At 54.4% G+C, this 69,774-nt stretch overlaps 2 protein-coding genes and 1 long non-coding RNA gene across 9 annotated transcripts; 2 read left to right on the top strand and 1 right to left on the bottom strand.

The window, feature by feature from the left end:
• Window positions 1-5,824: 5,824 nt before the first annotated feature.
• On the bottom strand, window positions 5,825-20,260 carry FAM78A (family with sequence similarity 78 member A). The gene is made up of 2 exons (XM_006045885.4): window positions 19,439-20,260; window positions 5,825-8,923 (listed from the first exon to the last, which is right to left on the bottom strand). The coding sequence occupies exons 1-2, from the start codon at window positions 19,759-19,761 to the stop codon at window positions 8,395-8,397; spliced, it is 852 nt and encodes a 283-aa protein (XP_006045947.1). The 5' UTR covers window positions 19,762-20,260; the 3' UTR covers window positions 5,825-8,394.
• On the top strand, window positions 17,012-19,065 carry LOC123328669. The gene is made up of 3 exons (XR_006543663.2): window positions 17,012-17,137; window positions 17,395-17,469; window positions 18,931-19,065. It is a non-coding gene; the product is annotated as an uncharacterized LOC123328669 (long non-coding RNA).
• Window positions 20,261-32,522: 12,262 nt separating the features above from the next.
• On the top strand, window positions 32,523-59,956 carry PLPP7 (phospholipid phosphatase 7 (inactive)). Of its 7 annotated transcripts, none has more exons than XM_044926456.2 (4): window positions 32,523-33,524; window positions 46,804-47,164; window positions 53,738-53,847; window positions 58,528-58,584. In XM_044926456.2, the coding sequence occupies exons 1-4, from the start codon at window positions 33,074-33,076 to the stop codon at window positions 58,575-58,577; spliced, it is 972 nt and encodes a 323-aa protein (XP_044782391.2). In that variant the 5' UTR covers window positions 32,523-33,073; the 3' UTR covers window positions 58,578-58,584. The 7 variants fall into 7 exon arrangements, with proteins under 7 accessions (XP_044782391.2, XP_006045948.3, XP_044782392.2 ...); XM_006045886.4 differs by lacking the exon at window positions 58,528-58,584 and adding an exon at window positions 56,043-56,675; XM_044926457.2 differs by lacking the exons at window positions 53,738-53,847; window positions 58,528-58,584 and adding an exon at window positions 59,800-59,956.
• Window positions 59,957-69,774: the final 9,818 nt, after the last annotated feature.

A 69,774-nucleotide genomic window follows, 5' to 3' on the forward strand; every position in this document is an offset into this window, starting at 1 on the left:
AGGAAGCTGCCTGAAATTCAGGAGACCCAGGTTCTATCCCTGGGTCAGGAAGATCCCCTGGAGAAGGAAATGGCAAGCCACTCCAGGATTCTTCATGCCTGGAGAATTCCATGGACAGAAGAGCCTGGAGGGCTGTAATCCATGGGGGCCACAGAGTCGGACACGACCTGGCAACTAAACACCACAGCCTGGTAGGAGATGAGCTCAGGGTCTCCCTACTCTGCCATCTTGGACCAGAATTTTGTTAAGCAACCATGTTTATCCGCATTCTCCGTACCCACGCCCATATATTCTGCTCAAGGTCATGTGGCCCCAGTGAGCTCACTTTGAGTCTCTCTGCCTCAGTGGCCAGGATGGAACAGGAGCTGCTGCCATCTGCAGAGACCCGAGAGCTCCTCCCGACATGCAGGGGGTCCGGCACACGGCCTCCACCACTGTCCTTCCCGGAATCATCTCTTGGTTCCCAAGTGATGGCACCTTCCGGAAAGCTGCTGCTGCCGCTGCACAATTAACCCCAAGCATAGCCAAGTACCCCCTGTCCTCTCTGCTCCTAAAATAACGAGCGTTCCTTCCCCAGGCTCAGCTCTGGCCACCATCTCTCCAAAGGGGTTCTCATCAACCCACCCTGGGGGGCTCTCCCAGCTCCGACTCTCCAGGCAGTGCTGCTTCCCCACCCCACTCTCACGAGGCTCAGACTCTTCGGTTCATCCTCCAAGTCTCCCTGAAAAAGCCTGCTCCTCTGGGAAGACTTGCTCACCCCCTGCTCATTCTCTGAAGACTTTTACTTTTCTTCTCCTCGGGACTCTGGGCTCCAGGCTGCTGCCTCTCAGGTACAGAACAAATGACCTCATACACAGGAGATGACCAAAAGTGCATTTGTCGGGACGGCCCTGGGGCTCCAGTGGCTAAGACTCCGTGTTCCCAATGTAGGGGTCCCGGGTTTGATTCCTGGTCTGGGAACTAGATCCCGCAGGCCACAACCAAGAGTTCTCATGCTGCAACTAAATAAGATTTTGCAGGCTGAAACGAAGATCAAATATCCTGCATGCTGCAATTAAGACCCGGTATAGCCAAATAAGTGGGCTTCCCCGGAGGCTCAGTGGTAAACAATCTGCCTGCCAACGCAGGAGACACAGGAGACATGGTTTGATCCCTGGATTGGAAAGATCCCCTGGAGGAGGAAATGGCAACCCACTCCAGTATTCCCACACTCCCGCAAAGGAGCCTGGGGGGCTACAGCCCAGGGAGTCGCAAAGAATCGGACTTGACTAAGCGACTGGGCACACACACAGCCAAATAGATAAGTAAATGAACGTTTCCTAAGTGTGTTTCTCAAAAAGGGAGCGCTGGCGTGTGCCATAGGACGGGGAACCTGAAAACATGTTTCGTGAGGAAGCTAGGCAGAAAAGGCCACCTTTCTCATGATTCCATCCACACAAAATGTCCAGAATAGGGCCATCTATAGAGACAGAAAACGGATGAGAGGTTGCCAGGGCTGGGTTGCTGGGGAGGGGGTGGGCAGGCAATAGTTAATGGGTGCAGGTTTCCTTTTGAGATGAAAATATCCCCGAATTCACTGGTCATGGGTTCACATGTAAAGATACTCACTCTGTAAAGATACCAAAAATCATAGAATTGGACACTTTAAATGGGTGACTCTTATAGTATGTGAACTCTATCTCAATAAAGCTATGGGAAAAAAAGTTTAAGACACCCGTCTGGAAGACCAGCTAGCCCTCAGTGTATATTTGTGGCGGACGTGTGTGTGCTGAGTTGCTCAGTCATGTCCAACTCTTTCGTGAGCCCATGGAATGTAGACCGCCAGGCGCCTCTGTCCATGGGATTTCCCAGGCAAGAACACTGGAGTGGGTTGCCAATTCCTCCTCCAGGGGACCTTCCCAATCCAGGGATCAAGCCCGCATCTCCTGCGTTGCAGGTGGGTTTTTAACTACTGAGTCATCAGGAAAGCCTCTATTTGTTGAGGATGCTGAGTCCTAAATAACCAACTCCCGTCATCAGGATGTTGTCGAGACTTTTAGCCACATTGAAAGAAGGAATCTGGTCTCTCATGTAAACTGAGGTCCAGGGTAATCCTCAGGGAGCCCCCTCTGCACATTTAACATTGAGCACCACCCTCAGGGGAGGGCAGGAGGGCAGGGGTGCATGTCCCAGCTTGCAGATTAGGAGACGGGCATGGGCGAGCAGCCCGACCTCTCTCAGCGAGACAAGTGGCAGCCAGGAATAGCGCAAGGCGTCTAACTGCGTCCCGCCTGCTGTAAACAGCCAGCCGCGCCACCCTTCATCTGTCTGATTTTAAAAAGGACCATAAAATACGAACCAGGGCAGTGGCCCTGAAACCTGAGTTGGGCTCAAGCTGATGGAGAATTTCGACGTTTCCCAGTCTGCAGGGACATGTGGGGAAGGCGCGGCGGCTTGGGGCTGGGCCGGCTTCTGCCAGGACGGGTGTCAACCGTGCGGCTCTGCCTCTCTGGTCACAGGCACAGAGGCCAAGCTCATCGCGAAGATGCACTTTTTTTTTTTCACATTGGATAATTTCTGTCTTCCAGCGCCAGAGGGGCTGCTGATGACGCCTACTAAGCCTCATACTTGGGGACCTTGTGTGCCAGTTAATGAAGGAACAGTTAAGGGCAGTTGGTAGAATTGGGGTGTGGTGGAAAATGGGGGGCGAGGTGGGGTAGCCAAAAAAGCCAAGTCAAAAGACAGCTGTTTGACTGCAACGGGTGAGCCCCTGTGCCGCAACTACTGAAGCCCGCGCGCCCTGGAGCCTGTGCCCCGTAAGCAGGGAGGCCGCCGCCGGGAGAAGCCACGCACCGCAACTAGAAAGCGGCCCCCACCCTCTGCAGCCACAAGGACCCAGTGCAACCAAAAATAAATAAGTAAATAAATATATTATCTAAAAAAAAAAAAGGCAGCTGTTTGAAAGCAGCCCAGCTCCGGGCCTTCCCAGCTGAGGGACTTTCAGCAAGGCCCTCAGCCCTTTTGGAGAGTCAGTTTCCTCGTCCACAGAAGAACACCATTTGATGATGTATAGGGACAGGAAGGGGCTCCCTGGGTGGTTCCGCAGTAAAGAATCTGCCTGCCAATTCAGGAGACATGGATTCCATCCCCGGGTAGGGAAGGTCCCCTGGAGAAGTCATGGCAAGCCACTGAAGTACTCTTGCCTGGAGAATCCCATGGACATGGGAGTCTGGTGGTCTCACAGAGTCGAACACGACTTAGCGACCAAACAACGACAGGGATGGGAAGGGGTGGTGGCAGACCAAGTGTTCGCCCTTTAGATGCCCATCTTGGTGGGATTTCGTTCTATTGATGATTCAGATGGATCCTCGGTGGACAGTGTGTGCATACTATGGTCCATATCTATGATGTTTGCCTTAATTGAGGGCCCGGATCCCAACCAGAAGAGAAACAGTCTCCTTGGGGCCATTCAGGCAAGATAGATAAGGACCAAGAGACCACTCAAGCCCAAGGAGAGAGCGAGTACGTGAGCCATTAGAAATGTCCAGGGGCCTGAGAGTATCACCAGCCTCTGGCTTTCTGCAGTTGACAAAAAGCTGTCTTCCTCTTGGACCCAAATGGGGTTTCCTCTAGGCCTCAGCTGAGCCACAAGGGAAACCCTGGTGGCTCAGACGGTAAAGTGTCTGCCTGCAACGCGGGAGACCTGGGTTCAATCCCTGGGTCGGGAAGATCCCCTGGAGAAGGCAAAGGCAACCCACTGCAGTACTCTTGCCTGGAAAATCCCATGGATGGAGGAGCCTGGTAGGCTACAGGGGTCGCAAAGAGTCGGACACAACTGAGCAACTTCTCTTTCTTTTTTCCAGGCCTCAGGGCCCAAACTAGAGGGACTCTGTCCGGAGCAGAGGCTGGGCGGTACCCAGAAGTGGCGTTAGAGGGGGGAGGCAGGCTGGGTGTGGGGGTCTGGCACACCTGCTCCTCCCTGGTGTCTTGGGGCAGGTGGGCCTGGCCCGGTCCAGACAGCCGACTCCTCACGCCCTGGCTCCTGGGGGGTGGGACGCTGCAACAGCTGGTGGGAGCCTGGTGTGTGTCTCACCCGAGTCTGGGGCTTCTAAATTTAACCTGCTATCAGCCTGAGAGGCCGGAGGCTTCCACCGAGTGACGAAATGCCACTTGGAATCCAGTATGCTCATAAGTGCTCCCCCTGCACAATCCCCTCCCAAATGTCACCCTCAAATGCAGGCAGCCATCTGAGCATCCTCGCATGTCAGCGTGAAGATTCGAATGTCCGAGCAACTGCAGACCCTGATGGGGTCCAGCCCGGCTTCCTCCTGCCGTGAGCCAGGGCCGCGCCCCATTGTCTGTTGATATGTGCACACACATACATTCAAACACGTCCAAGCACACACACGCACACCACGGTCTCATGGGCAGAGCTCAGGAGCTGACTCTGAGGTTGAAAGCCAAACCACAACAGCGAACTGCACCACCCATAAGCCATCTGGGTGGAGGGCGGCCAGGCCCATTATGCAATTTCCTGCTCTGGTGTTTCAGACCCCGGAGACAGGATGCAGAGTGCCGTTGGGATGCTGCAATGCGGCAAGCCCAGGGAGACACCAAACCAGCGACCGCAGTGAACGGGGCCCTAGGATCTCTGCAGCCCGCTGACCGGGCGGGCCCTCACAGGCAGGGACCCAGCGGGCTCACCGTGGGCCAGGCTCACCGTGGGCCCGGGCCCAGAGAACTGACCACACAGGGGCTTCCTGTCGGTGGAGGAAGGCATTTCCTGCCTGGGGAACCCAGGATGGACTGAGCCACAAGCAAGGGGGCCTTCTTATTGTTTTCTTTGTTTCTGTTTTGTTTTTAATTTTTGGCTGCCCAGCACGGCCAGCAGGACCTTAGTTCCCTGACCAGAGATCGAACCCGCGGCCCATGCAGTGGAAGGGTGGAGTCCCAACCACTGGACTGCCAGGGAGTCCCTTGGCGGGGCCTTGTTATTGATAGGCACCATTATTGGGCACCAAATGTGTGCCCCACAGTGACGCACCGTTGAGAGCACACAGTGGAGGTTTGGGGTGGGGTTCAAACTCTGGCTCTGCTGCTCCCCAGATGCGTGGTCTTGGGCAGCTTCTTCACTTGCATTCTCCTTCAGCTTCCCCATCTGTGAAATGAGGACCAAGATAATACCAGGGGTGTAGAGAGGGTTCAGTAAGTTAACACCCAGAACCCCAGTGGAATGGGTGCTCGACAATGACCTTGAGTCCATGGCCCACCTGTAGAGCCCACACCCACTCCAAGACCTCTGGGCTGCCCCAGCTCCCATACTTCCATAAGAAAGTTCCGACAGAAGATGGTATTTAGGATCAGTGCTCTGGCCCCACACAGCGCCTTTCAGCAGCTGCAAGCGAGGGCAGGGTGCAGGGCCCTGTCCTCGGTTGACCTTGACTTAGCAGCTATGTCTCCACGTGAAGATGGGTTTGCAAATCTGTGGGTAAGGACCCAGTCCACACACCAACCCTCCTGTCACACACTTTCTACTATTTGCCAGAAAACCAAGCTGCCCCCAAGTCCTAGCTCCATCTCCAATCTCCTGCCCCAACCCGGGGGCGCTGTGGGTGAGGAACCAAGGTCCCCGGGCTGTGGACTGCAGACCATGCATCGGCAAAGTGACCTGCCTCCTCCTGGGTTCTCGTCCCAGGCCCTTAGCACCAGAATCCCCAGGCTCCAGCCATGTACCCACCCCCAAACACATTCACCCCCGAGGCTGGAAATACATAGCCATCAACACCATCCCGCCCCCTTGCCAATGAACCCACCGCTTCAGAAACATCCAGATCCTAGCCAGGCCTACTTTAAAATTCCATTTTATTTCTCTTTGTATTTGTTGCTGTTGTTTTAAAAAGGTTCACGGTACATTTTTTTTTTTTTTTCAAGAGTCTTGTGCCTCCTGGTAAGTGCACTGGTTTGCTTTCACAGTCCTCTCCACGACGGCGGACGGTCCTTATTGCTGAAGGAGTGTGTCCACGCCGGGGAGTGGGGACACTGGAGGGATGAGGGCGGGGAGCCCAGGTGAGAAGCCTGGGTCTGTGCTCCTGATCCAAGAGGCTGAGGGACCGGACCCAGGCTAAGTTGAGCATCCTTAGCCGGACCTCCAGCCTCCCCAGGGTCTTCCCAGCCCTCTCTTTAGAAAGGCCAGGAGGGGTAGAGAGAAAGGTGTGAGGGGTAGAGGATGGGGGTGGGGAGTGAGCCAGGCAGCAAGCTGACTGGGAGCCCAGGCATGTGGTAGGCATGGAGGTAGGGTGGAGGCAGCCAGAGCAGTGATGGCCTCCGAGAGGGCCCTGCTGCCTCTCAGGGGGAGTGGGCTTGGGACACTCTGCCCCCCGAAAAGCTCAGGGCCACCCCTCCCCCAGTCAGAACTCCTCAGTGATGGCCCAGCCCAGAAGCAGTGCTGTGGTTCCTGACCCCTCTCCCAGAGCCCTCTCTCCTTTTTAGTGCAAGAAAGACCTGAGTGCAGAGAAGGGCCTAGCCACCTAGAGGCCAGGTCCCATCCATGGCAGCCGGACTTGGCCACCCCGGCGCCTCCACAGCTTGTCCCCAGGGCAGGGGGCCTCGTATCCCCCTTGCTGGAGGCTGTGGCCTCTCTGGGCGCAGGCCTCCCTCCAAACACACCAAGGGAAGCTGGCTGTCTCCCCCCACCACCCCCTAACCCCGGGGCCTGACAGGGGTCCCCGAGCACCAGGTGGCCCGCCAGCCACACCAAGTTCTCCCCCGTCCAGTGGTTCCAGGAGAGCTGCTCGCCTCCCACTGGGAGCGGGCTCGGGAGATGGCTGGACAGTAAAGCACCCCTTGAATGAATGCAGTATCCCACGGATAAAGGAGCAGAATGAGGACTCAGTGACCCTCGCCCTCCCACAGTCACTGGGGCTCCTCCAAGTGGCTCATCTGTAGCAGAAATGCCTTATTTCCCTCATCTGACAGTTTTCTGTGCTTGATTACGATCCGTTAGAATGAGGGACCCAGGTGACGTCGCTGTGGGTCTGGCAAGCTTGGAGGAAGGGGGCTTCGGCTGGGTGTCCCCTCAGCTCCTGCAAGCAGCAGACGTTGTTTAAAAAAAAAAAGCTTGGCGTCACTCAGGACCAGGTCCTGGGGCTCCAGAGGGCCCAGGCCCACTTCCATCCCCCAGCTACGGGGGCCCTCGTTCCCTTCTGTGAGAACAGGCAGCGGAGGCGGGGTGGGGGTGGGGGTCTGCCTTCTTCCTTCCCAGACCCAGGAATGCCCATCTGTGGGTGCCCCCACCTCCAGCACTGCAGTGCCCAGAGCCTGTCTGCAGCCCTCCCCCAGAGTACCTGGGAGGGGCGTCCCCTGAGAAGATGCTGCAGGGAGGTGCAGGCCCTCTTACCTCTGAACTACAGCTGGGTAGGGTGGCTGGCCCCCTCCTGGCGTTGGGGACCAGTGTGGATGGAAAGAGAAAAGCTGAGATGTGCCAACAGACCCATCCAAGGACCAAGATGCTGGAAATTCCTCGGGTTCTTACCTGCAACTCACAGGACCTGCCCTCTCTCCTCCTAGCCCCACCCAAGGCAAGTTCTGGCTCCAGAGAAGAGAGGTGGGATGCCTCCGGCTCAGAGCTCAGAGCCCTCTCTGCAGGCAGCAGGTAGGGGATGGGGTTCTACCTGGGGCAGAGAGCAGGGACTTCAGGGGCAGAATCGGTCTGTGGTTTCAGCTCAGCTAAAATGAAAGAATGAGCAGCTGGTTTTAGATCTACCTGGGCACCCCCGACCATGTGGGCAATACCCAGGAGGAGGGGCTCAGGGGCATCTCTCTCTTTCCCCATCCCCTCCTCCCTCGCCTCTGGCAGAAGATACAAAGTCCAATAGAAAAGAGATCCTGCTTTCTTTGTTCGGGTTTTTTTTTTTTTTCCTTTAAAATCAGCTTAAGGCAAAAGTTTGGCAAAGCAAGTCTACATAAGGCCGCGTGACGGAGGACGGGGCGGGGGCAGGGGGGTGGGTCTTTCCCCTGGAGGGGCCCGCCGCGCCCACCAGGCTCATCACCAGCTCCTCCTCAGACCCTGAACCTCGTAAAGAGGCATTAAAAAAAAAAAAAAAAGAACAGAAAAAGCAGTTGTTTCAGGGTGTCTGTTGCAAATGAATGAACTTGCGAGGAGAGGGAAGAAGACCCAGGGCGACGTTGGGGGGTCGGTCCTGCCTGGGCCTCCCCCTCCCCCAGGAAAGCAGGTGCCAGAAGGGCGGGGGCGGGGCGGGGTGGGGAGGGGCCATCCCAGGGGCATTCGCACAGTGAGATCCGCCCCGCCGGAGAAGGTAGAAAGGTTGTATTTCGCTGAATGACCACAGAGTCCGTGTTGGGGGTCGCTTGAGCGGTGTCCTCATCCGGGTGTCGCCCCCCGGGCACCCCCGGCCGCTACCGGTGCTTGGGCGGGATCACCACCAGCGGCGGCCCAAACTTGGGGCGCCACATGAGGACCTGAGCGTCGTTGGCGTTGGGCTTGACCAGGGCGCTGGGCGGGATGGGCTCGTTCTTGCTCAGGATTTTGGGCTGGTCCTGGGCAATGGGCTCCCGGAGCCGGGCACGCTGGCCCAGGGGCCGGGTGGGGTTCACCTCGATGCTCAGCTGCATGCGCCAGCGCAGGGTCTGCAGGATGATCATGTCGTTGGTCGAGGTGTTGGTGGCCACCAGCCACGTGATGAAGCTCTGGTCCCGGTAGATATTGGTCAGTTTGGCCACGTTGCTCTCGCTGACGGGCACGGCCCACGTGACGCTGGGGTAGAAGTTATCGTTCATGCTGATGATGAACTTGGAGTTTCTCTTGGTGGGGCCCACGATGGTGCAGGTCTCTGTGGTGTTGCCGTACCACGGGTAGTTCACCCCGTCCGAGTCGCTGATGGCCTCGATCTTGCCTTCCTGGAGGTCCGGGAGCTCCCAGCTGGACCTGAGGATGGGAAGACAGTTTACATTGCCAGCCAGCCAGCCAGCCAGCCACAGGCTGGTCTGCATCCCTTTGTCCTGGGGGCTCACCTCTTGGAGTGGGCCGACAGGAAACAGACACCCCAGCATCAGGTCGAGGAATCAGGGCTCCCCTAGACCTGGCACCCCCCGCCTCAAAAGCCACATCCTGTTCTCTTGCATCATCTCAGATTGGTCTCCACCCTCCCTACCCCGGAAACCACTCTAGACAGGGGCTGGACTTTGGGAAGCCCTGGCTGTTCCTGGCCTCAAGGGGATGTGTCCCAGGGAGGGGCCTGGGGGCAGCGCACAGTAATGGGGAGCCCTGACATGCACTGTGCCCCCCACCCCAGGTCCTGGTGGCTGGTGGATCAGCCACATGCAGCCCTGTGATTTCAGTGAGGGCAGAGGCCGCTGATCGTGAGAGGCTGGGGGTTGAGGGGCCTCTCCTGAACACACAGCACATCAGGGCACCCTGCCTGGGAGTGCAGGGGGCAGGGAGTTTCTTTCTCTTGCTTTAGGGGCTGACAGGAAGCTTCAGGGCCCAGTGGCCTGAGGTCGGCACTTCTAAGAGTGATTCCAGTCCCTCCATTGACCAGCACGTGACCTAGGTCAAATGCCTGTGCTCCCTGAGCTTTGGTGTTAGCACCCAGGCTAGAGGCACAGGAACCAGTGCCCAGAGCCCTCGCTCAGACTCTGTCCCCTCCCCTCCAAGTCTCCTCCACCACGTGTGGGTCTGGGCTCCCGGGCCCCCTGCCCAGCATGGCCAGCATCATAGGTAGTACCCCCTTCTTTCTGCTCATGTCAGCCTAGAAGAAGAAGCACAATATGGCCTGAATTGCTCCCACCCAGTCAGCCCATCTTTGGAGCAGCAGAACCAAGAAAACCTAAACAGCCCGTCTCAAACCACCACACTCAGTCCCTGCCTCTGGGCCAGCTATACAATCAATGCCTCCTGGCCTTGCTGCAGCTGCCAGGGAACCTGCACTTGCAGCTTCAGGCCCAGCTAAGTACCAGCAGTACTTGGTCAGCCCGTCTTGCTTTCAGGGGGCTCAGTCTTCCTGGGGTGGAAGAAGGCGGCTGGGCTGTCTGTGGAGTTCAGACTCAGGAAACTTACTGGACTTGCTCAAAGTCTCAGCCACCCTCTCACTGGTGTGACACCTTGAGCAAAGTCCCTATACCCCCTGGGCCCCAGACTCATCACCTTGTCCCACCTGGGGTCACAGAAGGATTCAGGCAGGAACATGCCAGCCCAGGGCAGGGCACAGGACAAAGGCCAGTGACTGGCGTCTGCTGGCACTCCTGTCGCCATGGCTATTGCTATAATAATAGCTGTCAGACAGAAGAGGACGCTGGCCTGTCCCAAGTCACTCTGAGGACACGTGTGGCTGGACAGCAGCATTCGGGGAACCCACCCCTTAGAGACTCACCAACAATCACCTCCACCCCACTAGACAGATAAAGTAAGGAAAGCTGCGGGTGGGGGTCTTTTTCCTCAGGTGATTCCGCTGGGCAGTGAGACCTGGGCACCTGCCACACCAAAGCTCAGGACGCTTTGCCCCCAGAATTCTGCATACCTGTGTACACTAGCAGTTCTCTCCAGAATATATATTACAAAATGCATTTTTATTCACAGCAGCACTGTTCACAATAGCCCAAATGTGGAAGCAACCCAAGTGTCCATCACTGGACGATGGATAAAGTGGTCTGTCCATTACAATGGAATATTATTCACCCTTAAAAAGCAAATTCCGACACACTACAACATGGATGAACCTTGAAGACATTATGCGAAGTGAAATAAGTCAGACACAAGAGGACAAGCACTGTGTGATTCCACATATATGAGGTCCCTCGAGGACTCAGATTCAGAGACAGAAAGCAGGATGTGGTTGCCGGGGGCTACGGGAGGGGCACGGGCAGCCAGGGTCCCACGGGTGCAGTCTCAGTTGGGGAAGATGAAAAATTTCTGGAAATAGATGCACAACAGAGTGGATGTTTTTAATACCCCTGAACTTAAAAATGGTTAAGATGATAAATTTTATGTATATCTTTGTTGTTTTGTTTAGTCACTCAGTCGTGTATGATTCTTTGTGATCCCATGGACTGCAGCCCGCCAGGCTCCTCTGTCCTTGGGAATTTCCAGGCAAGAATACTGGAGTGGGTTGCCATTTCCTCCTGCAGGTGATCTTCCCACAGGGATCAAAGCTGCGTCTCCTGCATTGGCAGGCAGATTCTTTACCACTGACCCACCAGGGAAGCCCATGTATAACTTAATCATAATTAAAAATGCATTCCTGAGATGTATCATTTAATGTTGCTGCTGCTGCTAAGTCACTTCAGTCGTGTCCGACTCTGTGTGACCCCATAGACGGCAGCCCACCAGGCTCCCCTGTGCCTGGGATTCTCCAGGCAAGAACACTGGAGTGGGTTGCCATTTCCTTCTCCAATGCATGAAAGTGAAAAGTGAAAGTGAAGTCGCTCAGTCGACTCTTTGCGACCCTATGGACTGCAGCCTTCCAGGCTCCTCCATCCATGGGATTTTCCAGGCAAGAGTAGTGGAGTGGGGTGCCATTGCCTTCTCCGATCATTTAACGTTAGCAATTAGTAAATGTGGTCACTACTGGAGGGATAATTAGGAATGTGATTTTTGCTAATTTTTCTGTTTATTTCATTAAAAAGGTCACAAATTAGCGTAACACCTGTCTCATAGGCCATCTCCAGTCCAGGGCCCTGAGCTCATCAGACTCCAAGGAAGGAGGTCACAGTTGTGAACCTGGAGATTCAGCTGTCCCAGGGGGATGGCCGCCATGGACCAGAGAAGAGGGTCAGGGTCCCTGTCCTGAATTTCTCAGAAGCCCATGTCCCACCTGCATCCAGCCTCCTGGAAGGCACCCACTCTACCTTCTCATGGTGTTTCACTCTTAAAAATTGTTTTTTGTTTTTTTTTTAAGGCAGAAAGCCATCTCGCCAAAGGCCCCCTTTCACTTCCTATGAGCTGGCTTGTTTGGGGGAGTGGGGCTTGGTACCCGCATGGCCCCCCTCTCTCTGTGTCTCAGCCTCTGACCCCAAAGCTTCAGGTTCCCTTTCCCCTACCAGCCCTCCCAGATGCCCACGCGCTGGCTCAGTCACAGACGGGTGACGTCCCCGTGAGCGAGCAGACAGCCCTGTCTCACGTGGAGTATTACTCAGAACCAGGGCCAAGGGCGTCTGTTTTCACATCATCACAGGCCAGTTGAGCTAGCTGTGGTCTCGGTCCAGTCTCTGAGTCGAGGCGGTACGAGGGGGCGTGGGTAAGGGCACAGTAGCTGAGGGATGTGGGCCAGCCCGGAGCCAGTATCCCCCTGGCTACCAGCTCTGGTCAAGTCACAGATGTCAGCTCCACACGGGTCCACCATGGTAATCACACCCACCTTCCAGGTTTCTGTGATGATTAAACCTGTCGACACATACCACCTGGTACGCGATAAACAGCAAAACGTGGAAACTCCCGGAGAACATCTAAGGGAGGCGTGCCTCTCACACTAATGGATTTGCCAGCCCCGATGTGACCTTGAGGCCTTCTGACCTCATTTATGTTTCCAAATTATCTGGGCTCTGAAAGGAATAGTTCCATACAGTTCCTGCCTTGAAGACTTCCTGTTTGCTCTGCAGGGACCTCGGGCTTCGAGGCAGACCCTCGGTCTTCCGCTCCCGGCACACCCTGAGCCTTTTGGTTTGCAAGGTGAGGACAGTACAGCTACAGATGTCACCGAAAGGTCTGGGCAAGGCTCTCAAGTCCACACGGATGCCCAGCCACCACCAGATCTAGGTGGAGGAGGGGGATTTGTGAACACAAGCAACCGCCCATCTCCGCCCAGCGCCTCCTGTCCAGACCCCAGGGCAGGTCCTCTCAGGCCTCCCACAGGGGAGCAGGGGACATGGTCTCCCCCATGTCCTCTGCCCCTTTGCTCGCCGGCCTACACAGGTCTTCAGGGCGACAGTGGCCACAGGATGTGTGGCACCAGCACGAAGTGAAAGTTGTTCAAAAGTTAAGAACTGCCACGTGGTAACCGTGGAGCCAGGCACCAGGCCGGGGGCCCTTCAGAGCACAGGACCCCGCCGTGCCCACGCCCAGGAAACTGGCCCGCTTCCCGTCACTCTCCCGCCCTCATCCTGGAGGTGTGGGAAAGCAGAGGACGGCAGGCAAGTCCAAGCTTCAAGCCAGACTGCAGATGCTTTCTGGGGCCCGCTGGCAGCACATCTGAGCCAGACTCCTGAGTTCCCCTCAAACCCTGCTCCTTCTGCAGCGCCATCCAAAAGCCACTCAACAAACGTCTGCAGGAACCCCCATGGGCTCTGGCCACCCCACCGTGGCGACCCGGTCATCGGCGATGTTGGGGGCCCTGCACCCTCTGGACGCCCGAATCCATCCCTGACTCCCCCCTCCTCACCTCCAGACTGCCCCCCGCACCCCCCACCCTGCCTCGTCCCTGGCCACAACCCTTCACCTCTCCCAGGTCTCCTCCTGCCCTCTGCCAAGCTCTCCTCCCTGAAAAACAAGTGATCTTTAAAAACACAAAACGGATGGCACGCTTCCTTCCTCCAACCCCTTTAAATCTGCCGTGACCCCCCTTTCCCATGGCCCTGAAGGTCAGATGCAGGCGAAGCTGAGGGCCCCCAGGTGCATGCCTGCACGCGTGCTCACACAGTCTGCAGCGTGCAGACGCTCCAAGCAGTATGACCGACGGGGAGTGAGTCTGAAGGGGTTACAAAAGGCCTTCCCTGCAGGCCAGAGAAGGGGTTCAGGCTGTGCCAAAGGGTTCCCACAGAGGCTGGGGAGGGTCACCCTATGGCCCCAGGCCCAGCCACCAGCCCGAAGTTGGCTCTGCTCAAAGGCCTGTGGGTAGAGAGGGAAGGAAACCAGAGGTGCCCAGAGAGCAGAGGTGTGACCCTCCTGTGGGCACTGTTTCCTCCCACCTCACCGCTCCTTCTTTGCCCAGGCCGCAGTCCCAGGGCCTGCCACGTGGCAGAAAGGGCCCAACAGCACCTGTTTCAGTTTTCAGTTTTAAAAGCTGTGTTTTGTCTTGTTTTTAAAAAGCAAGCCATAGAGAAGTACCCAAAGTGAGAAACGTGAATCCTGCCTTCCGGGCCGCCCCCTTCCTCACCAAGGTTACTCACCACATCCCACTCTGGTGAACATCCTTCTGAAGCTTTCTCCCTGCACATACCCAGGATATGTTCAGTTTTTAGTGAGAGAATCTTGATTCGAGCCCCTCTTCATCCTATGTAGCAGCCTCGCCATACTCTGCCCTGGAGACAGGACACTGGGGGTGTTCGTGGCTCTTTGCCACGACGGCCGGGGCTGGAGTTTCTGCCCGCACACACGTCCTTTCTGCCCCGCTCCTTCCATTCATGTATTCATTGACTCATTTGTTCAGTAGACATTTTTATGTGCTTACTACCTGCCAGGCACCAGGCCAGGGGCTCAGTTTCTGTTAAGAGACGCCAGAACTACTGGGTTGGCCAAAAAGTTCATTCAGACATTTCCGCAACACGAAGAACCCGAACAACAGTGCCAGAGTTGAAGGTCCCGTGTACTTATAATTCTGAAAGCTCATCTTCCAAAAGCTGTCCACATTGTACCCCCCACAACAGGCATTACTGATCCTTTCCATTTTTAACCCAGATCCTATCAGCGGACAAAAAAAAAAAGCATCTCCCCATTTCATTTGCCACTCCCCTGATCATGGCGGCGGCCGGTGCCTCCCCGCACGGCCCGGGGTACGCCAGCTTCTGTTTTCTGCCCTCAGAAGGCGAGGGTGGGCATGATCGCCAGGCAGGGGCCGGCCCAGGGGCAGTTCTTTTGGGGCCGGGCAGTACCCCCGCCCCCAACTTCCTCCCACCCCAAAGCCTGGAAACGAGGACTTCCCTCTCTGGCCTCCACCAGGGCCCCGCAGATGGGGGAGGCCGCCTTCCGGGTGCAGAGAGGAAGTACCGTCCCCAATTGTTCTGCCCGGCCCCCCGGGGCAGGCCCGGGCCACAGGAAGAGGCCACGTGGTCACCAGGCCATGCCTCCTGACCCGGCCCCAGACCTGCTGGAGCAGAGCAAGCCTCCTTGGGCAAGTGGCCTCGGGTCTCAGTGGCCCCAGCCTCAGCATCAGTGAGGACCTCTTGGAGTCCTTGGGAGACCAGAGAGAGACCAGGTAGCCAGGCAGAGACCCCTCCACCCCTGCCAGGCCCTTTCCCACTGGCCTCGTCATCCTGCTCAAGTCATCGCAGGTCTGGCTGCAAAAACCCTGAGAGGTCTCATCGCCAGAGATTTCCATGCTCTAGGCGGGTATGGGAAGCCCAACCCAAAAGAAGAGCAACGAATCTAACACAGCAATCTGTGCTGATTCCTTGCTGGGCGCTGTGTAATTGATAATGAATGAATGCTAGTTATGGTAGGGATAGCAACTATGCAACCAGTGTTTTGTATATGCAGACACTGTGCTGAGTCCTCATCAGGCACTATCTCATTTAGTCCCTCAACAACCCCATTTCACAGATGGGAACAGTGAGGCTCATAAAGGTTGGGAACCTGGCCTGAGCTTGCTGTACCTGTGAATGGTGGAGCTGGGGGGCCACGCCCTGCTGGACAAGGGCACAGGTAGGTGGCATTGTCAATCCAGAGAGACCCCCATGTCTTGAGCTGTTCTCCTCCCCTCACCCCAAGCCTGCCCTTTGGCAAAACCTGGAGCCAGAGCCGGCCTTGACTTTGACTTTGGCCATGAGCCAGATTCCCTGGGGGCTCCAGCAGGAGGGCAAATTAGGGATAACGTGAAGCGTCCCACACACAAGGGAGAAATTGGGACTTGTCACTTGGAAGATTGTGCCAGCTGACAGGTGGCGGCTGAGGATTGCGGAGGACGGGGCTGTGGAGGCAGGCGTCTCCAACAGTTTTTTTTTTTTTTTGGGGGGGGTAGCTTTTAAAGCAATGTGGGCTGAACCCCAAACGATATAGAATCCTCTCAAGCTGGCACAAGAAACTCACCATTTTCTAGCTCTCATCTTTAAGCCGGGGCATTACTGGGGTTTGGCGTGTGGCATTGTTCCACTGCAAACATTTCCAACCCACAATGTCATTCAAAAGGGTTCTCCTCCTGGATTAGAGATTAATTTCAAGCAGGGATAATGTTTGGGGGTATTACGGGTTTTGGTTAAGTATTTGGAATTAATATTTTTAATATAAGAACAGAAACCCTAACCTAACCTTTGCCACCTGGCCGTCCGCTCCCCAGGCCTTTAAAGCTCAGGGGGGCTTCATTTTAAGGCTTCAAATTGCCTGGGTCTAGCCCAGCAGTTCTCAACCAGGGGTGACTTTTCACCCCTTCTGGGGACATCGGGCAGTGTCTGGAGACATTTTTGGCTGTTAGGATTGGGGGAGGGAGGCTCCTGGCATTGAGTGGGTAGAGACCAGGGACACTGCTCAATATCCTGCAACGCGCAGGATAGCCCCAGTCCCAGCAAAGTTAAGGGGCAGCTCCTGGCAGCCTGAGGCCACCAGCCACCCCACCTCTCACCACCCCTGACTTTCCTTCACATCACAGGGCTTAAAAAAGTGAAGAAGCCTTGTTATCACAGGAGGTTTGGGATAGGGAAGAGTCTTTTCATCCCATCAAAATGCTTCCATCTGGGACTTCCCTGGCAGTCCAGTGGTTAAGACTCTGAGCTTCCAATACAAGGGACGTGGGTTCAATCCCTGGTTGGGGAACGAAGATCCCATATGCTGTGTAGCAAAAAAAAAAAAAAAATGCTTCCATTGGTATTCAAGCAGGCACAGCTGTCCAGGCTTTTTCTGGAGGCCAGAGCCTCCCCACCGGTCAGAGGAACCATGCTACTTGCTAATTCAGTTTCTTAATACAGTTTTGTTGATTAATAATCAAGCAGTTTCCAACTGTGCATTTCAGCCACAGGGCAGTCACCTACAGCTGTCCTCTCCTCGAATCCTCCCAGCAGCCTACGGGCACTTCTAACTCCCCATCCACAGATGGCAAAGCCTAACCTCCAAGAGGCAACTTGCTGAGGCCCCAGAGCCAGCACTGGGGTCATCCTGACCCCAGAGACTGAACTCATTAATGGCCAGTCCCTCCTGCCCCTCCAGGGAGCCTCCAACTCTGCTCTTTCTCTGGGGCTGGTCCCATCTCCACCGGGACCTCAGTGGACCCTGGATAAGGAGGTCCGTAGGACACAGGGGTCCCTACGCTGAGGCGTGTTCCAAGAAGGGGAGAGAACAAAAGGAAACACATACAGAGCAAGGAAAACGGCCTTCAACCACTTGAAAACTCAAATCACACGTGCCTCACACTGTTAACTGTTAAATTCTTAAGTCAGGGAATAGGCTCTGTGTGAAAGAGGAAGCCCTGGGCTGGGGAGGAAACTCAGCACGAGGAGTAGTTTACATCTGCCTGAATTCAGCCATGATTCTTTTTACAGGTCCCGTCGCCCACTCCCCATCTGACAGGACGATCATCACAGTAACGACAGCGTTACAGACAGCAGTCACCTGCAGTAAGTATCTACTGTGGGCTTGGCGCAGGGCCGAGAGCTTGACAATGTCATCTCCCGTAACTCAATAAGCCCATGCTGCAAGGCCTATGACTGGCCCCGATTTGCAGACGAGGAAACCGAGGGTCAGAGTGGCTAAGGTCACACCCTGGAAAGTGACAGAGCCTGGACTGGAGCCCAGGTCCGCTTGACTGCAGTCTAGGTGTGCGCTCGGTTCCTCTAACCAGGAACCAAGGACTGGCACAGACAGAGAAAGGTCAGCTCAGGTCTCCCGATGCAGGCCTGCCTTCAGCCGTAGTGCCCGAACGGACCTGGAGCCACCAGAGGTAGCCCAAGGCCTTGAAGACTCACGGGTGGGGAAACCGAGGCTCCGGGCCAGGCCTGCTCCCTCCCCACCACACAGCAAAACTCAGTCCCTTCAACCCTCCCCAACTTTCCTCTTCCTGGCGCTCACAGGAGGAGGACGGAACTTTCCAAGTTCAGAAGGACCCTCTGACTTCCCTATTCTTTCTCGGGAAGAAAACAAGCTTAGCCTAAAAGCCTAGAAAAACCTTTGTGTCTTGCCAGTTGTCCCAGATGCCCTGCAAAGCCTGAGAATATTTTGAGCTTAAGACTTCTTAGGGAAGGTCCACACCAAGTAACTAAGAAGCATATTTCCCTTCTTGGGATGGAAAGTCAGTACCATCTCCTGCCACCCCCGCCAACCCCGCCTGGTTTAATAACCACTTGGAGAGTCAGACCTGGAGCATAGATGTCAGGTAGACAGAGGGGAGCTGGTGAGTGTCCAGATATGGCCCACGTGCCTCTTGGGGTGGCCTTGGTTACACCTAGTTTTCAGTTTTTCCATGATTCTCCTGTTGCCCTTGTAACATCAGAGTCACAGGTGGAGAAGCCACAAGATTTGGTGTCCCCTCCCCATCCTCTCTAATTTCAGGTGGCCCCGGGGGTTCTTAAATCAGTTTCAAGCCCGAGGGCAAGTCTGCTACAGGACGGGGGAGGTGTGTTGCAGGGGTGGATCCCAAGAGAGAGGCTGTGGGCGAGCATCCATGGCCACACCCAGGGGTCTAGTTGGGGGGCTGCCTGGTGCCTTCAGAAGCCTCCTCGTGCTCAGAAACAGCTATTGTCATCGCCCTGTCTTAGGCACCCCTTCAAGTTAAGTCACTTCCCTCTCTGTCTACCACTGCTCTTTGCACACTCAGGGTGACCATCTCTAAGATCAGGGCACCTGCCAGGATCCTAAGAGGCCTCACCAAGCACTACATTATCCCGGGGACATTCTAGAGACCAGGCTGGAGAGAAGAGGCCTGTGGGCTCTCTCAGCTGTTAGGGGCCCCCTGGAGCCCTCTGCACACTGATGATGGAGGTCCACAGAAAGTGGCCTTCTGCCCCAGAGAGAGAGAACACTGCACTGCAATGCAAACCGCGTTTCTAAAACCCTCTCCAACAAAACTCTATCCTGAACAGGGCAGAGCATCCCACCAGGTCTTGATGTGCCTCCGAAAATGCGAGGGGACAAGATCAGGCTCAACACAGAGCCCTGCACGCTAACTCTGGAGGCTGTGGAGGCCTGTCTCTCCTTCCATGAGTGCCCACTATGACCACGTGGGCTGGCGGAGGCCTGAGCTGGGCCAAGCCCCGGCCCCTCCAGTGACCCGGGATAGCACGTCTGCTTTGCCAAAGAGGCACCCGGTGGAGTGTCCCTCTGCTTCCTGGGCATCTTGCGGGGAGGGAGATGGGAACCCTGGGGGGACCAGGGACAGTGGAAGGGAAGGTCCTAGAGCCGTGACCCCAATCTGAATCAACAGGCAAGCCCTCTAGGTTGCCTGGCCGAGGAGGACTCAGAGAGCACTTCCCTGTCTGCCTCATGCTTCCCTCTGGCCCTGGAGAGACCCCTCTGTAGCCCCACCGCCTGCCCCCCTTCTCCCCCCTTCAGCGGCCCCCTCCCTGAAGCTTGCTTTTGAGCAGTACTCACATGCCCTGCTCCCCATACTGGTTGTAGAACTCCATGTGGCTGCACGCCTGGATCCAGCCGACTATCCAGGTCTCCTTCTTAGGGATGGGCGGCATGACCACCTGGGCCGAGGCACGGAAGTGGGGTGTCCGGTAGCGGAGCACCACGCTGGAGGACTCATCGATGCTGGTGGGGATGGGGTCGATAGAGGCCTTCACATCGATCACCGTGATGCCTTCCCGGAAGACTCTGGCTTTGCCTCCGATGCTTTGAATGCAGCCCATGGCACACAGGACCACTCTGATCTCCAGGGAAGACCAGCAGTCCCAGGGGAAGCTGGGCATTGACAGGATGGAGGCTGCCGGACCCAGTGCAGACAGTAGTACAGCTCTTCAATCTCAAATCCCAAGACCGATATCCATAGGATAGAAGATTCACTGAGTCCAGGGGGTTCGCATATCACTACCGTGGGGCCACTTTATAAATAAGGATTTTGCTGCATTTCAAGGGCCCTGGGTTCTCTCTTCTGCGAGCAGTGAACAAAAATCACCGATATTCTTTGGGTTAAAAAAAGGAAAGTTTGGAGGTTAATGGATAAGCATGTTGTTCAGACATCCAGCCCTTCCCGTGCCTCACACGCGGGGAACGCAGCTCCAAGACGCTCCCTGAAGTCTTCGGGCGAGGAAGACAAACGCCGGCAGACACATAAATAAGGAAGGCTGCGTCCCCTGCGCGGTGCCGCCACCCTGGCTGCCAGAGACCGACTTCCTGCCCTTCTGCCTTCCGCACGCGCTCGGGCACACGCACCCGGCCGCTCGTCCGGCCCGGTCGAATCAATGGGAGAGCAGTTTCTGTTCAGTCGGCCGAGGTCCGGGGGCCCTCGGGGGCTTCCAGGAGGGCGAGCGCCCGGCGCGGGCCGCCCGCGGGGTCCCCGTCGGCGCCCACTCGCGGGCGCGGGCCGACGCCCCCACGCGGGCGCGCCGCGTCCCCTCGCCGCTGTCGCTGTCGCCGCCCGCCGCCGCCGCCGTGCGGGGGGCCCCGGGGCTGCGCTCGGGCCGCTGCCTGGTTCGCCGCGGCCGCCGAGGACCTGGAGGGGGAGGTGGAAGGGACAGGGCGTCAAGGCCGGCCTCAAAGTTGAACCGAACTTTGCTGCGGGGGACGCGCTGGGCGGCGACGCGTGTGCGCGGGGGGCGCGGGCTGCGGAGCTGACCGCGTACCTCTGGGCGGTCTCCCCGGAGGCGGCGGCCACCCCCCAACACCCGCCCGCCCCGTCAGTGGCGGCCGCACGACCGCGCGCACCAGCGAATAATCGCCGCCCGTGACATCTCCGCTGACACCTCGCGGCCCGGAGGCGGGGTCGGGGAGGGGGAGGCCACCGCCTGGCACTGCAGTGGGCCTCGTGGACTTTGGGTCCTGGCACTGCCCCCACCTCCTCGCCGCCGGCGCCCCTTCCTGGTCAGACTCCCTCCGGGCCCTCCCCACCACGGGGGGCGCAGGGCCACCCTGCAGGCGGGTCGGGTCGGACGCACGCCCCTTCACGAGCCGGGGCTCCCCAGGCTCCCGAAGGGCGCAGTGCCCCTGGCCCACCGATTTTATGCCCCTCTAGCCAGCCCCAAGTGGCCCCCCATCCCCGCGCGTCCGGCGCGCTCGCCGCCGCCGGGGAACTTTGGCGCGCACGCCCCCACCCGGGCGGCGCCTCCGACTCACCTGCCCCTCGGGCCGCTCCGCGTGCCCGGGCTGCCGCCCTCCGGACGCCCCCGACCCCACCACGGGTACGTCCTGGGGGCGCCCCCACCCCCTTTCTCGGGGAAGTGTCCTTTAGCTCTACAGGGGTTTGGGGGCCGGCGTGGACGCCCCCCCAGCCCCCAAGTCCTCCCAGCTCGGGGCTGCCCGGCGGGTGGGGGTCGGGGGTCGGGGGTGGCCGGGGGCGGAGGGGTGAGGCTCGGGACTCTCTCGCCCCCACCCCGCTCGCCTGCTTTATTTTATGATCATCGTGAGCGTGCTGTCGCCGCTCAGCCCCGCCGCCGCGCCGCAGCCGCCTGGCGCGCCCCGCGCTGCCTCGCTCTGCTGCAGCATCGGAAAGGCAACCAGGTCAAACTTTGCAGAAACTCAGCCCCTGCGCCGGCCTGGCCCCTCGTCCGCCCGCAGCCGCCGGCCGGGAGCGCAGCGCACGCAGGGACTGCCGCCCGCTCGCCGGCCCCGCTGGGGTGCAGGTCCGCAGGGGGCGGCGGGCGGGCGGGCGAGCGGGTGCCGCCTCCTCCTCGCCGCCCGCCCCGCTCTCCACCCTCGCTCCCCGCACACAGCCCTCCTCCCCACTGGTGATCCTCTCCCCCCACCCCTCGCCCCCCTCTTGCTCCCTCGCTGTCTCTGCAGCTGCTGGGGGAGCCGAGCCTCTCCTTGCAGAAACGACATTTCCTTTTTGACTAGCTCCGGGAATTCTGGGTAGTGTAGTTCGGCTTCTGTCTCCGGTCCAGGTGGGCTGCTCCTCGTGCCCTTTGAACTCAGTGGGCTTTCCCCGGATCAGGGCAGGCGGAGGGGTGGGAGGTGGGCGTCGCCCTGGCCTGGCTGGTTGAGACAGCGCAGGACTCTGGGGGAGGGCTCCAGGGCTGGGAGGTTGGGGGTGAGGGGAGAAGGGATAAAGGTCCCTGTGTTGTTCTCTGTGCTGGGCCTCTAGGCACCCCGACAGGTGGTCAGGGCCTGTTGGGCCCCAACTGTGATCAACACTGGACAAGCCTAGTCATTTCATTTACCATCAGCCAGCGCCCCCATGGGAGGCTTATCGTGTGTATTTCACAGAGCCTAGGGAATCCAAAGCTGGGAGATTTCCAAGACTTGCCCACCAGTCCCACCCAGGTGGGTGTCCCGGCTGAGACCAGGAGGTCTACGTGCAGAAGAGGTCCTAGAGGGGTTTGACCCTGGACAGAGGGGATCACTGTTAACCTTTCTAAGCATCTTCGAACCAGGACCCACCTACCCCCACCCCCCACCTTGGAACTGCCACCAGGAAAAGGGGGAATGGCCAGGAGGTTTGTGACATCAGAAAATCTGGTAGCCACACTAGAGCCATGCCCTTCTGCCATGATTTTGCCCACCACAAGGCACAGGGCAGGTGGTTCCAGCCAGAGCATCCTGACAACAGTGAGGGCAGGATTTGGAGGAGCAGAGGGTTCCCACCACTCTGAGGTCCTCTTTGAGGGGTGATCAGCCAGCCAAATGATCCATCTCATACCAGCAACCGGCTTGGGCCACAGGCAGGAAATGGCCAGTCGAGGTGGCCACTGCGTCGTGCCCAGCTGCACCTCTGCCCTTGTCCTGATGACTGCCATGGGCCCTGAGCCTAATGAGGGGTCATCCCTTTCCAGATCAGCTAGTAAGTGGTTTATTCCTGGTCCTGCTGACTGAGACCAAGGTGTGGTGGCCCTTGGGATCTGCCTACTGCCAGGAGGGAGGAACCCCACAGGGCTCTGAGGGACCCCGTGTAAATTTCCACTTCCGGGAAGAAGCTTTCCCAGCCTCAACCCACAGTGTCCTCTCCCTGCTGTGAACTCGTGGCCTCCTCAGAACATCCTGCCCTTCTGGATGCACTTCAGCCTTCACCCACTTCAGCTGGTGGGTGAATTACTATGCTGTTCCCTTTATATAGAGATATTAACTTTGGGGGTGTCCATCTCATCTGCCCACACCATCAGCTCCAGTGCTTGGAATACGGGAGTGGATACCCAGTCCCTTTCTCCAGGGGATCTTCCCAACCCAGGGAAGGAACCTGGGTCTCCTGCATTGCAGGCGGATTCTTTACCAGCTGAGCCACATGGGAAGCCTGCACTTCTTGCTCATCCTACGTGAAAGAACAGACATCAGAACCCTAAAGTGTCTACTAAGCAGCCAGGCCCCCGGAGATGATTCCCAAGAGTCGAGTGTCCTCGATGCCTCTTAGAAGTGGCGTTACACCCTGTAGTTCTGGGCTTGGTTGGCCTGGGTTCATGATGATGATGATAAGGTGTCCACCATGTGTCCATATGTGTGCATGCTAAGTCACTTCAGTCACGTCCAACACTTTGCGACTCTCTGGACTGTAGCCCGCCAGGCTCCTCTGTCCATGGGATTCTTCTGGCAAGAATACTGGAGTGGGTTGCCGTTTGCTTCTCCAGGGGTTCATCCCAATCCAGGGATTAAACTCACATCTCTTATGTCTCCTGCATTGGCAGGTGGGTTCTTTCCCACTAGCATCACCTGAGAAGCCCACCACACCACTGAGCAGATATTATCTCTTCCGACCTCCTTGGCCCCAGGAGGTGGGCTGGACAGAGAGACCCATGGGTCAGGTGACCGTGGTTTTCCAGAGTCTGCATGCCCACCTAGATCTGGCCAAGTTCAAAGCCCACTTATCTCCTCTAGGCATGCCCCCCTTGCCTGGGGGCCAGCCCCCTCTGAGCCCAGGGGGAAGTGACGCTAGAAAACCCTGTGTCTGGTAAGTCCTACCAGAAGACTGCTTGAGTGCCCATGGGGTGAGCAAAAAATAGAAAACCCCTGACCCTCAATCCCAGAGATGCCTCCTCTTCCATGTCACCTCCTAGGCTGTATTTTGTCTCGGGCTAGTTCGAGGGCCAGTTCTGCAGAGGGAGAGCACAGGCGGTGTCTGGGGGCCTTTTTCCCAGGCTCTGAGCTAAGGACGGACACCCCTGGGGCCCGCCTTGAGCGATGGAGGATCTGAAAGGGCCAGCCCATACCTGCCTCCCCTGCCCCGGCTCCCCACAGGCCCTCTGAGGTCTGGCGGCTTCCCTAGCTCTCGGGCCCTCCAGCCCTCCTGCCTCTCCGCGCAGCCCTGCTTCCTGCTCAGCGTTTTCTGGAGTCTGTGGGTGTTGGGCACAGACCCACGGCTGTCTCAGCATATGTGAGGGCCCATGAGGCCTCCACACAAGACTGAAAAGCTGGCGTCAGCAGAAAAGAGGGAGGGGTCATCTGCTTGTGATGTGCCCAGCACCACGGGGATGCTCACATGCCCCCCTCAGACCTCAGTCTCCCCAGACTCCTCTGTGTTGATGTCACCGGTGAAGGGGAAAGAGCAGAGGTCAGGAGGCACAACCCCAACTCCTCCTCGGGGATGGTGAACTCCCCAACGTGGCAACTTGGGAGCTCTTAGTGCCATTGGTGGGAGGACAAGGTCCCTCAGTTCGCAGCACGCTGGCCCAGAGAGGTCATGAAAACCCAAAATCACACAGCAAATCAGAGAGAGAAACAGCCTGACCCCACCTAGCTGGGTTTATATATATAAACACACACACACACACACACACACACACACATTCATTGGCTGTGCCAGGTCACAGCTGCAGCACTCAGGATCCTTAGTTGCAGCATGTGGGAGCCAGTTCCCTGACCAGGGATCAAACCCAGGCCCCCTGCATGCGGAGCTCAGAATCCTAGCCTCTGAACCACCAGGGAACTCCCTGAGATGGGTTTTAACACACAGTGTCAATGAGTCCAAAGCCCTCCCAGGTCTGCAGGAAAGCTGAATGCAGGGTCTCCTCACTGAACATCACTGGAGCCAGGGCCTCTGCATGCATCAGCTTCATGGCTCTCCATGACAACCCTGTGAGCCAGTCCCATCACCAGCCCATTCCACATATGAGGATACTGAGGCCTGATGAAGAAGGAGGAGTGGATGGAACCCCCCAATGGCTCTGAGACCTGGAGGCTGGGGGATTCGATGTAGCAGGCATTCTCACCAGCATTCCCTGCAGTTGTCGGTGTTCAGCTGCTAAGTCATCCGACTCTTTGTGATCCCATGGACTGCAACATGTCAGCCTTCCCTGTCCTCCACTACCTCCCAGAGTTTGCTCAAACTCATGTCCATTGAGTCAGTGATGCCATCCAACCATCTTATCCTCTGTCGTCCCCTTCTCCTCCTGCCTTCAATCTTCAGACCAGCATCAGGGTCTTTTCCAATGAGTCAGCTCTTCATATCAGGTGGCCAAAGTATTGGAGCTTCAGCTTCAGCATCAGTCCTTTCAATGAATATTCAGGGTTGATTTCCTTTAGGATTGACTTGTTTGATCTCATTGCAGTCCAAGGGACTCTCAAGAGTCTTCTTCAGCACCACAGTTTGAAAGCATCAGTACTTCAGAGCTCAGCCTTCTTGATGGTCCAACTCTCACATCCATGCATGACTACTGGAAAAATCATAGCTTTGACTATACTGACCTTTGTTGGCAAAGTGATGTGTCTACTTTTGAATACACTGTCTAGGTTTGTCATAGATTTCCTTCCAAGGAGCAAGCGTCTTTTAATTTCATGGCTGCAGTCACCATCCACAAGGCCACAGCTGGTCCTCCAAGAGCTCTCAGCCTCAAGGGTGCAGTCATCATGAGAACAGAAAGGCATTTCACAGGTGGGAAAGCCCTTGTTTTGCAGATGGAAATGTTAAGTGCTGGAATTCTGTTGCCCTGGGAGACAGGGTTCTATCCTTAACTGTTCGGGACCAGACAGGAGGCCAATGGTGAGGCTTGAAATGTCCACCTGGGAGACAGGCAGGCAGGGTTGGTGGGCCAGGCAGGTGGCTGGAGGGGGACATGTCAAGAGGTGAGGAGGCTACAGGGCCCACCTGGCATGACTGAGACACCTCACCTCTGCAGGGAGTGGGCTCAGACTGGCCAAGCCGGCACAGCTGGGATCTCAGAGCAGGCTCTGAGCTAGCCTCCCCTATAGAGGAAGACACGGGCCCGGCAAGGTCACGCAGGGAGGGCTCTAGGACTAGAAGCCAGGCCTCCTGGCCCCCAGGTCCGTGATAGCCTCACTCTCTCTGCAGGGGCAAATGTGCGTCATGGGGCCTTGCATAAAGCCAGGTGCCTAGGGTGGCTGCAAATATTTCCAGCCAAAGGCTCAGGCACACATTTCTTCTAGGTCTGATCAGCTGGCCTCCCCACCATCTCAGTCCGGTGTATTCCCTCCCCTGTATTGACTGGACACCTGGGCTGGGTGCTCAGAAGGCACTGGGGAACACAGCCAGGGCCCAGACAGACAACAGACCTGCTCCCCTCAGCACTCACATTCCCGTGGGCCCCAGAGATGCCAAGAATGATGAATAGAGGTATTAATTAACATGAATAATAAATAGGTACAAATTCATACTTGAAACAGTTATGAGTAAGTATTGATTGCTATAAATTAGGACGTGTATGAGTAAGTTGCTTTGACGTGTGTGTCCAGTAGTGAGCTTGGGGAGGGGAGGGTGAAGGATGCATGTTCCAGGGGTGTGAGGGGTGTGATGGTGTGTCAGGCAGAGTGTGTGGGTGACTGTGTGTGTAAATAAGTGTGTGTGACAGTGTGAGTTTGTATATGTGACAGTTGTGTATAACTGTGGGGTGCGTTTTTGTGTCTGGGAGGGGGTATGTACGTCGTGTGTCCATGTGGGTGCATGTATGAGGTGTGTAGTCATGTGAGTGACCACAAGTGGTGTGGGTGTAGATGAGATTGTGTGTATATTGTGTATGGAGGTGTGTGCCTTCTGTGACGATGTATGTGAGTGTGTGAGTGCAGAGGGCAGTTTGCTGGTTGTGCGAGTGTATGTCTGTGTGAGTGTGCACGATGGTGCGTGTTCATGCGTGTCCGTGGGGGTGGATGTGAGCCCCTGTGTCTGTGGGTGAGAGTGTGTGTCTGTGCGGATGTGTGTGTGACAGTGAGTGTAGGGGGGAGCACGTTTGGGGTGTGAGTGGGTGGGCTGTAGGGGCGTGTGTGAGTGTGCATGTCTGTGCACCTGTGCGTGCTGGATGTTATTTTGGGGCTGGAGAGGATCCTTAATGAGCCTGTGGGATGAGCAGGGAGGGCGGGGGAGGGCTTGCTTCTCCCAGCCTGGAGCGCAAGGGCCAGTCCGCGTCCCCGGCTTCGCCATCGGAGCCGCAGTTCGGAGCAACAAACGCCTTCTCAGGTCTCTCGAACGTACCCCGTCCCGGCAGGAGGGAGCAGCGGCGCCCGGGTCCTGGCAGCGGCCCGGGCAGCGAGCACGGGTGCCTGCCACCCGGTCACCTGGCACCGCCCCCCGGCGCCCCTGCCCCGCCCGGGCATCCTCGCGGCGGCGGGGTTGGGCATCACCGTCCCGCGCGCCGCATGTGCGGGAGGACGCGGACGCCGCGCTTCCGAGGCTTGCTCGGCCCGGCCCCCCGCGCGCGCCCCGCCGCCGCGAGCGACGGGGACGGAGGCGTGGTCAGCAGGCTGGGTGCGGCCTCGGATCGGGTGCGGCACTGGGAGTTCTCCAAGGTGCTAAAATAAACCCAGCGAAGGATCAGGTTTCCCGACTGAAATAACCCAGGAGCGGCCTTGGAAATGCGAACTGAGAAAGCGATCCGGGGCGGGAGCTGGCGGGGTTGGGGGAGGCGGTGATGAAAGATGCTTTTCGCAAGGCTGCCTCTCCCTCCTCTCCCCGCCAGCTCTGCCTCTCCCCAGAGTGGAGCTTCTCACCCCTCCCCTCCTCTTTTTGGGGCCATCACCCCCAAATAGCCCGCCTCCGCTTGGCCATCTATCTTTAACAGCAAGATTTGTAGATCAGAGCCCAGCCAGCCAGTCATTCCATATACGTTTATTGAGCTCCTACTAGGTGCCAGATGGGCTTCCCAGGTGGCTCAGTGCTAAAGAATCTGCCTGCCAATTCAGGAGACGTGGGTTTGATCCCTGGGTCGGGAAGATCCTTGGAGAGGGAAATGGCAACCCACTGCAGTATTCTTGCCTGGAAAATGCCATGGACAGAGGAGCCTGGCAAGCTACAATCCATGGGGTCACAAAGAGCTGGACATGACTGAGCGACTAAGCAATAACACCACCTAGATTCCAGGCTCCCTGGACAACTTGTGCCCCCAAAGGAACAGACAGACAACAGGTCCTGCCTCCTGGGCTCTCACTCTGCTAGGAGGACACAAGTGCTAAACCCATGCAGAGCAAGTAAGTGTATGATGTGTTAGAAAGGAAACTGACCAAGGAGAGAATTAAAGGGCAGGAGAGGGTAAGGGGTATTGGGGTGATGTTTGAACCCCAAGGCATCCCACTGGCTCACGCAATGATTCAGAGAGAACCCGTTCACCTCTGAGCTCTGGTGTTCTCGTTTGTGCCTCGGGGACTAAAAGCCTATGAAGCTGCGGCAACAGTTGAGACACGGGTTTAGCTCTGAGTCTGCCAAGGAGCAATGTTAAGTACAAGTTAATGATAAATACGCTCAGTAGTAGCAGTTGATCTATCTTAAACATTTAAAGACAATGAATAACAAGCGTCTATGATGTATAAACAGCTCTAGACCCCAGGATGTTGCCAGAAAATCTCTCCTGCCTTCAAGTGACAGGCAGTGTAGCCAGGCAGTTGGGGCAAGGACTTTAGGCTGAGTCCTGAGACACTTCATTGCACACCACACACTCCTCTCTCAGTAACGGACAGTGCTAGAAGAGAGAAGTTATATGGACAAAGGGCCAGGTGAGGCGATGGTTCAGAGAGGCCAGGGGTCTGCAGGCATGCGGCCACCTTTGTCCTACTCATTGGTCTTGCGTGGGGAGGGGAGCCTGACACATAGCAGACCCCAAAAAGTGTTCCAGGGGCTTCTCTGGTGGTCCAGTGGTTAAGACACCATGCTTCCAGTGCAGGGGGCACAGGTTCAATCCCTAGTCAGGGAACTAAGATCCCTCCTGCCACAAAGTCAGAAAAAAAAAAAAAAATTAAATGTTCCAAGAGGGAGAGAGTGAATGAGTGAGTGACAAATGAGGCCAAGTGGGTAGGGAACAGAAAAACTGCAGGAAACGGAAAAATTCATGGCTGGGAAGACAGCCTTCTGGCTCAGAGTTATAGGGATCAGCCAGCCCACATCTTAACTCTGGTCTTGCTTGATCAGCTCTGTGGCCTTATAGGTGATGTCACCACTCTAGCCTTTTCTTCCTCGGCTCTAGAAGAGTGTGGTTAGACTTGCCATGTTGGCTAGAAGTGTCTCTGACCCTGTCCTGGTTTTCTGGGTCTGGGCACTGCAGTAGGTGGCTTAGGCTGACCCATCAGATCTCACGGGGTTGCCTCCAAACACACCGTTTTATCTGGTACTCGCTGCTATAGCCACTTGTTTATATTCTGCCTCAGTGCACAGGGGTGTGTGTGTAAGGATGGCTATGCCGCCTAATACTTAATAGTTTTGAACAGTCACAAAATAGAAACAATCTACATGTCTAAAACCAGAGAATTGCTTCTACAAAGTTTGGCCCAGCCACATGAAAAAATACCAAACAGTCGTTGAAGACTGATGGGTTGTCATGGAGACATTGCCAGGTCCATATTTTTACATGAAATGGGAGAGGTTAAAAGGATATATAAATACAGTCATACTTTAAATGCATATTTGTTTATCTCTGTATTTGCTATACATAGATACAGTTTAATAGATATTCTTTCTGATTGTTAAAGTAATACTTGGTTGTCATAAAACATTTAAATAATTGGAAATGAGAAGTGCGAATTCCTTTGTAACCTGACAGTTCTCATGTTAACAGTCGTGGCACCCAGGCAATAGAATTACATTTTTTTTTTTTTTTTGCAGCAACATGCATTGTGTAGGATCTTAGTGCCCTGACTAGGGATGGAACCTGTACCCCCTGCAGTGGAAGCACAGAGTCTAAACCACAGGACCACCAAGGAAGTCCAGGGTTACACCTGTATTATATCATCTGTATTCATTGAATTTATTGCTGTAAGACTGTAACATTTGATGATAAGAAAAAATAAGGCTATTGGTAAAAATATACTGTTTTGGAAACTGGCTAGTTATTTCACAGGTGTATATACTATCTCCCCAACTATACAGAACTATAAGCAGGAAGAGATCAATGAAAGCATCAATTCAATGGATGAATGAATTCTAAGATGCTCAGAAATGGGACAGTGTAGCCTGTGGTAGGAGCTCATAAAGGGATGGGGCCTGCTTCTCAGTTGCCTGAGAAGGTGAACTGGGTCACCCCAGCTTACAGATGGAGGGGCAGGTCTCGGTCTGAGTGAGCCCCCTGAGGCAGAAAGAGAGGCCAGGAGTACTGGCAGGACGTGCCTGTGGTCAGTAAAGTAGAGGAAGCTGAGCTGGGGTTTGAACCCAGGGTTGACCCAATCCAAAGCCCACTTTCCACCACTCCTGGGCCAAAGTCCAGCTGGACTCCATGGCCCTCCCCGGCATGGAGCCCATTGTAGCCCTGGGAACCTGCCGGCAGCTCTAGCCAGGCCAAGATGCTGACACAGGCCTCTGGATATTAATAGCCCCTCTCTGGGCTGGGCTCCTCCTCCCCTCCTGAGGTCAGCCTGGATCATGGGCCCCACCCAGGAAGAGTGGGGGGAATGCCCTGCCGGAAAGCTGAGTGGGCACATCCCAGTCCCTGTGGTCTGCAACATCTGAGTCTGGAGGCCCCAGGGACTTCTTGGGATTTGGGCCTCACCTCTTCTGGATTTCACCCCACTGAGCCTCAGCTTCCTCATCTGTAAAGTGGGCATGATATCATGACTTCGCTGGAAGGTTGGTTACATGGTATCAATAAGCTAGAACACAGAGAGACCACAGTACACTGCTCACTCTCCATGCGTTCTGCACCCAACTTCATGTGCTTCTGTCCGAGTTCAGGACAGGGCCGCACAGGTCATCATGGCCACACCCAAGAAGGTGGGATGTGACACAGTCTGGGACATCCTCCTCTGTGGCTGCATGGTCTGAGTGGAACATTCTGGAAGAGAAGTGCCAGGAATCCACAAGGAACCCCAGACTAAGGATTCCTGGTGTCTGGCTTCTCACCAGCGAGGTATGGCCAGACTTCGGGGGGCTGGTGGGTGCTTCTGAAAGAGTCACTCAGAGGGAGAGAGGTCTTTGCCTCATTTGTTAAACAGACCAGTTCCTAACCCAGAAGCTTGAAGGCTCGCTACGTAGCAGGGACCCTGCTCAGCATTTTACATCAGTGAGACATCATCTCTTTGACTTCACAATAGCCCTTGGAAGGTGGACACTAGTATTCCTGTGTTACGAGAGGAAAAACAAAAAAGACTAGGCCCAGAGACACCAAGTGACTTGCTAGGTCCTACAGCTAGTTGGTGGCAGAGCCCCAGGTCATCCCCCATCTGTCTGACTCTGGAGCCCCCAGGCTGGTTCCAGGCGACCAGAGAGCACGCACCCCACCCAGGCAGCTTCCTGTCCTTGGGAGTCTGTGGACCTGCTCCCTGGGAGGCTGCAGGGTGGGTCTGGGGCTTCCCAGGGACAGGAGGGGGCTCCATGCTTGGGAGGAAACCCGTCTTCATCCCAGGCCTTGGCTGCTATAATAAATCATGACACCAGGGCATTCATTTCTAACTCTGCTGGTTGCCCTAAACCAGAGGCTTCCGTTTGAGCCCAGGCCCGGTCAGCTCTTAAAGGGCTGTCAGATTGGGTTTCCACAGCAGGGGAGGCCCAACTCAAACCCCGAATCCTTGAACTCAAATCCCTCTTGGCCTGCTCCTCTCTGGGTTGGCAGCCTCTCTTGCCCCCTCGGTCCACGTACCACCACATGGACTCCCAGACCTCACAGGAAGCAGAAGGCTCTCCCCTATCCAGGGCCTCTCACCTGCTCTTCCTTCTGGGGGAAAGCCGCCCACGACCCGCAGGCCAGGCCTGGAGCCGTGTTGTATGATGCTGAAACACATCCGCGTGATGCTTGCAATCATTCACACATGTCATTCATTTAATCCCTGCTGAACTATAACTTTTTCCAGGGGGACAGGGATGCACGTGGTGTGTTCCCTTCGCTGCAGCGCCAGGCACCTCGTGTGGCACCAGGAGCTCGGGAACTATTTACAGGTTGCCCGAAGCTGCTACAGTGATCCCATCCTCCACAAAGCTCCAGGCAGCGGAAGCCACCTCCAAGGGGCAGATCCATTACCAACCAATTCATTACCCCTCCCTCGAATAGAAATCAAGTCTTACAGATTGAACAGTCGTGCACTGAAGCCAAATTCAAGACTGAAAAATGTCAAAGCCCAGCCTGCCAGCTTAATGAAATGCTGGCACGGAGGGGAGGGGCTGGGCTCAGCCCCGCCCCCAGCAGACCCAGAATGATGCTGTCAGTGACGTCATTCACCCCATCGGGTGTCTGGAGAAGCCTCTGGCCTGGGCTCCGCTGTCTGGTCCATGGGACCAGATCCAAGCCGTCCAGGCCAGCGGGGCAGGTGGGCCTGGCTCCCCGGGCTCTGGGCTGCTCAGAGGGAATCTGGTCAAAGCAGGGGTGAGTCAGGGGCCCACCTCTGGGCCTCTGGCTGGGGGCTCAGCCAAGGCCAGACCTGTAGGAGGACTACATTTCCCAGAGTCCCCCAGGTCCCCCCCAGAGCGAGCCATTGGGAGATTTAAATAGCCCAGGCCCGAGGCAACCAGGCCCCAGCTGTGGACGCGTCTGCCTCCCGGTGGCTCCATTGGCGCTGGCCGACACTGGGGGGCTCGATTGGCTGCCCAGCTGGCACTGACATTCCCCAGGAGCCTGGTGGCAGCCGGAGGTAAACAGCCATGTGCAGGCCTGCTCTCTATATTTAACAGCTGCTGAGGAGCCGGCAGGGAGGCAGAGAGCAGGGGCGGCTCCGGCGTCTTTGGGGGAGAAGGGCCTCGCGGCCAGGCTGGTACCGGCCCTTGCCAGGAGATCGTCAACAATGCCCGCCTCCCAGAGCCGGGCCCGGGCCCGGGACCGCAGCAATGTCCTCAACCGAGCCGAGTTCCTGTCCCTGAACCAGCCCCCCAAGGGGGCCCCGGAGCCCCGCAGCTCGGGCAGGAAGGCCTCGGGCCCCTCGATGCAGCCCCCAGCCCCTGGGGACGGGGCCCGCGAGCGGCGCCAGTCCCAGCAGTTGCCCGAGGAGGACTGCATGCAGCTGAACCCCTCCTTCAAGGGCATCGCCTTCAACTCCCTGCTGGCCATTGACATCTGCATGTCCAAGCGCCTGGGGGTGTGCGCCGGCCGGGCCGCGTCCTGGGCCAGCGCCCGCTCCATGGTCAAGCTCATCGGCATCACGGGCCACGGCGTCCCCTGGATCGGGGGCACCATCCTCTGCCTGGTGAAGAGCAGCACGCTGGCCGGCCAGGAGGTGCTCATGAACCTGCTTCTGGGTGAGTGCCCCTGCCCGTCGTCCACCACCCACCCTGCCAGGCCTTGTGGGGGGAGCTGGACCCGCTCCGCCCCTGCCAGGGCCAGCGGTGCCCCTCAGAACCTGACTGGAACAATCTAATGAGGTTAGCAGGAAGGGTGCCCCAGAAACAGGCAAGCCTCTGGCTTGGGGAAAGAGGGAGCTGAGGATGTCCAGACCATAGCCCCCTGCAAAGTGGGAGCCTTGAGAATGCAGAACCCCAGCGGGAACTTCTAAGGAAGAGCCCTGCCCTGGGCAAAGCACATCGCTGCCCAGAAGCAACTTGGAGGGGGTGCCGGAGGCCTTGAGGGACGTGTCCGGGAGTCTGGCGGGTGCTCTGGAGTGGGGTGACTAACCCTGTCACTCCCATCCCATGGATAGGTCCTTGAGTTCCTAGGCTGCTTGCAGGCAGCAGTTGGGAGCTGCCCACCCTCCCCCATCACCCTGCTTGGCTCAGGGACCCTGAAAGTTCCCCGGGATCCCTGATGGGTGCAGGGGTCCAGTTGGGGCTCCCACCCGCTCAGGGCCTCCTGGAGTGCTTACCTGCCCCTTCCCTTGGTGAGTCGCTGGAGGAGAGGACCTGGGGAGCTTTGGTTTGTTTGCAAAGTCTTTGCCACCAGAGTCTTTCGGTCGAGCACTGCCCCGTGCCAGGTGCCACGTGGGCCCATGTGGAAGGCAGGCCCTCCCCTCTACCCAGGAGGTGATGCCCAGCCCCCATCTGGCCCACCCTCCAGGCGCCTCCAGATCCCCGAGGTGCTCGGGCCCCTCTGCTGCCACCCTCCAAGCTGGGCCATGTTAATCTCCGGGCCCTTCTCAGCATAGCCACCATTTGGGACACAAGTGGGGGGCGAGGGGGCATGGCTCAGGCTACGCCAACACTGACAAGGGGTCCCAGTACCGAAGGGGTGTGGGTTGGACCCCTGAGAACTGCCATCCAGGAGAAGTTACAGTAACTGTGAGTCTTCCCACTTGGGTCTCAGAGCATCTGGGGTGGGTGCTGCTGCTGGGATGTGGGGAGGGCGAAATAGCAGACGTTCGTGCAGGAGATGCCGGGTCTGGTACATCAGTGTTTTCTTGTTCTTATTCCTAAATGATCCGCGTTACTTGCTGTTATTCCCAAATAAGCAGTCACAACATGGCTGCTGCTCTTACCGTTTCCACTTCACAGATGAGGAAACTGAGGCTCCTGTAAATAAAGCAACCTGGCCAAGACTTCAGAACCTGAGATTTGCACCAAGTCCTGCCTGATATCCTGGCCTGTGCTCTTTCTGGGCACCTGGAAAGCCCTGGGCTTGGGATGGAGGGGCAGAGCACGGTGGCCCAGGTGCCAGGCCGGAGGGCTTTGGGGGGCAGTGCAGAACCGTGGTCTTGTCATCTAGTGCCCTTTGAAGCCTCAGACAGAGCGGTGACTCAAGAAAACTGGGAAGGGGGTGCGGTCAGGTTGCCTGGTGTCCAAGGACGAGCGTGGGAAAGTGTCCTTGGGCTTTTCTCTCAACCCCACTCCCTAGACCCACCCGCACGGTCTGTCCGTGTGTAATGTTGGAAGTGGTGAAGCTGTGCTGGTGATTCATTCAGCACTTACTATATGCCTGGTTTTTCATAAACCACATCATCATGTATCATCCTCACCACAACTCCCAGGGAGAAGCTGCTATGCTTCCTGTTTAAAGAGGGAGAAACTGAGGCACACAGAGACGCTTTGCCCTCAACCATGCAGCTAGTTAGTGATGGAGCCAGGACTGGAGCTGACATAACTCTGGCTGGTCGGGACGAGGCTTCTGGCTTTTACCAGCAACCAGATTCTGTGGACACAAAGTTGTTTGTTTCGTAGGACAGAGAGCAGGATTCTAGAAATCTCCCTTCTTGAACAAGAAGGACAGTTGTCTCTCAGTTTTTAAAAACATCATTTAGTGAGCTCCACCTAGATACCAAGTACTATGCTATGGATGTCTTGTATTTTATGATGTTAAAATCTTTTTAATGACCGTATAATGTAAATTTCAATATACCCACTACACAGATGAGTTAACTGAGGCTCAGGGGAGTCGAGGGATTTGTCCAACCCCACATATCTGTAAGTGGTAGACCCAGGAACCAAGACAAGTCCTCTAGGCTGCAAACCCCTTGCCTTCCCACTCACTTTTGGTCTGCAGGCCGTGCAGACCAGTCCACATTGAGGAGATACCTGCAGAGAGGTCTCCCTTTTACCAGCACTTTTGCTGGTGTATCCAGGTACCAAGACCACGGAGGAAAAAAGAGCCCGGCCCAGAGAAACTGCTCAGAGCAGGCGGGGTGGTCTGTAGACCTGCATTCTTGGTGGGGATGTGGACCCAGAAAAGCAGCAAATAACCAAGGTGGGTTGATCCCACGGCTCTGACCTGACCTGCCAAGAGCGGCTGCCCACACTGCCTTCTGCCCAGGGATGACAGACCAACCTTGAGGGAAAAACTGCACGGATCGGTCTATTTTTTAGTCTTTGGGACCCTGGGCATGGGGGCAGGGGCTTTCAACCCTGGAGCTCTGAGATTGGAATGGACTTGTCCTGGTCCTCACTCTGACCCTTACTCACTCTGGTCAAGTCAGTTCCCATCGCTGAGCCTCAGTTTCTTCATCTGTACATGGGACATCAGGCCTGTGGTGGGGATTCAAGAGGAGCTGGCAAACACCAAGGACAGTGGGTGGCAGGTGGACGTGGACACTGCAGGGTCCAGAGGGATGAGGGGCCCAGCCGGGTCCTGCCTGCCTACTCTGAGCACCAGGGATCCAGCAGAATCCTGGGGGCAGAGCCTCCATGGTACCACTGGGACCTGGGCTCTCCTTGGCCCCAAAGGGGAAAACTCAGGAGCCTTGGGAAATGGAGCTCCAGCCACTGGACCCGGGAGAGTCCCAACTGGGCCGGGAGGAAGACCTCCCTTCTGCTCCCTGAAAGCCACCTCCCTTGCCGGGGGCTGTGATGTGTTACACAGACTCTGGAAGCCTCAAAGCCAAAAAGGGTCTTAGCAGCTGACACGGGCTTGGCTCCAGAGTTGGCCAGACCTGGGTGCACATCCCAGCCCTGCTGTGGGAACTGAGCAAGTGACTTGGCCTCTCTGAGCCTCATTTTCCTCATCTGTCTAATGGGTTGCTAGGACACTTCCCTGAAGAATTACACACGGCACACACCCACGCCAGTTAATGCTGTGGAAGGCAATCAGCATCAGCAACCTCATCACTACTGCCATAGTCAAAAGAAGCCCAGGTCCAGGGGCGATCCAGGTCCCCTCCAAGCTCCAGCACCTGTGACGTGACCTGATTCCCCCCTTTGTCCTCTCTCTGCAATGCCCAGCTTGATGATCCCAAAGCGGGCAGGTAATAGGGGACCTGGGCCATTCCTGTTCACCAGACCCATCCTGGTTTCCCCCTGGGCCCATCCTCAGCAGGAAATGGTTTCCATGTCTTATTTCCATGATCTATAAAATAATCCTAATTGAAATGTCCCTGATTATGAAAACTATGTATTCCTTTTTTTCTATGTCATTTTTTATTGTGGGAAAATAGAAATAACCTAGAACTTAACCGTTCCAGCCATTTTTAAGTGTACACCAGTTTGCAGTACAGGCTTCCCAGGCGGCTCAGCGGTGAAGAACCTGCCTGCCAACACAGAGGACTTGGGTTCCGTCCCTGGGTCGGGGAGATCCCCAGGAGAAGGAATATTCTTGCCCTGAGAATGCCATGGACAGAGGAGCCCAGCAGGGCTACAGTCCATAGAGTCAGAGATGACTTAGCGACTAAACAGCAAGAACATTCAGCACATTCACATTGTTGAGCACCCACCACCACCATCTCCAGAACCTGACGATCTTCCCAAACTGAACCTCTATGTCCATAAACACCAACTCCCCAGTCCCCCTGCCCCAGCACCCAGCACCCACACTTTCTGTTTCTATGAATCTGATTCATCTAGGGGCCTCGTGTCGGTGGCACCACACAGCATCTGTCTAGCGTCTGACTTGTTTCCCTAAGTACCCCGTCCACAGGGTGAATCCATACTGTAGCAGATGTCAGCGTCTCCTTCTTTAAGGCTGAATGATGCTCCATGGTGTGGATGGACCACGTTTTGTTTCTCCAACATCTGTTAGTGGATCCTTGGGTTGCTTCTAGCTTCTGGCTATTGTGAATAATGCTGCTCTGAACGCGAGGGTACAAATACCTGTACAAGCGCACGCTTTCGCTTCTTATGGGTGTACACCCAGGATGGAATTGCTGGAACAGATGGTAACCCCAGGTTTAATTTTTGAGGAACCCCCCCCAGGCAGTTTTCCACAGCAGAAGAACTGTTTTACATTCCTGCCACCTGTGCACAAAAGCTCCAATTTCTCCACAAGTGTTCTTGGCCAGCACTTTTTAAAAAAAATAATAGCTGTTTTAATGGGTGTGAAAAGTGGTGTCTCATGGTGGTTTTGATTTGTGCTTCCTTAGTGATAAGTATGGAGAAGGCGATGGCACCCCACTCCAGGCCTCTCGCCTGGAAAATCCCATGGACAGAGGAGCCTGGTAGGCTGCAGTCCATGGGGTCGCTAAGAGTCAGACACGACTGAGCGACTTCACTTTTACTTTTCACTTTCATGCATTGGAGAAGGAAATGGCAACCCACTCCTGCGTTCTTGCCTGGAGAATCCCAGGGACAGGGGAGCCTGGTGGACTGCCGTCTATGGGGTCACACAGAGTAAGACAGGACTGAAGTGACTTAGCAGCAGCAGCAGTGATAAGTGACGTTGAATGCCTTTTCATTATATATCCTTACGATGAGGAAAATTCAAACTAGGACAGATGACAAAGCAAGGGAGGAATTCCTTGGTGGTCCAGTGGTTAAACCTCCAAGCTTCCAGTGCAGGGGGTGAAGGTTCAATCCCTGGTCAGGGAACTAAGATCTTGCATGCCTTGAGGCCAGAAAAAAATTTTTTAGTTAAAAAAAAAAAAAGAATGTCTCCCTTAAGCCCCTTTCTCAGGAATAACCACCGCTGCAGTTTGGGTCATGAGCCTCTGGATGTTTCTCTTTGCTTCTAAAATGACCTCCTGCCGTGTTTTGCCCAGCTTGGCCTCATTCTCATGGCCCTTTCAGGCCTGCTGGGCCACGTACTTCCCATCTAGGCCCCTGAATCCCTTCACATGGAGCATGAGGGGTTCAGAAACCAGAACCAACTCCTTCAGCCTAGCAGCACTCCCCCGCCAACTCCCCACAAGCATCTCACAGCATCCCCTCCTCCCACCCAGCCCCTGCTCACCCACCCCCCAAATAATCTGTTCTGTCAGCTCCCCTACCTCCGGCCCCCAAGCCCCTGCTCTGGGGGACAGCTTAGGTGACAAGCCCTCTGCGAGGCTTGCATAGCCTGTCCCTAGTTGATGGATATTTAGACTGATCCTAAACCCTCACTGTCGGGAGCACTCTGGCTAGAGACGCCAGCTCAGTTCCACAGAGAGAGAACATTCTCCACCCTTCCCGTCTCATCATCTCAGTGCGGCTCAGCTAAAAGGTCCCTCCAGTTGGCCTCTGGCCGCCCCCAGATGGGGTCAGGGCCCCCTTGTAGGGAGGGAGCCACTGGGGGGTCCTCTTCTGTGTCACCCCACTCCCCCAGCCAAGCCTGGTGCCCTTCGACTTCTATCTATACCCATGGTTTTGCTTTCCTTGCACCCAGGCGGTCTTCTGAGATGAATCAAGCCACTTTAATATCTGGGTTCTTCAGGTGAGAATTAGGGAAACCTGCAAAGTTCTAGAACTCGCTTAGAGTCATGCCGGCCAGGGGAGTTAGGGACAGACCGGGCACTCCTGTCAGCCCCCCAACCCTGGGCACTGAGGGCTGGGGCGGGGTGTGTGACTGAAGACAGGGCCACTGTGGTCAGGAGAGATGCCCAATTTGTACACACACACACACACACACACCCACTGCTCACACCAACAGAGCAGAGGTCCCAGTGCCAAATGCCTGGAGTGTTTCTGCCTCTTCTCAGGGTTTCCCTTCCATCAACCTCTCTGTTCACTGCCCACCTCCCCAGAGCTGTGTTCTTCTAGAACAGTGCACTGGTTTTTAAAATAACTGTTGTGTGCGCGTACACATGCCCTAAAACACACAAGGCATAAAATTTGCCATAAGTGTCCAGTTCAATGGCATTAAGTTGTACAACCATGCCCACCACCCATCTCCTGAATTTCTTTCATCTTCCCCAGCTGAAATTCTGCACCCATTAAGCACTAACTCCCCAGCCCCTGGCATCCTCTAATCTACCTTCTCTCTCTATGAATCTGCCCGTCCTAAGGACCTCATGAAAGTGGAATCATGCAGTATTTGTCCTTTTGTAAAAATAACTTTTTAAAAACACACACAGGTCATGCCTCTTCATGGTCAGAAAAAAAATGTTAATGCAGAATTACAGAAAGACAACAAAAATGAGCCTCATCCTCCCACCCAGTGAGAATCACAGTTAGATAACATTTAGTGCGGTGCCTTCCAGACTTTTTTCACCGCGTATAAACACATTTACATCTTAATTTTACAAAAACAGCATTATCCTACTGTAAATCCGGTGTGGTCATTGGCCTTTTCCACTTAAACCCCAGAGCTGTCCTTCCGTGGCTATAAATACACATCTGCTTCATCATTCGCAGCGGCCCCAGAGCGCTCCGTCGTCTAGACTTGGCCGCAGTCTGGCCCATCTGTCTCCGACTCAAGGGCATCGGGTTGGTGCGGGGTTTTCAGCATCATGAAGGATGCTGCAGTGGACATCTTGACCGTGAATCGTGGGGCACATCCCTAACTATTTCCCAGGGAGACAGTCCTACCCATGGAAGGGCTGAGTCAAGGGAGGCCTGCCATAGAGACTTCTGAGTCTGAATCCAAAGCCCTTCAGAAAGTTTAGACCGATTTACACCACCACCACCATCCTAGAACGCTAACCGGGCTGTTTCCCAGGTTCCTAGAGGGAATGGAATGGGAGATCAGAGGCCAGAAGAGTGGGTACCCCTCCTCCCAGCCCCAGGCAGTAAGAGATGTCGGCACTGTCTGTTCCTTGCAGGGTCCACAGCTGCCCCTTCCCCACCCCTCCCCGGCCTGCCCTGCCGCTGAACTGGTCCCATGGTGGGCATCTCAGGGGGAGCAGCCAAACTCGAGGGGCCAGAGGGACCACCCCAGCAGCGCCCCCCCGCCCCTGCCCAACCAGAGTGGGAGAGAAGGTGAGCGCCAAGGCAGGTTCTTGTTGCCTCTGAGGCATTCGCACAGCAGATAATAGTTGTGCTTCCTGCAAGGGGATTTAGGCATCTGAGCCACCCGCCTGGTGAGAGGGGCAGCGAGTGGAGGTTGTTGGTGGGGTCCAGCCCTGCAGACCAGGCAGCCTTTAGAGTAGCTTCTGGAATGACCCCCATTCTATCAATGAAGGGAGGAAGCTCATCGGGGGAGCTGTGCCAAGGTCATGAAATTCACAAGCAGCCGACCTTGAGGCCCACCTCTGATCCTGGAGCCCAGGTGCGCAGCCTCTGCCCTACTTGATGGCGGTGAGCAGAGGCCCAGGGAGGTTAGGCCACCAGCCTGGGTCACACAGCGCTGCAGTTCTGGCCCCTGAACTTGCTGCCAAGCAGACCTGTCCCCACGAGCAGGGGGCCCTGCCTCCCTCCTGGTCCAGAAAGAAATATAGGTCAGGGACCTCGACCGGCCATGTGAGCAGAATTCACGGAACCTTGAGTGACGGAGCCATTTGCTTCTATTTCTGGGCGCCAGAGTATGTGCTGACGTGTTAGAATTAGTCACAAGAGGGCTGGCCATGGCGCTGGGGGAGGGGAAGGCAGCCTGGGAGGGCAATGGGAGGAGCTTGCAGGGGAGGCCCCAGGGCCAGCGGCTCTGCTGGGGAGCCATCCCCCCACAGCCTCCTCTACACCCAACCCTCAAAACCTGGCAGCAGCAATAGTAGGGGGAGAGACCACGGGCTCATCACACCTGTAGAGAAGCCCCCTGTCTAATTTACTGCCCATCTCTGCACCCCACCTGCCCCCAGTCATCTGGTACCCTGCCAGCCTGGTTCACCAGCCCCAGGCCTGGCCCTAGCCTAACATACTCAGGAAGCAGTGGGACCCAGGATCTATAGGTCAAGTGAATGAATGAAGGACCCGGGAAGCCCAGGGAGGAGGGGCAGTTTTCACCTCATTATGGCCTCAAGGGACAGAGCCAGCCCAAAATAGCAGATTTCCAAAGGCCCAGATGTGGGTTTTTCAAATCATGGCACACAGCCAGCCTCAGAAGCCTCTCAGGGGACAGAGGAGGATCCCCCATTTCCAATAGCCCCAGTGACAGCCATGGGGCTACTTCTCTTATCCGTTCATATCCTGAGTCTCTGTTGTTCAGTCGCTCAGGCATGTTGGACTCTTTGTGACCCTGGGCCACAGCATGCCAGGCTTCCCTGTCCTTCACCATCTCCCAGAGTTTGCTCAAACTCATGTCTGATTCTTTGCGACCCTGGACTGCAGCATGCCAGGCTTCCCTGTCCTGCACCATCTCCTAGAGTTGCTCAAATTCGTGTCCATTGAGTTGGTGATGCCATCCAACCCTCTCATCCTGTTTCCCCCTTCTCCTCCTGCCCTCAGACTTTCCCAGCATCAGGGTCCTTTCCAATGAGTTGGCTCTCTGCCGCAGGTGGCCAAAGTATTGGAGCTTCAGCTTCAGCATCAGTCCTTCCAGTGAATATTCAGGGTTGATTTCCTTTAGGATTGACTGGTTTGATCTTGCAATCCAAGGGACTCTTAAGAGTCCTTCAGCACCACAATTTGAAAGCATCAATTTTCTGGCACTCAGCCTTCTTTATGGTCCAGCTCTCACATCCCATTGATTACATGACTACTGGAAAAATCATAGCTTTGTCTTACATTGGGAAAAAATGTTTTGCTGATAAAAAAGTTTGAAAGGTGTGGGTCTAGCTCGATTCCTGGCCCATCGGTCTCGACAGTCCTCGAGGAGAGCTGGGACACCTGGCCTGGGGGCAGCGGGCAGCGAGGCAGAAGCCCACCTGGCCTCCAGCCTCCACATCAGACTGAAGCCCTGAGCCCAGCTCCCCGGTCCCAGACAGCCCGTGGAGAAGCAGATGCTGTCCGTCCCACCTACTTCCTCCTGGAACCCAGAGGCTCCCTCTGGGCACCTCTGCTGCAGTTCACACTCGTCTGGGAAAGCAGATTCCTGCCAGCGAGAATTTGCCAACTTGCTGAGCCCTGGTTTGCAGCTGAGAAACTTGGTCACTAATTAGATAGATGGCCCACATGGCTTAGACGGTAAAGAATCTGCCTGCAATGTAGGAGACCTGTGTTCAGTCCTTGGGTTGGGAAGATCCCCTGGAGAAGGGAATGGCAGCCCACTCCAGTATTCTTGCCTGGAGGATTCCATGGACAGAAGAGCCTGGCAGACTACAGTCCATGGGCTCACAAAGAGTCAGACACAACTCAGTGACTAATACACACACACACACACACACACACCCCACATATTCCTAGTGGCCAGTGTCATGGTTCTGTCTAGGGACCCCATCCTGGTCCACATCAGTCCCACCCCCAAGCCACCAGCCCAGGATGCTGTGACCTTCCTTCAGGTGCTGAGGGTCTTGGAACCTGGGCCAGATCATTTTGACACTGATGGGACCTCAGAGAAGGAAGTCCTTTTGCTGATGCACCTGCTCAATACCACCCAGCCTCCAGGGTCTGAAAGCCTGGCTCAGGCCAGGCTGGGGCTTTGGAGTAACAAGAGCAGTTGTGCCCTCAACCAGCACGTACCGGGCTGTTCTAAGTACTTCGTAGGCACTAGGAGCTCATCTCATCCTGCGAGAACCCTTGTTACAGGTGGGCAGACTGAGGCTCCGACAGGTGAAGGCACTTGTTGAGCCGAGGAGCTGGGACTGGAACCCCACCTGTGACTCTGAAACCTGCAAGTTTAACCCCTTACCTGTGAACTGCCTCCTCCCCAGGTGGCAACAGCCTGTCATGAGGTCGGGGAGCGGTCTTTCCAGACTGGAGAGGACTGGCTGCCTCCTCTTGGCCTGGCCTCGTCCCTTCGCTGCTCCGTTGGGCTCAAGGTCCCCGGGGCTCAGATGCCACCACCTTCCTCCAACTTCCACCTGCCCTTTTGGTCCCCTATGTCCTGCTGGGACTGTGGCCTCCCTGTTGCATGGGCTCCAGATGCTCCCAGCCTCAACCTGGGTTAGCAGCCTGCATACTGGAAGGTCTGAGCTCCTGGGAACAAGTTGCCACGCGGAGGGGGCGGGGCATGCAACAAGGTAGGCTCCCTCTGTTAGACTCCTCCCCCTCTCATGGACCGGCAGCCTCTGCATCCACCACTTCCTGCTTCTGCCCCCTCCCTGGGTGGTCCAGGATGGGCAGATATCAGCTGGCCCTATGGCTAATGAGAGGGGCAGGCCCCAGGGAGGGCAGGGCTTCAAATCCCCCAAGAGCCCAGACTGCAAGCAGCAACCCTGCAAAGGGCAGGGAAAGAGGATTCCTGCTCTGCCCAGGAAGCGCAGTGTTACCCGGGTGCCTGGACTTCCAGCCCAGGGACCACCAGATAAATACCCCGGGACACTCCAGACACTGCAGCTGGCCAGTTTCAAAAGCAGGTTACAGAACGGTGTGTGTGGAGCACGTCACAGCTTTTACTAAATCAAAGCTCTGTAGGTGGAGAGAAGGTTCTGGGATGGTGGCTATCTCTGGGTGGCAGAATTACAGGCGATTTAAAATTTTATTTTGTCTCCTGTTTTGTAAGTTTTCTACAGTGAACATCAATTGTGTCATTTTTTTCCCAAAGATTTTTTTTTCCCGTTTCTGAACAAGAACGATTGCAGGGCAACAATTTCAGTTATCTCCTGCAAAGTTTCCAGGAAAACTGCCAGCGCCAGGCTGCCCTGATCTGTCGTTTGATACTAATCTTCCACTTTTCACTTGCTCCCCCTGTGTGCCAGACACTGGGGGGCACCACCTCATCTGGTCTTCTGGGGAATCCCTGTTTTAGCCCTGAACCTCTTATGTCCCCCAAGCCCTTCCGTCCCAAGCAAACCCAAGACAGGCAGTTGCCCTGCGGGCACCGTGCCAAACCCCTCTGGAGGCAGATGGTTGTGATCTTGCCTTAGAGGTGAGAGAAGTTAGGTGACTTGCCCAAGGTCACAGGAGGCTCCAAGGCTGGGACTCAAATCTGGGTCTCTGGGACACTTGTGAGCCCCCACCTTGGCTGCCTGGGTGAAACAGGGGCCTTGGCTTGGGGCCTTCGTCTAACGGCCCAGAGAGGCAGGGCATCCTCTCCAAGGCCACACAGTGGGGTGCTGGTGGGGGCCGAATGGACAGATTCGTGTCTCCCCTAGGCTCCCCAAATGGGAAAGAGCCCACCCCTCTGCCCCCGGCCAGGACTCAGCTAACACGTGGAGACCTGCCCTTCTGTGTCTGATGCTGGGCAGAAGCCAGTGAACAAAACAGACACGGCTTGGCCCCGTCTCCATGAAGGGATGATGCGAGGCAGGGAGTGAGAGCTGATGAGGAGCTGCTCACCACCCAGAGGGGAAGCACAGTGAGGATGACAGAGAGGAAGTCAGAGGGAGGGGAAAGGGAGCATCCAGAAAGAAAGAGGAGCAGAGTAGGATGCTCAACCTCCGGGGTTCCGTCTCGTCCTTGTAAAGGGAGGGCAACAGGGCTCCGCTGCTGTGGGAAACAGTTTGGTGGCTTCTCAGAAAGTTACACATCGTTACTGCATGATTGGCGGGCTTCCCTGGTGGCTCAGCTGGTAAAGAACCCGCCTGCAATGCGGGAGACCTGGATTCGATCCCCAGGTTGGGAAGATCCCCTGGAGAAGGGAACGGCTACCCACTCCAGTATTCTGGCCTGGAGAATTCCACGGACTGTACAGTCCATGGGGTCACAAAGAGTCGGACACAACTGAGTGACTTTCACTTCACTGCATGATGGAGCAATTCCACCCGTAGGAATGTGCCCCCAAAGAACTGCAAACAGGTTCTCAACCAATCCTCGTCCACAAATGTTCATAGCAGCATTATTCACCACAGCCGAAAGGGGCAGACCACCCAGATGCCACCAACAGATGAATGGATAAAAAAAAATTGTGGCAGGTCCAGACAATGGAATAATAGGCAGCCATAAGAAAGGAGTGGAAGTTTTGATGCCTGCTGCAACATAAATGGGCCTCAAAAACAATACGGTACGGGAAAGAAGCCAGACTCAAAAGGTCTCACATATGAAATGTAGGGAACAGGCAAATCCACAGAGCCGAAGGCAAATCAGGGGTTGCCAGAGGCTGGGGGAGGGCAGATGGGGACCGATGGCTTAATGGGGACTGGGTTTTCTTTTGGGTGATGAAAATGCTTTGGAACTCGATGGAGGAGGGTGTTTGCCCAACATTGTGGATCCACTAGAAGCTGCTGAAATGTACCCTTAAAAATGGTTAATTGTATTAATAGTTAGTGTTGGTTGCTCAGTCATTCCAACTCTTTGCAGTAGCCCACCAGGCTCTTCTGTCCATGGGATTCTCCAGGCAAAAATACTGGAGTGGGTTGCCACTTCCTCCTCCAGGGGATCTTCCCAACCCAGGAATTGAACCCAGATCTCCTGCAATGCAAGGAGATTCTTTAAAGTCCGAGCCACCAGGGAGGCAACTGTACACATGGATCTCACTTCAACTTAGAAAAGATAGGAATGGTGACACCCTGTTCTCAGTACTGGAGGGGACTTCACTGAAGTTCTTAGGGAAAACCCAGCAGCCCAGAGCCCCTTTGGTCAGGATGAGATTCTCCAAGGTGCCCACAGTGGCCCACAAGACCCCTGCTCACCACTTTCTCATTCAGCACCTTTACCTATCCGAACACCCCAGGGAGGGCTTCGCTAGTGGCTCAGTGGGAAAGAATCCACCTGCCAGTGCAGGAGATGCAGGAGACATGGGTTTGATTCCTAGGTTGGGAAGATCCCCTGGAGGAGGGCATGGCAACCCGCCCCGGTGTGCTTGCCTGGAAAATCCCACAGACAGAGGAGCCTGGCGGGCTACAGCCCATGGGGTGGCAAGTGTCAGACACGACTTAGGGACTAAACCACCACTGCCATATCCCAGGGAAGTGTGTTCCAGGGAGAGGGAACAGCACAGGCGAAGGCCCCGAGGTGGATACCTTGCTGGGAGGTCCGAGTGGCCCAAGTGAGGAGGGGGTAGGGTGGGAGGGGGCAGGGTGGCGCTGACGACCTGGGGGGCCCCCCTCTCTCCCTCCTGCAGCCCTGCTCCTAGACATCATGACGGTGGCCGGCGTGCAGAAGCTCATCAAGCGGCGTGGCCCGTTCGAGTCGAGCCCCAGCCTCCTGGACTACCTCACCATGGACGTGTATGCCTTCCCCGCCGGGCACGCCAGCCGCGCGGCCATGGTGTCCAAGTTCTTCCTGAGCCACCTGGTGCTGGCTGTACCGCTGCGCGTCCTGCTGGTGCTCTGGGCCCTGTGCGTGGGGCTGTCGCGGGTCATGATCGGCCGCCACCACATCACCGATGTCCTCTCCGGCTTCGCCATCGGCTACTTCCAGTTCCGCCTGGTTGAGCTGGTGTGGATGTCCTCCAACACCTGCCAGATGCTCATCTCCGCCTGGTGAGCCACCCGTCCGTGGGGTGGCCTGTCGGAGGAAACGGGGCTGGCAAGGGAGGGGGGGAACCGGGCTGCCCCAGCTCATCCCCTCACCCCCATCTTGGTTGGAGGCTGGTGACGTCAGGTCGACCCGCCAGTGACCATCCCATCCCTCCCACTGTGCAGGGCGCCCCCTGCCCCCTTAATCAGACTCTGAGTCCCTCTGTAGACGAGCTGGGGCCCAGCCATGGGGACAGCCCTGCTGGGCTTCTGCTCTGGAGGGTACCAGGCCAGAACCCCGCGGGGGGCCAAGTCTCGTCTTGTCCTTTCATCACCACGACCGTTGAGTTCCTGGCTGTGCCACCTCACTGTAGCACGATGCCTGATGAAATACCCACGGCCCACCGCCCAACACAGGTGCCATCGCCATTAACAGTCACCGACAGCTTACTTAGGGCAGCGCTTTCCAAAGGGTGCCCCACCGGACACCAGCCTGCAAGACGCCTTGGGAGGAAAAATGGTCTTGTGGTCAAACAAATTTGGGAAATGCTGCATACACGCTGGACATCCATGGGGGCGGGGACTGTCATAAAGGCTCTGACAAGTCCTGCAGAAAAGCTTCTTGTCAAACCTTGTTTAATCCCTGTTTCCTAAACTTATTTGACCACAGAACCCTTTTCTCACGGAAGAGCTAGGAACCCTCCAAGGAACTGCATTGCTCCAGGGGCATTTGGGGAGATGCTACGCAGGAGCAGAAGGGCCTGAGGCATGAGCTGGCCTCTCCCGGTGCCGGGCCCCGGAGCCGAGGGAGACCAGGTGTCCGGGCTGTTACCCGCGAAAAGCCTTGGGCGGTGGTGCCGCTTTGGCCTCCAGGGTCCGGACTCTGTGTGACCTAATAGGTCGTGTCCAGGTCAGCCGTGCCGGATGTGCAATTCACATGACAATACAGATGACATGCAGACATCTCGCCTGTGTGGGTGTTTTTCCTTCTCTGATGCAAGTTTCCAGGTGGGAGAGTCCCTGTTAACTTGAGGGTAGGGGAGCCGATTCCTTTACCCCCAGTCAGGCCACAGGGTCAGGTGGTCAGGGAGCAGTGGGCTCCTAGGGCTGAGTTGCCCTTCTCCCTGAGGTCTGTGCTAGGGCTCCCTCCATCCCCAGGCCCTGCACTGGCCACTCTGCCCCAGGGCCTGGTTCTGATCAGTTTGGGAAACCCCCACCTTGGTGCCAAGGGAGATCTCCCCTGGGGGCCAAGACGCCCCCTTACTCCCTGCTGGCCAGAACCCTGCCCCAAGGATGTGGTTGGTACCAGGACAGGGGAGGCAGGACGAGGGAGACATCAGTGCCAACCAACCATGGATTCCTGTTCTGGCTGCCGTTAAGGAAGAGCCGCAGGCAGGCGGCTTAAAACAACCATAGCGTGCTCTCTCTCAGCTCTGGAGGTTAGGAGTCCAAACTCAAGGTGTCAAGAGGGCCACGCTGCCTCTGAGACTCTGGGTAGAATCCTTCCCCACCTCTTCCCTGGCGGCTCAGACCGTAAAGAATCCGCCTGCAATGCAAGAGACTGGGGTTCAATCCCTGGGTCGAGAAGATCCCCTGGAGAAAGGAATGGCTACCCACTCCAGTATTCTTGCCTGGAAAAGTCCATGGACAGAGAAGCCTGGCGGGCTACAGTCTGTGGGGTGGCAAAGAGTCAGACACAACTCAGCGACTAACCCTTCACTTTCACCTCTTCCGGTTTCTGGTGGTGGCTACTCACTCCAACCCATGCCTCTGTCATTTCGGGGCATTCTGCCCTCGTCTGTTGTCCATCTTCTCTTCCTATTGGACTAGGGCCCACCCCACTCAGAATGGCCTCATCCTAACTTACATCTTAATCACGTCTGCAAAGGCCCTTTCCAGACATGGTCACGTCCATATGTGCTGGGAGTCAGGATTGCAATATCTCAGGAAGACACAATTGAACCATAAGAGGCAGGATCCTCTGGGGGAGAGACACCTTCCTCTCCCTGCCGCCCCGCTGAGAGTGGACAGAGATGTGGCCCAAGCCCACCTAAGGGACCGGCTGCTGATGATGAAGGGCAGGGTCTCCCGGGCCCAGAGCACCACCCCCTCTGCTAGGCCCAGCCCTCCAGCCTGAATACCTTCTTCTCCAGATCCTACACCCTCAGGGGTCACGGTCCCCCAGGGCCAATCCCCTGAAGGCAGGCCCCAAGCTGCCCCTGCTCACCCTCCCAAGGCTTCTCTCTGGAGCCTCCTTTTCATCCAGACCTGCTGGGGGTGCAAGAGCTCTGCCCTAGTCTCTGCCCCTAGTCTCTGCCCTAAAGGAGCTCAGGGAGGCCAGACTCGGCCGGCCACCATGATATCCTTGTTGTTGTTCAGTGGCTCAGTGGTGTCCGACCCTCTGCCATCCCATGGACTACAGCATGCCAGCCTCCCCTGTCCTCCACTATCTCCCAGAGTTTGCTCAAACTCATGTTCATTGAGCCAGTGATGCCATCCAACCATCTCATCCTCTTATGTCCCCTTCTCCTCCTCAGTCTTTCCCAGCATCAGGGTCCTTTCCAATGAGTCGACTCTTCATATCAGGTGGCCAAGTATTGGAGCTTCAGCTTCAGCATCAGTCCTTCCAATGAGTATTCAGGGTTGATTTCCTTTAAGATTGCCTGGTTTGACTCTCGAGAGTCTTCTCCAACACTGCAATTCAAAAGCATCATTCTTCAGCGCTTAGCCTTCTTTATGGTCCAACTCTCACATACATACATGACTACTATGATGAAGACCCTCAACTTCCAATCTTGAATGCTGGCTGATCCGGGGTCTTCAAAATACATTCTGCATGCTCCCACAGACTCTCCTGGGGGGGCGCGTCCATGCGATGCTGAGCAGAAGGGGTGAGGATGGCTTCCTTTGCCCCTCGCCCCCACCCTCGGGAACCGGGGAGCCTGTCAATGGGGCGAATCTGGCTCCAGCTTTGGACAGGGGACACACTCCCGCTGTGCAAGGCCCACGCCTCCAATGGGCCCCGAGGGCCTCTGCCTCTGCAGGGGTGGGTGGTGGCCTTTAGAGTCTTTAGGATGAGGAAGGGTTTTCTGAAGAACGGAGGGCTCTCAGCAGACCCCCTAAGCTCAGGGTGGGTATTAGAATCCAAGTGCCTAAAAAAAAAAAAAAAAAAAAGAATCCGAGTGCCTAACAGACAGTTAGGAGGATAATCTCCCTGGAGAGGCAGTGGGCAGCTTGCCCAGGAGAAACATCCTGTCCTGCAAAGTGTTAGCCGCACCGGGGGCTCGGGCCAGAGCCAGCGCTGACACAGCGGTCACCTCTCCGAGCCTGGTGTCCTGAACTACCAGACAGGGCTGACAGGGGTCCCTGTGGGGTCGTGTGTGACTCAGGGGTGCTCCCCGCAGAGGGGCACCTGGTGCAGGGTCCACCCCGCCATCCCGGAAGGATCCTGCCGGCCGGGGGGAGCCCGCAGGAGCAGAGCCGGGGATGAGGGGCAGGGAGGGGCCTAGTGACTCCTTCAGGAACACCCCATTCCTGGAGAGACGCGAGTGCTCACTCACCTATGGTTAACGCACTTCCGTGATGGAAGCCAACAGCCGTTCTCACTTTCTTATGGTGAATTATAATATTTGGTTCTTAATGGTAAGCCCATTCTGCATACCTGGGATAAACCCCATGTGGGGTTACCCTAAGTGAAGTGAAGTGAGGTGAAGTGAAGTCGCTCAGTCGTGGCCGACTCTTTACAACCCCATGGACTACAGCTTATCAGGCTCCTCCGTCCATGGGAGTTTCCAGGCAAGAGTACTGGAGTAGGTTGCCATTTCCTTCTCCAGGGGATCTTCCCTACCCAGGGATCGAACCCAGGTCTCCCGCATTGTGGGCGAACACTTTATCCTCTAAGTCACCAGGGAAGCCCTAACCTTTTCTAAATATCACCGCCTTGGGGCTTCCCTGGTGGTCCACTGGTTAAGGCTTCACCTTCCAATCCAGGGGCTGCAGCTTTGATCCCTGGTGGAGGAGCTAAGATGCCACATACCTTGGGGCTAAAGAAACCAAAACATAAAGCAGAAACAATGTTGTAGCAAATTCAATAAAGACTTTAAAAATGGTCCACATCAAAAAAAAAATCTTAAAAAAATAAATATCACTGCATGGGATTAGATAAAGATTCTGTTGGGACGTCCCTGGTGGTCCAGTGGTTAAGGCTCCATACTCCCACTGTAGGGGACACAGGTTTGACTCCTGGGGCGGGGAGGGGTGAGAGCTAAGATCCCACATAGCGAAAAAAAAGAATTTGTTAAAAATCTCTGTCCACAGGGGATGTTCGCGTTGTCTCCTTGATTTGTTCGTGTCCACTTTGGTACCAGGGTGAAGTTTGTATCGAGTCGGTGTTATCTCTTTTCACTCCTCTGTATCTGTCCCTCCTTCCTAACCTCTCAGAGATCAGCCTGTCCGTGGAACTGGCATTCAAGCTCGTGACTTGGGGTGAGGCGAGGAGGGGGTTTATGGCTTCCTAAGTCCTTCACCTGCCTCATCTCACTGATTCATCTCACTGATTCCTCATCATGACCTTGTCCCTACTTCACAAGTGAGGAGACTGAGGCTCAGAGAGGGAAAGTCATTTCTCCAAGATCACTCAGCTAGGATTTGGCTGAGTCAGGATCAGAACCCAGGACCCAGTGGCCTAGGAGCAGAGAATCCTCTGGAAAACAGAAACACAGGGCACCCCACCAACCTTGGAGTGAGGCTCGGACTGCTGAAGTGGTGGGCACAGGGGTGGGATGGCTTTTATCACTCTTTTTAAATATATATATTTATTTTTATTTATTTGGCTGCACCAGGTCTCAGTCAACACACAGGATCTAGTTTCCTGACCAGGGATTGAACCTACGCCCTCTGCATGGGGAACTTGGAGCCTTAGCCACTAGACCACCAAGAAAGTCCCCTGCTTTTTTCTTTTTGTAACAGAGAATCCAGTTCCACTGTGCCGGATGGCCGCTGGTGCTGTCTGAGCTTGCCCTTGGCCAGACTCTGTGGGTCCCGTCCAGACTGGATGTTGGGTAAGACGGGAACAAGGTCCACCGGCCCCGGTGTAGCCGCAAAGCTCAGCCTCAGTGTGTCCTCCCCACTTCCTCACTCCGACCCACGCCCGCCCCCAGCCCTGTGGGCCTCCACCTGCCCCTCCCAGAGCCCAGAGTCAGTCCTGAACTTGCCCAGCGCTCTCCTGCCTCCTGGCATCACCCCAGCTGTCATGGGCAATGTGACCACTTCCCAGAACACAGAAGTTCACCTGGGTTTCTTTCGTCAAGGTCACTGGGGTAGTGAGCCAAGGGGAGCTGGGGGACAGGCTGGGGGTGGTCTGGGAAGGGTGATCTTGAGGAAGGAGTGCACACATGGGAGTCAGACCCTAAGGGCCCTAAGTCATTGAGCCCTTCTGAGCCTCAGTTTCCCCCTCCCTAAAATGGGGATAATGCTACCTTGCATAAAGCTGGAGCATCCAGAGCTGTGTGGCCCAGGCGGGCACACTGAAGGGTCAAGAAAGGAAGACAGAGCTTCTTGGGCTGCACACCCTCCCAAGAACCATGTGTCCCTGCTGGGCACTCAGGCACAGGGCAGGGTACTCTGGGGATCAGATGGACTGGAACTGAGAGACGGGCACCTATCCATGTCACGGCGGACCCAGTGGCTTCTTTTCACAGATGGGGGCACTAAGGCCCAGGAGGGGTGTCCGGCCCACACCAAGTATGCAGGCACTATGCAGCCTGCCCTGAACCCCACCACCCACCTCACGCTCCCCGGCTTCAGGCTGTCAGCGGGCGAAGGGCGTGTGAACTGACCCCTCCCACCCTGAGTCTGTCTCGTTTCTCCTCCAGGCTGCCCAAAACCTCCTTCCAACAGAGCTGGGATTTAGGACCAAGGAGGTCACCCCTGCTGACTCTGCATCTTGGTAGGGTCTCTATTGGATTCCTAGTTGTAAAATAAAGAACAGTAAGTTGGGGCTCTGAAGACCCCTGGCAGCTATGGCCTGGCGATGGCGGGCTGGCCTGGGAAAAACCCACTGCCAAGAACACACTATTGTGGTGTTAACAGACTGAATTGTGCCCCCTCCCCGCAATTCATACATCAAAAGCTTAACCCCCAGGACCTCAGAATGTGATTCTATTTGAAGACAGGACCTTTAAAGAGGCAATTAACTTAAAATGAGGTCATTAGGATGGGCCCTTGTCCAATAGCACAGGTGTCCTTATAAGAAGGAAAGTTGGACATGCAGAGGGACGACCCTGTGAAGACACAGGGAGAGCACAGCCCTCCACAAGCCAAGGAGAAAGCAAGACTGTTAGTTGCTCAGTCGTATCCAACTCTTTGGGACCTGTGGACTGTAGCCCACCAGGCTCCTCTGTCCATGGGATTTCCCAGGCCAGAATATTGGAGTGGGTTGCCATTCCCTTACTCCAGGGGATCTTCCTGACCCAGGGATCGAACCCTGGTCTCCTGCATTGCAGGCAGACTCTTTATCATCTGAGCCACCAGGGAGGGGCCTCCATCATGGACTTCCAGCCTCCAGGAAATTGAGGGAAAGCATTTCTGTGGTTACAGCACCCAGTCTGCGGCCCCTTCTGGTGGCAGCCCTGGTTTATCAGGTCAGCTGGCCATCACCTATGACCACAGGAAGAGCAAGCCTCGGGGGAGAATGGGACACAGGTCAGGTGAGTTGGGGACCGGGTGCGACAGGCTGCTTCTGGGCGACATGGGGAGACCACTGAACTAGGAGCTGCCCTGGGGGCGGCTCCTCCCAAGACACCGTCATCTTGTCCTGAGCCCCTGCCAGGGGGAGCCACTTCCGGGCTGAGGCAATTGGTCCAGTTCAAAGTCCCCAGGTCCCAGCCCCTGCCCTGCCTGGGGAAAGCTCCAGAAGGGGCAGGAGAAGGGGACGGCAGGAGCTCAAAAAATGCATGAGCTCCAGGATCAGCCCCCATCTGGCTCTAGGGAGAGACAGAACATCTGGCCGCAGCGCTGGGCCTGGCATTTATGTAACCCGCGTGCAGACACACGTGGCTCGCCAGGCAGGCGGGCGAGGCTGGGCCTGGGCCCGGGCCGCGCTCCATCTGACTTTCCCCTTAGGAAAGGGTCCTCGTAGGGAGAGAGCTGTCGTGAGCCTGCGACGACACCAGGCTGGCATGAGCTGACAGCCAGGGAGCCCTCCCCATGCATCCCAGCCCCCAGCCCCAGCTCGGACACACACGCACGTTCACACAGACACGTGGGCAGACTGGCTGGCCTCCACGTTCTCACATGTACAATTACGTGTGGGAGATCTCCAAGCCTCCTTTCAGTTCTAATGTTCTGTAATGTGCGTGTCTGTGGACACTCCCACATCGGACACTTCATGTGCTTGGGTGTCACACATGTGCATGCAAAACAGGAAAACACACACATGATCATCTTTGCACACAGATACATTTATACATTCACTTCCATATCCCAAACATTTCACAGTCGTGCGCTGGCTCAAAGACACAGTGAAATCTCTCTACACCTGTCTTCTGGTGTGCATGCACCTTGGTGACGATGTACACACCTGGCCTTGCATATGTTTATACACACACGTGTGTGCTCTTGCAGGATGTACACACTTAACCACATCTAATTTCTCTGCATGTCCATTGTTGACAGGTATCAGGCTCACCAGATTAAACAAATAAAAATAAAGGCTCAGGGACTTCCCCAGTGGTCCAGCAGTTAAGAATCTGCCATCCAATGCAGGAGACACAGGTTCAATCCCTGGTCAAGGAACTAAGATCCCGCATGCTGCAGGGCAACTAAGCCCAGACACCGCAATGAAGGACCCCATGTGTGCCAACAAAGATTGCCATGTGCTGCGACTAGGGCCCAGTGCAGGCAAACACATTAAAAATAGGAATAAATTCTATTAAATCTTTAAAAAAAATTTTTAATAGAGGATTCAATCTTTGGGATATAGTGATACTCAAAAACTGTGCGTTTATCTGACATATGTAACCAAGGTGTCTATTTTATCTGGCAACCCAACCCTAATATGTAGTATAGATTCACACACACACACATACACATGAATTCATGAGGCCATCATGAGGCCCAGTCCAGGACATGCTGTTTCCCTGGGAGACCTTCTAAGACCTTCTCTGAGTCTGGTCATTAGAGCCCAGCTCTGGCCTCAGCAGAGCTCCAGGTCCCCAGTTACGGCTTTCAACAACCTAGCCCAGGACCCGGCTTGCTAGTGGGAAGAGGCAGGACTTCCAGCAGGAGCAGCGCGCCAGCGGGGGCGGCTTGCTGGGACCCTGGGAAAGCTCCTCTCACCAACAGCCCAGCTGTGAGATCTGGCAGCAGCGGCCAAGCCCTGGGAACCCCACCCTAGCCTGGTTATCGTAGGGCCAGGACTTGAGGAGGGATGTCCAGCCAGGGTCGGATATGCAACGTGAGGCCCTGAGGCCGGCTTGGCTGCTGCTCCATTCTGGGGCTGCTTCTACTGCTGGGAGACGAGACAGGGCAAGGGAGTCTTGAAATCCTGTTTCCTCCGCTTAAGTCCTTCGGCCAGAAAGGTCTGTAGAGGGACAGGATCAGGCAAGACCCTAGGAGGGGCTTAGCTCAGGGAGAGGGGGTCCCGGGGGAAAGACCCAGACCTGCCCCTCCCCACATGACCTGGCCGGCCTCCCCGCCCGCTCCCAGACAAGAGAGGAATTCTCATCCTGAGCCCGGGGCCGGCAGATGTGTGATGAGTCTCCCGAGAGCCTCACAAAGAACAGGATGAATTTTTCTAAGGAAGTATCTGGTTATCTTGTTTTTTTGGTTACATAAGAAAACATTTTCATTATTTCATGGAAAACCAAAAGCAAAAAAAATTTTTTTTTCTTTTTCCTTGCAGACATTTTTCTCCACCTTCCTAAAAACAGTGATGTGATTTTGACCCAAAAGTCATTGCACGCCTTAGCTTTGTGACCTGCTTTTATCCTGTATAATGTATTGTGAACCACCTTTCTGCATCAATAATTCAACATCTCCATCTTGACAGAGCAGCCTCCAGTGATTCCTTGTATGGAAGAGACTCTCTCTCTCTTTTTTTTTTCCCGATATTTAGATGGCTACCAGTTTGTTTGTTTTTAATTGCAGTGAAATTCACATAATATAAGATTAACCAGTTTAAAGGGTACAATTTGGTGGCGTTTCGCACATTCATCAGGTCGTGCAACCACCACCTAGTCCCAAAATATTTTCATCACCCAAAAGGAAGCCCAGGAGGGCTGTTTGTCCTCGCCCTCCCTCCCCCCAGCCCCTGGAAGACACGGTCTGTTCTCTGTCTCCATGGATTTGCCTGTTCTGGGCAATTCGCATGAATGGAACCATAGACTATGCAAGTTCTTGTGTCTGGCTTCTTTCGATTAGCATAACGTCTTCAAGGTTCACTTATGCTGTGGTAGATATCAGTACTTCATTACTTTTTATGACTGAATAATATTCTAATGAGGCTTCCCTGGTGGCTCAGTGCAATGCAGGAGACTCGGGTTCCATCCCTGGGTTGAGAAGATTCCCTGGAGGAGGAAACGGCAACCCATTCCAATATTCTTATCTAGAAACACTCATGGACAAAGGAGCCTGGCAGGCTACAGTCCATGGGGTCACAGAAGAGTCAGACGTGACTGAGCAACTAAACAACAATACTCCATTGTGTGGACGGACCACAGTTCGGCTGTCCACTCCTCCCCTGATGGACGTCTGTGTGTTTGCATCTTTTGGTTGTTGATTATTTTATTTACTGCTGCCCAAGTGTCATAGCGTCGGACACGACTGAGCGACTTCACTTGCACTTTTCACTTTCATGCCTTGGAGAAGGAAACGGCAACCCACTCCAGTGTTCTTGCCTGGAGAATCCCAGGGACGGGGGAGCCTGGTGGGCTGCCGTCCATGGGGTCGCACAGAGTCGGACACGACTGAAGCGACTTAGCAGCAGCAGCAGCAGGTGTCATAGCTTTATAAGCCCTGATATCAGATGGGATACATTCCTGTCTGTATTCCTCCTCTCCTGGAGTAGCACAATCCTTTGCTCACTCATATTAAACTTTAGAATCACTGGTCAAATTGAACCTGGGTCTCTCGCATTGCAGGCCGACTCTTTACAGACTGAGCCACCAGGGAAGGCTCAAATTCTACAAAAGCCCCCATTAAGACTTCAATTGGAATTGCATTGAGTCCACAGATCAATCTGTGGAGAATTGTCATTTTTATGCTAACTGGCCCTCCTGTCCTTAAGCATGGGTTATCTGTCCTTTTAAGCCTCAACTTATTTTCATGGACTAGTATAATTTTCTGCCTAATTCTTACCTTTATTTCATTAGACGTATTCTTGCATCTGAGTGCTCAATTGCTCAGTTGTGTCCAGCTCTTTGTGACCGCATGGACTATTATATCCCACCAGGCTCCTCTGCCCCTGGATTTTTCAGGCAAGAATTCTGGAATCAGCTGCTGTTTCTTCCTCTAGGGGATCTTCCCAACCCAGGGATTGAACTTTCATCTCCTGCATTGGCAGGTGGACACTTTACCACTATACCACCTGGGAAGCCCTTAGACTTATTCTTGGATACTTAAAAATTTTGCACTCTTAGGACTGGCCCCACCCCCTTTTTTAAAGTACATTTTCCAGAGTCCTAGTATCTAGAAATGCAGTTATATTTTGTGTATTGTTCTTGTATCTAGGTGTCTTGCTAAACTCCTTTTTGGTTTCCTATGTCGTTGAGCATATCTGAAGATAATGTGTTTTGTTTTCTCTTTCCCAACCTTTGTGTTTTTTAATGAATTTTTTACAGTCTTATTGTTAAGGGAGGATTTCCAATGCTCATTGTTGAACAAGAGCAATAATGGGAAGCATAACGTTTCTTTTCTGTCTTTGGCCTCACCATGCTGCATGTGGGATCTTAGTTCCCCGACCTGAAATCAAATCCACGCCCCCTGCAGTGGAAGCACAGAATCCTAACTGCTGGATTGCCAAGGAAGTCTGAAACATAATGTTTCTTATGTCTAATCTCAGAGGGAATGTTGCTAATGTTTACCCATTTATCAGCCAAGGAAATTCCCTTCTATTTCTGATTTACTGAGAAGTTTCCTACCACGAATTTATGCTGAACTTTTGAAAATACTTCTTCAGCATCTATTAAAATGATCCTGTAGTTGTTTCCTCCTTTAATCAGTTAATGTGTTAAATGCCATTGATTTCTCTAGCATTAAACCATCCCTTGTAATCTTGGCATAAAGCTCATTCCATCATGTGTATTACACTTTTTTATACACTATTGTATTCAGCCTACTAATGTTTTAAGTAGTATTTTTTTAACATTTACTTTTGTACTGGAATATAGCCGACAGCAAGGAGATCCAACCGGTCCATCCTAAAGGAAACCAGTCCTGAATATTCACTGGAAGAACTGATGCTGAAGTTGAAACTCCAATACCTTGGCCACCTGATGCAAACAGCTGATTCATTTGGAAAGACCCTGAAGCTGGGAAAGACTGAGGGCAGGAGAAGAGGGGGACGACAGAGGATGAGATGGTTGGATGGCATCACCGACTCAATGGACATGAGTTTGAGTAAGCTTCGGGAGTTGGTGATGGTCAGGGAGGCCTGGAGTGCTGCAGTCCATGGGTCACAAAGAGTCGGACACGACTGAGCGACTGAACTGAACTGATAGCCGATTCACAATGCTGCGATAGTTTCTGGTGGACAGTGAAGGGACTCACCCATGCATATACATGTGTCCATTCCCCTGAATTCCCCGCCCGTCCAGGCTGCATATAGCATTGATCAGAGTTCCCTGACTATACAGCAGGTCCTTGTTGGTTATCCATTTCAAATACAGCCATGTGCACATGTCTATCCCAAACTCCCTATCCTTTCACCCCATCCCCCCCCCAGCAGCCATAAGTTCATTCTCTAGGTCTATGTGTCTGCTTCTCTTTTGTAAATAAGTCCATTTGAACCATATCTTTTTAGATGCCATGTACAAGGATGTCATATGATATGTCTGCTTCTCTGTCTGACTTGACTTCACTGAGTATGACAATGTTCATTGCAACACTGTTTACAATAGCCAAGACATAGAAAAAAACCTAGATGTCCATCAACAGAGGAATGGATTAAGTAGATGAGGAACATATATATGATGGAATATTGCTCAGCCATCAAAAAGAATGAAATAATACCATTTGCAGCAGCATGGACTGACCTAGAGATTTAGTACTTTTATCCTTATGTTTTTGAGTGACATGTGTCCCTAATTTTTCTTTATTGTACTGTTCTTGTCTGGTTTCATGATCCAGATTATATCAGCCTGGTGGAGTGAATCACCCTCATTTATTTCCTGGGAAACCTGGTGTGGTATTAGAAGGATCTGTTCCTTAGATATTCGCTAGAACTCACCTACAAATCATCAACTCCTGGTGTTTTCTCTCTCTCTTTTACTCCTTAATACTTAAAAGGATATTTAATTCTTTTTCATAGTTCTGTTTGGGGCTTCCCTAGTGGCTCAGTGGTAAAGAATCTGCCTGGCAGTGCGGGAGACACAGGTTTGATCCCTGGTCGGGGAGGATCCCACTTGCCGCAGAGCCACTGATACTGACCCGGCGTGCTCTAGGGCCGGTGCTCCGAAACAAAAAAAGCCACCACGGCGAGAAGCCCTTGAACCAAGAGAGAGAAACCTGAGCAACAGTGAAGACCCAGCATGGAACAATAACAAAATAACAAATTTTATTAAACAAAAGTAACAAAATAAACAAAGTACTTTAAACATAGTTGTATTCAAGTGTTCTACTTCCTGATCCCATCTTGGTCGGTTATATTTTTTCCAAGTTTTGGACCATTTCATCTAAGTTTTCAAATGTATTGACACAGAGTTATTAATCATATTCAGACCCTGGACTTACCTGGAGGTACAGTGGTTAAGGGGTGGGAGGCGGTCCTTGGAATTTTCTCCTATTTTATGAGACCTGCAACGCTTCCAAGAATAGTCTCCACCCAGAGCCAGTGGCTATAGAGCAGGTTTGTCCCTTGGAGCTCCCAGAGTCATCCTTCAGAAGCTGAGGCCCTCAAGCGCTGAAATATGAGCCTGTTTGCCCGCTGTTGGAACCGCCGCCCTCTGCTGTGTCCCAGGCTTCTCACTGTTGCTGACTCTGCCGTGATGCCCCGGAGGCCTGGCCACTTGCCATGGGCTACCTGACCCCCCCACTCACTGACCAGCCAGCCTCCTTTACTTTTAGAGTTCTCACGCCATCCTTTGAAAGCTCTCCCCCACCTGCCTTGCCACCAGACCCTCCGGGGGCACACAGTGCCACGGCCCAGCCTGCCTCACCTTTGGGTCCAGGCTCGCTGTGGTTTGTGCAAAGCGCAACCTGGGATCAGAGCGCTGGGTTGTCGGCATTGACTTTGACAGTGCCCAGCCCAGACCTTTTTGTGCGTATTTTCTTGGCCATGGTTGGGCTGAGACCGCTGGACCGTGAAAGTGCTGTGTAGACAAGGTGATAACCGAGCTCATTTGAAGGAATGGGACTGTGGCCGTGGAGAGCTTGCACATGGAAGTCAGACAGACTGGGACCCAACCCTGGCTCCTCCACTTAGAGCTGGGTGACCCTGGACTAGCGACCTCATCCACCCAAGCTTCAATTTCTTTCTTTCTTTTTTTTTGGCCTCGGCTTGTGAGAACTTAGTTCCCTGACAGGGATGGAACCCATGCCCCCTCCATTGGAAGTGCAGTCTTCACCAACGGACCCCCAGGGCAAACCCTAAGCCTCAGTTTCTTCATCCACACAATGGGAATCACAAAGATCTCTCGATCTGAGAGTGCTGGGGACCAGGGATGGTGCTTGTCCGCGCAGAGAGGCAGGCACATGCCTGCCAGATTGTTAGTGCTGAATCAATGTGTGTGCGTGCGTGTGACCCACAGAGAGGGGTTTGCAGCCCTGCCTCGGGTACCAGCTGCATACTTGGCCCTCTGCACACTCCAGCTCGCTGCCCTGAGAGGTAAGACCCTCCATCACCTGCAGTCTGAGCCTTGATTCTCTCATCCTTAAGGGGGTGGACAGACCGGTGTGTGAGAATGACGGTGCTTTGAGACCCTGCCCAGAGGGTATATGATATGATATGTGGCAGAAACCATATATCAATATACAATATTGTAAAGCAATTATCCTCCAATTAAAAAATAAATAAAAATAAATCAGGCCAAAGAAGCAGCTGTCCCTGCCCCAGGCCCACCTAGCAAGGTCAGCACTTCCAAGGGTCACACTCCAGCCCCAGGGTTTTCTCGTACCAGTTGAAGAATCCAGTGCCAGGGCTTCCTGTTGTAATAACCCCCTTCCTGTCCCTGGAGGGCCCCTTCCCCACTTGGTAAAACTCAGAAGAGGGGCCGGAAAGTGGCAGGCTCTATTTTCCCCACCTTCCAGGGGCGGTTGGGTGGAATGTGTCCCCTGATAATGAGCTGCGAGGGGACGGGCCAGGGCGGGCTGCCCGACCTGTGCTGTGTGGAGCTGGCTGATAAGGGCTCCAGAGGGCCTCGGGAGCCAACGCCCAACCCAGGGATGGTACCCATCTCCTGCACTGCAGGTGGATCCTTTGCCACTGAGCCACCAGGAAAGCTCAGATCCCTCATGCTGCAGCTAAAAAGTCCTTCATGCTATAACGAAGACTGGAGATACCAAGTGTTGTAACTAAGACCCAATGCAGCCAAATAAATAAATAAAAATAGTAAGAACTCTGTAATCACCCAGACCTAGGTTTGAGTCTTGGCTTTATCATCTAGTGGTAGATGACTTTGCCTTGTGGGCCTCAGTTTCTTCATCCGAAAAATGGGAAGAACAGGTATCTTGTGAGGCTTGGAGAACCGGCCATGTGTATCTCACCCAGGCCAGGCTCTGGTGCCTGGGAGGTCCTCAGTGAATAGTTTTAAACCATGACTGGGGAACTCCAAGGGCCGGGCAGTCAAGAAATGATCCACCTCTCCCAGCCCCTGCAGGACCATGTGGAAGTCTAGGGAGAAACAAGGGTGTTGCACGGGGAATACAGAGCGGCCTCCTGGATACTGGGGTGGGAAGTGGGTACAGAGGGCTGAGAGCCAGGGGCTGGGGGGCTGCTCTCCTGGGGGCGCCTATCTTTTCACGCGTCCGCTGCAGTCTGGCCTCTCTGTTGCCATGGACACACATGCACGGATCCCTCACCACCTCCTTCGCTGAGCCCAGATGTTCTTCCCTTCAGCCAGTGCCCACCCCATGTGACCAGAGTCCCTGAGACCCAATTCCAAATGTCTGGGAGAGTTCATCAGTTTGGCTTAGGAGGGGCCCAGCCTCTGTCTGGGCCCAGCTGCTGGCTGGGTGACGCCGCGTTGGGCAGGCAGTGAGCTCTTTGAGAACCGGACCAGGCTGTTCTCCCACCCTCCTCTCTGCTCTGCCCCAGCTGCCGGACCCACAGCAACGAGGACTGGGCTGGGCCCCCAGCAGGGCCTTTTCTGGAAGGGCAGCTCCTGCTCTCAGCCGCTCCAATGTGCCAGGCCTTGGAGGAGCAGAGCCTGGACCAGGTTCTCGCCTCCACCTCTAAGTCAGGTGAAGTGACCTGCCCCCCTCCAGGGCCACCTGACCACTCAGACCCGCAGGGCCCCTAGCCCGAGGTGGGCAGGGCAGGCGGAGAGAGGATGCTGGGGAGTCAAGGATATTCCTGACTCTTGTCTTGTGATCCTGAAACTCAAGAGCCCCCTGACTCATCAGGATATTAATAAGCCTGGCGGGCTCCCACGGGGCCAGCTCCGCCAGGGGCCAGAGCGGGAGGACTTCCAGCCCGCTGGCCTGGGATCTCCCTCCCCACATCCACAGCTGGCCCCACAGCCCCAGCTCCTTCCCCAGGGCCCCCTGGGCATCCCCACACCCCAATCTCTCCTGGTAGGGAGACCCTCTCCCCACGGCTCAGGAGGCCTGGGTAAACCTCACTGAGTTAAGGGGAACTATCTATAAGGGACCCAGGAGGAGAGATGGAGCCAAAAACATCATGGGGGTTGGGGGGCATGTGGTCCACCCTTTGAGCTCTGGGGTCAGGATCAAGTTCAAGCTTTAGCTCTCTCTAAAGTGAAAGTGAAAGTTGCTCAATCGTGTCCGACTCTTTGCGACCCCGTGGACTATACAGTCCATGGAATTCTCCAGGCCAGAATACTGGAGTGGGTAGCCTTTCCCTTCTCCAGGGGATCTTCCCAACCCAGGGATTGAACCCAGGTCTCCCGAATTGCAGGCAGATTCTTTACCAGCTGAGCCACAAGGGAAGCCGAAGAATACTGGAGTGGGTAGCCTAGACCTTCTGCAGCTGATCTTCTTGACCAAGGAATAGAACTGGAGTCTCCTGCATTGCAGGTGGATTCTTTACCAACTGAGCTATGAGGGAAGCCCCTCTAACTTAGGGACTTGGGCCAAATCACTTAAGGAGGGGGCGCTAACAGCACTTAGCCCAGATTCGCTGCAAGGACCCCTTGAGGTGGTAATCACAAAGGGCAAGACCCGGGAATGACAGCTCCTCCTCACCTGTGACCCCTGCTGGTTTCAGCTGAACAGGATGATTGGGCCGTTTGGGACTCGGTTTCTGTCCCACAGCGCTCTCTAGTGTGCAGAGATGGTTATTGCAGGGGCTCCCTGCAGATTGCATGGGTTCCCCTGCTCCTGAGCTCTGAAGGGTCCAAGAGGTACCTTTTCTGATTGACTCAAGTTCGTGACCCCTGTGATGCGCTGGCAGTGCAGGCAAAGAGGACGAAGACCCGCTCCCTTCCTTTCAAAGTTCAAAGCACACGGCAGCCTGGTTTGGCATCAGTGACACATTTGACGGAAAAATCTATCAGATTTCTTTCAACAGAAAAGAGATGTTAGATAGGAAACTTCTTTATATCTTGCATTAAAGGAACAGGAGAACGATTTTAAAGGTTTTAGGAGTCCACTGTGGCTCCTTTGCCTGTGTGTGAAAGGGCTTTCTTGGTGGCTCAGGTAGTAAACAATCTGCTTGCAATGCAGGAGGATCCTGGGTTTGATCCCCAGATCGGGAAGATTCCCTGGAGAAGGGAATGGCAACCTACTCCAGTATTCTTGCCTAGAGAATTCCATGGACAGAGGAGCCTGGTGGGCTACAGTCCATGGGGTCACAAAGAGTTGGATATGACTTTGCCTGCGTGTACTGAACTGTAACTTCCTCCAATTTTAAAGAAAAACTAGAGAAACATGACAAAAAGTGAAACAAAATCAGGCACAGCAGTCATTGTTTTACACAGTAGAACAGTTTTTAAAACAAGTTTAACCATGGAGTACTTTTTGAAAATAATATATTGATAAAATATTTTAAATGTATTAATACAGCCTTAAAATATAGCAGAGAAATGGTTTCACATATTGCCAGTAGAAATGACAAAAATTTTATTAACCTAGTATGCAGTAAACGGAGAAGGCAATGGCACCCCACTCCAGCACTCTTGCCTGGAAAATCCCATGGACGGAGGAGCCTGGTAGGCTACAGTCCATGGGGTTGCTGAGGGTCGGACACGACTGAGCGACTTCACTTTCACTTTTCACTTTCATGCATTGGAGAAGGAAATGGCAACCCATTCCAGTGTTCTTGCCTGGAGAATCCCAGGGACAGGGAAGCCTGGTGGGCTGCCGTCTCTGGGGTTGCACAGAGTCGGACATGACTGAAGCAACTTAGCAGCAGCAGCAGCAGACCTCCATAAGTCCTGTCCTGGGCCGTGCCCGCCTCCAGCCTGAACAAGTCACAACCTCCATCACAGGTCTCAGCTACAAACGGGAACACGAAGCCTAAGAGGCCACACAGGAGCTGGGCACAAAGTGAACCAGGTGCCTGCACACCAGCACTTAGGGCATTAACTCCAGCCCAAGACCCCCACAGTGGTGGATTCAGAGAGAACTTGAGGCCCGGGTCCTCGGGAGTCCCTTTTCAAGGCTGCCCAAGGGGAACATTTGCAGACGGCAGACCCAGTCTGTCTTCTCCCTGCCTCCTAGCCCCTCCTGCTCCCCAGGCTGGGCAGCCTGTTGGCTTAAACAGATGTCTGATTGCTGAGGGTTCCCCAGGAAACCCCCCTTGCCTGCCTCAGCGGAAAGTACCCACATTCTAGGTCTCTTCCCTCTCCCACCCCCAGTAAAACCCTTTCCATCTCTGGAGCTTCTGTGGGCAGAATGGGACCAGGGAGCTCAGGCAACCAGGGAACCAGGGCAGCATGGCAGGTCCTGGTGACCCTGCAGGGCTGGCAGTGAGCTCCCCAACTTGGGGGTGTTTATGCAGAGTGGCTGGTCACGTGGCCAGCATATGGGAGAGGTGAGCCCACCTGAGGAGAGCTGAATTAACAGATCTTACATGGTAAAGCATCTGCCTGCAATGTGGAAGACCTGGGTTTGATACCTGGGTCAGGACGATCCCCTGGAGAAGGAAATGGCAACCCACTCCAGTACTCTTGCCTGGAAAATTCCATGGACGGAGGAAACTGGTAGGCTATAGTCTATGCGGTCACAAAGAGTCAGATATGACTGAGCAACTTCTCTTTCACTAAGGGCCCCTTCCAACCCAGCGGGTCTCTGGTTTTCTTCAAAACTTTCTAATTTCTCCTAATTTTTTTTTTTTTACCAAAGTCATAAAAGAATAGAATTCAAAAGGAAACATGAGGCCCACCAATGTTCACGGCAGCACTGTTCACAATAGCCAAGACGTGGAAGCAACCTAAACATCCACAGACAGATGAATGGATAAAGGAGATGTGATACAGCTTCTTCCTGGGTGGGTCCAGTGGCTAAGACTCCGGCTTCCCAATGCAGAGGGTCTGGGTTCAATTCCTGGTCAGGGAACTCTGCCACAACTAAGAGTTCACACGCTGCAACTAAAGATCCCGTGTGTTGCAACCAAGATCTGGCGCAGGCCAAAAAAGTAAATAAATATTTACCAATGACGACAACAAAAGATGCAGTAGAGCATACCTCAGGGACTCGAGATCGCCTTTCACCTTGGGGTGTGTGACCCCTGAGACGGCTCACTTGGTCCTTATCACTGGCTGCAGTCCCTGACCCCAGCCGCCTTCTCCTGAGCTGGGCAGGATTCGGGTTCCTTCACATTCCAGACAGGCCGGCTCTCCCATGGCTCTGTGATAAAGTAAACCACAGACAGATTCCCATGAACTTGTGACAGCCTCGTTGCCGGGAAGGCAAAGCTTCCTTCTCGCCCTCAGCACTGCCCCAAGGAAGCAGGGAGGAGGCAGGTGGGGGAGACAGAGGGGGCCAACTGTCTCACTTCAAGAGGACAAACAGCTGGGACCAAAAATTCCAGAAGAAATAGGAGGCAGCACCATGCTGTGCCAACTACGTCTTCCATAGCAACTTAACCTCTCTGAGTCTCAGATCTCACAAACCAAACTGCTCTGGTATGTACTCCTTTTTTAAAATTAAAAACCATGGGCCCTTTTTCATCCTGTCTTAACATTTACCACTCACATGTACAGGAGACTTGGGAGTTTACAAGGCCGTGTGTGCACGCTTAGTTGTGTCCAGCTCTCTGTGACCCCATGGACTGTAGCCCAACAGGCCCCTCTGTCCATGGGATTTCCCAGGCAAGAATACCGGAGTGGATTGCCATCTCCTACTCCAGGAGATCTTCTCAACCCAGGGATGGAACTCACGTCTCTTGGGTTTCCTGCGTTGGCAGGCCGATTCTTCACCATTAGCCCCACCTGTCATTGCTGTTCAATTCCTCAGTCGTGTCTGACGGTTTGTGACCCCATGGACTGCAGCACGCCAGGCTTCCCTGTTCTTCACCATCTCCCGGAGTTTACTCAGACTTATGTCCACTGAGCCGGTGAGGCCATCCAACCATTTCATTCTCTGTTGCCCTCTTCTCCTCCTGCCCTCAATCTTTCCCAGCATCAGAGTCTTTTCCAATGAGTCGGCTCTCTTCACCTGGGAAGCCCCTTATAAAGCTCATCAACGAGTCAATGCATGGCAAAAACCACCACAATATTGTAAAGTAATTAGCCTCCAATTAAAATAATCAATTTAAAATTTTTTAATGGAAAAAATCTATTATCATAATCAATTCTCACCACAAACTCAGGAGGAAAATAGTAGAAGTCTATTTTCCCACTTATGAGATTAGAAAACCCAGGCTCAAGACGAGGTCATCATGAATTAGGAAAGACTTTAACCCAACGACTCGAGTTCTTATATGAGAAAAGGAAAATGTGCACACACAGACCTGCCCAGGAAGAATATCACGGGACGAAAGAGGCGGAGGTTGAAGTGATGTGTCTCCAAGCCCAGGAACACCAAAGATTGCCAGCGAGCATCAGAAGCTAGAAAGAGGCAAGGAAAAACTGCCCCCAGACCCTGCAGAGGGAACATGGCCCTTCTGATACACCGATGTTGGACTACCAGCCTCAGAACTGTGAGAGAATACATGCCTATTATTTTGAGCCACCAGTTGATGGTACTTTGTTCTAGCAGCTTCAGGAAACCCATTCAATAGCACTGGAAGAAGAGAGGCTGAGTGAGAGATGCGTCCAGAGGCCATCTGGCCCTGAAGCTCTGGCCCCTTCCGACTGCAGAAGTCTTTGAGGATTTCGTTACCCATGTGATCCCTCCCATATCATGAAAATCAGGCAAAGCCCCATCTCAGTTCATTGTAGAGAAGGCTTTCATGAACATTGTACAGGTTTTTTTTGTTTGTTTTTAACTCTGAGTATTTTTTTATTTTAAAAAAACTTGTAAATTGAAATATGGTTGACTGTGACATTAAAAACATATGTTATACATATAGATATAATGATATATGTGATGGAATATTACTCAGCCATAAAAAAGCCATAATAAATAATATCATTTGCAGCAACATGGATGAACCTAAAGATTATCATACTAAGTAAAACAGGTCAGACAGAGAAAGACAAATATTACATGATATCATTTATATGTGGAATCTAAAACCATTCCCATCAGTTGATCTTAGCACCCTTGTTGAAAATCAATTGATCATAAAGATGACTGTTTTTCTCTGGCCTCTCAATTCTATTCCATTGGTTTATTTATCTAGCCTTATGCTAGTAACACTCATTTGACTACTGTAGCTTTATGGCACATTTTGAAACCAAGAAATGTGAGTCCTCCAAATTTATTCTTTTTCAAGATAGTTTCAGCCATGCTGAGCCCTTTGAAATTCAATATGAATTTTAGGATGGATTTTTCCATTTCTGCAAACATACTATTGAGGACATCCCTGGTGGTAGAGTAGATAAGAATTCGCCTGCCAACGCAGGGCACATGGGTTCGATCCTTGGTCTGGGAAGATTCCGCATGCCTCAGAACAACTGAGCCCACGCACCATCACTGCGGAGCCCATGCTCTAACGCTCTCAAGCCGCGACCACTGAGCCCGCATGCTGCAACTATGAAGGCCGCGTGCTCCCAACGAGGGAAGCCGCTGCCATGAGAAGCCTGTGCACCACAGCAAAAAGCGGTCCCTGCTCACAACTGGAGAAAGACCACACGGAGCAACAAAGACCCAGAGCAACCAAGAAAAGAATAAACGATTTTTTAAAAAACACCACTGATATTTTGGCAGGCACTGAATGGAATCTGTATATTTCTGTGGGTACTATTACCGACTTAACAAGAGTGAAGTCTTCTAACCCAGTGACACGTCTTTCCATTTATGTAGCTCTCTTTTCATTTTCAGCAATATTTTGCAGCCTCCAGGGTACAAGCCTTACACTTCCTTTACTGAATTTATTCCTAGTATTTTCTTCTTTTTCATGGGATTATAAATTCATCATTATTCTCTTTATTTCCTTTTTGGATTGATCATTTCAGCACCTAGAAACACAACTGATATCTGAATGATGATTTTTTATCCTACAACTTTGCTGAAATCATTTATTAGCTCTAACGGGCTTATTTTCAGGTTCTTTAGGATTTTCTACATATAATATTGGGCTTCCCAGGTGACTCAGTGGTAAAGAGCCCACCTGCCAATACAGGGGGCTCAAGAGACACAGATTCAGTCCCAGATTGGGAAGATCCCCTGGACAAGGAAATGGCAACCCACTTGCCTGGGAAATCCCATAGACAGAGTAGCTTGGCAGGCTACAGCCATGGGATCACAAAAGTGTCAGACATGACTTAGCGACTAAACAACAGCAATGGACTAACATATGCAGAACACTTGCCTAGACCTGCATGGAAACAGAGACCCTTGGGTATATGTGGGTTGTCATTCTCTTCTCTAGGGGATCTTCCCAACCCAGGGATCGAACCTGGGTCTCCTGCACTGCAGGCAGATTCTTTACCATCTGAGCTACCAGGGAAGGCCCCTGTGTAGTTATTAGTTATTATTATTGCTGAGCTGGATGAAGCACAAGCTAGAATCAAGATTGCTGGGAGAAATATCAATAACCTCAGATATGCAGATGACACCACCCTTATGGCAGAAAGCCAAGAACTAAAGAGCCTCTTGATGAAAGTGAAAAAGTTAGCTTAAAACTCAACATTCAGAAAACTAAGATCATGGCATCTGGTCCCATCACTTCAGGGCAAATAGATGGGGAAATA

Source organism: Bubalus bubalis, chromosome 12 (assembly GCF_019923935.1).
Source record: "Bubalus bubalis isolate 160015118507 breed Murrah chromosome 12, NDDB_SH_1, whole genome shotgun sequence".
NCBI classification, from domain to species: domain Eukaryota; kingdom Metazoa; phylum Chordata; class Mammalia; order Artiodactyla; family Bovidae; genus Bubalus; species Bubalus bubalis.

Coding starts and splice junctions, on each gene's coding strand:
- FAM78A (XM_006045885.4), bottom strand. CDS start 19,761: ATGCCCAGCTTCCCCTGGGACTGCTGGTCTTCCCTGGAGATCAGAGTG. Junction 8,924..19,438: donor CAGTATGGGGAGCAGGGCAT/GTGAGTACTGCT, acceptor TCCCATCCTCAG/GTCCAGCTGGGAGCTCCCGG.
- PLPP7 (XM_006045886.4), top strand. CDS start 33,074: ATGCCCGCCTCCCAGAGCCGGGCCCGGGCCCGGGACCGCAGCAATGTC. Junction 33,525..46,803: donor GCTCATGAACCTGCTTCTGG/GTGAGTGCCCCT, acceptor TCCCTCCTGCAG/CCCTGCTCCTAGACATCATG. Junction 53,848..56,042: donor GAGAATGGGACACAGGTCAG/GTGAGTTGGGGA, acceptor TTTTCCTTGCAG/ACATTTTTCTCCACCTTCCT.